This window comes from Amblyomma maculatum, chromosome 4, assembly GCF_055883805.1.
Source record: "Amblyomma maculatum isolate TAMU_Amacu chromosome 4, ASM5588380v1, whole genome shotgun sequence".
Lineage (NCBI taxonomy): Eukaryota > Metazoa > Arthropoda > Arachnida > Ixodida > Ixodidae > Amblyomma > Amblyomma maculatum.
In genome coordinates, this window is record NC_139347.1 from 70,086,873 (window position 1) to 70,158,961 (window position 72,089).

The 72,089-nt window shown below is 46.2% G+C and overlaps 2 protein-coding genes and 1 long non-coding RNA gene across 5 annotated transcripts; all 3 read left to right on the forward strand.

Moving 5' to 3' along the window:
* Positions 1-31,598: 31,598 nt before the first annotated feature.
* On the forward strand, positions 31,599-33,288 carry LOC146191350 (glutathione S-transferase Mu 2-like). The gene is made up of 2 exons (XM_084601901.1): positions 31,599-31,903; positions 32,815-33,288. Exons 1-2 carry the CDS (start codon positions 31,635-31,637, stop codon positions 33,203-33,205), a joined length of 660 nt encoding a protein of 219 aa, XP_084458027.1. The 5' UTR covers positions 31,599-31,634; the 3' UTR covers positions 33,206-33,288.
* A 1,624-nt stretch (positions 33,289-34,912) lies between these two features.
* LOC146191351 (glutathione S-transferase-like) lies at positions 34,913-46,699 on the forward strand. 3 transcript variants are annotated; one of them, XM_084601902.1, is made up of 3 exons: positions 34,913-35,062; positions 45,315-45,584; positions 46,179-46,699. In XM_084601902.1, the coding sequence occupies exons 1-3, from the start codon at positions 34,995-34,997 to the stop codon at positions 46,570-46,572; spliced, it is 732 nt and encodes a 243-aa protein (XP_084458028.1). In that variant the 5' UTR covers positions 34,913-34,994; the 3' UTR covers positions 46,573-46,699. The 3 variants fall into 3 exon arrangements, with proteins under 3 accessions (XP_084458028.1, XP_084458029.1, XP_084458030.1); XM_084601903.1 differs by having other exon boundaries at positions 34,958-35,062; positions 45,299-45,584; XM_084601904.1 differs by having other exon boundaries at positions 34,971-35,062; positions 45,302-45,584.
* Positions 46,700-59,494: 12,795 nt separating this feature from the next.
* Positions 59,495-62,568, forward strand: LOC146191352 (uncharacterized). Its single transcript, XR_014706351.1, has 2 exons — positions 59,495-59,776; positions 61,003-62,568. It is a non-coding gene; the product is annotated as an uncharacterized LOC146191352 (long non-coding RNA).
* Positions 62,569-72,089: the final 9,521 nt, after the last annotated feature.

Genomic DNA, 72,089 nt, shown 5'->3' on the forward strand with positions numbered 1-72,089 from the left:
GAAAAACAAGAAACACGTATCCGCCCCGTCTTTTGACAAGAGAAAGGGCAACCATAGCTTCTCATACATGCTGAATGCATCATAATCCGCGCCATTGAAGGATATTACGTGAACCGTGCCACTGACGTGACCAGCGACCGCATCGTGAGTACTACCGCGAACCAGCCCACGAACCTTTGTCTGTGCCTGCGATTACCGTCATTCGACGCCGCTGAACGCACCAACCGCACTCTGGCCACTATGTTGGCGAGGGATTTCGATTCTGATCACAAGAACTGAGATGACATCCTCCTTTTCAATGCATAACTGCTTGCCTTGGGGGCATCGTCTGCGAAGAGGGAAATGTCACGTGCTTTGGGGCGTCATTAGAAGGCAGAGGAAGAAGCTATAGAGTGAGAAAGAGGAAGCACAAGCTGGCGTGCCTTGAGGACGCGCAGTACCTAGACGACAAATAAACACCATCATTACGTACTGAGTACGTAATGATATATATATATATATATATATATATATATATATATATATATATATATATATATATATATAAAATGTCACACTACTTTCCCGATTCTCTAAGAACAGTTTCGGACAGTGGACCGTCCTTCTTCAGGGTAGAATTGAGAACCTCAATTTTACCCTGAAGAAGGACGGTCCAACGCTGCTGTCTTCATGGGCACTGAGAAGGGTTTGGTTATTGCAATAGATAAAATGTAACAGAATTCAGCAAATTAATAAATGGAATTTCGCACGCCTACTCCTTGAGGGGAAGGCCTAAGCCGTTCTTTAGAATAAAACCATGCGCTCAGCTGTATGTATTTTTTGTATTTTTATTATACATAACGCAATACCTTCAGTGTCTTATATTTATTATGAAATTAGTATTGTTTTTACGTGGTTTAAATGAAAATGGAATATACTTATGTTTTTTTTTTTTAAATTCGAATAAAAAAATGACTATTTTTTATATTTTTGAATTTTCGCCAAATTCGAAGTAATATGGAGAATAAACAGACAACTCTAGAGCTACAACATTTTGTGGCAATAAATAACAATGTCTGCGTAATACCGAAAAAATGCTTCAATGCCAACAACTTATAGGATGGTGCCAAAATGTAGGGCTAAATATTGATAATTTTCAGTACAAGCTCTAAGTTTTATATTAAATTTTGTAATTTTATACAATATAATACAACACGTTCTTAGTCCCCAATGATTCTGAGGTATTGAGGTCTCTTAAGGGTGATTTTAGGAAAAATCGAAGATGTTGAGGTTTTTTTTTTTTTTTTTTTTTTATGGGAATGAAAGTTGTCCCTTTTTTGCTGTCTTCGAAATTTGGCAGAATTTGATGCGTTGTGAAGAAAACACCTCACGGTCTAGAGCTTCAAATTTCGTCACTATTCAAGACAAAAAGTTTTAGCGACAACAACGTAATTCTTCGTGCCATAATATATTATTGAAAATCAACTTTTTTGCAGCGCGCTGCTTCTGGTGAAAAGTTGGCGATTTTGAATAAAACAATTGCACCAAGAAAATAATTTATTATCTCTCCTTAAACTAAATGTTTTGTACATTTATTTCTTCGAAAGTAATGAAAGGCAATATTTTAGTTTCTAACGAGCCCCCTGCAAGCCAGGCGGTGTAGCATGCCTCTAATAGGAAGGCCAGCTTCATCTCAAGCCACGCGGCATTTTGCAGCCTGCAGTGGTGTAACCAAGAATTGACATCTTCCCACGATTGCTCTTAATTCGACGGTGATTTTAGTGTAGGACTGGCTTTTCTCGTTGTGAATGATTAAACTTAATTTTTTTTTTCTGCCATAGAAGAGCTATTGGCTGTGACTTATAGGTAAGTTTCCTTTTTTCCCTTTTTTTTTTAACATTTACTGAAGTATAGATGTGTGCGTGGATCTGTTTTAATTATTGCAATATTTAATCATGAATCAAGAGGGCGCTGTTCTCTGCTGAAGTAAGGAAAAAGAAAGTAACGGAAACATAAAGCCAGATTAAGTACAGGGAAATGATTGAATAAAGAGGCAGCATGCACTAGCTTTGCCAATCCCGTTCGCAGTCATGCACTCGGCTTATTCTTACCAGAAATCATGCCAAAAAGAAGCTGGTTACAACTTCCCTACAATATGCCCTGACCGCTGCGTTTTCTTCGTTTGGCGTGTTGCACGTGGTCCGTCCTGCTTTTCCCACGCCACTTTCGCAAGCATTCGTAAAGCACGCCGCCCCAATCTGCGGCCACGTGTACAGGACAAAGCTTGCCTCGGAACCTGCCTTCCCTGCTTCCCAGACGCACACCACGTTCTCTCCCGTTGGGGAAAAGCAACGGCTCAGGTGCGCTAATGAGCCGGGTAACAGATCGAAGCGGCAGCGGGTATTGCTTGCGCACGCAAAGCGTCCGGATTCGTGGGAAAATGAGGGGAAACCAGTATGTAATCAGCCGTCAATTAGAGCTCGCAGCGGTGCGCTCGCTGAAATTTTGTTCGATTTGCATACTTAATACAGTATGAAGAGAGATTACAAGATTGTGCTTAAGTCTGCTTAAGAGCAGAAATGGCGAAAGCTACTTTACAAGACTGTTCTCGCTAACTGCGTCGTCGATTTTCATCCCTACTATGATCAGCATCATTATCACTAGCGCTACTCTCATCATTATAAACCAAACGCCCCTTCATTGTCATCGCCACTACCATCATTATCATTGTCACTAAATGCACCGTTATCGCCATCCCTACTATCATAGCTATCACCAACTGCATCGTCATTTTTATCAATACTATCATCCTCACGCTAGACAAGGAGAATTACGACCATTTCTTGTTAATTATTTCATAGAACTTGTCTGTAAGAACCCCGCGTGGAGTAGTGGTTAGCGTGCTGGGCTGAGAATCGGAGAGGTAATTGTCGGTGAAGACAGATTTTCCTAAACTTTCATACGGCAGACATTCCCGATGAACGAACATGAACGCCACCACTAGCCTAGCAATGCTTTCTCCTTAAAAGGTGAGGGTCCCCCCCCCCCCCCCCCCCCCCCTCGCTGACTAAATAAATAAAGATGTCTTGTCCTCCCTCCTCCTCCAGCGGTCCAAGCGGCTGATGGAGCCTAGTATTATAGTATGAACAACACAGCAACAAATACTGCGGAGAACGTATATTTTCACACCCTCTTTGTTTTGTTTCTTTCTTAATTTGCTCCAGAACTCATATTTCAAAATAACTTGGAAGTCTAAATTTTACAAAAGTGACAGGGAAAAAAATCGCAGATTGACCAGAACTTTCGTATAAGTCATGCTCGCTCTCACGTGCAGATATTTTCATCTTGTTGCTTAGAGACGTCAAAGCCCCTGCTCTATACGTACTGTTGCGATCAAGCGTAGAAAGCTGATGCTATCGTTTCTTCTATGCTTGCGGAATATGCACACAGTCAAGCCAAGGACATGGCGGCACAGTAGCTTTTACCATACCTCGACGCGGTAGCTTGGTAGCCAGGCGGCCCAAAATTGGTCCAATATTGGCCAGAATTGTGCCTTGGTACTTGACTGGCTTCGTAACTTTCTAACTAACCGGCAACAGTTTGTTCTCGCTAATAAATGCTCTTCTTCTCACTCCTCTGTTATATCTGGGGTACCCCAGGGCACAGTCCTGGGCCCCCTGCTTTTTCTTGTGCCAATATTGTGACAATATTGGCACAATCTTGGCACAATTCTGGTTGCGCAGTGGTACTACCTTGGGCCAGTCATTGCGGCAGTACCAATATTAGGCCGATGGATTGTGATGCCTGGGTAGTAAATCAGGACGCTCGACTACTAAGCAGAGGGACCCGTGTTCGATCCCGGCAGCGGCGGCCGCTTTTCAATCGAGACGAAAGGCACGGCTCACATGTACTGTTCGACGTCAGTGTACGTTAAAGAACCCCAGGTGTTTGAAATTTACCGGACTCCTCCACCACGGTGTCTCTCATAACCTGAGTCGCTTTGAGATGTTAACATTCATACCTCTTAAGCCAAAGCAAACTTTTCTTACACCCAGATATACAAAGGGTGATTGTAGCTTAAGAAGCTTTCTCTTGTTATTTGTTCAAAACAGCACGACGAAAAATTCATTTTTAAGTACCGCGTTCGCAAGACACCCAGTATGAAACAGAGACCGAGGTTAAGAGCAAGTGTGTTAGGCCCTGCGCACGTCGCTTGGCTCATTTAAGAATCCCCAGCCGCGGAAGCCAGTAGCTAAGAAAAAAAGAAAAAGAAAAAAAAAACGTCCATGCATCCTCCATGCGGGAATTGTGAGAACGTGTCAGTAAAGCTCCACAGACGTGAACTTTCATTGCTGACGCTACTCTAAAGAAGTTTATGATCAAACTGCGTCATCAGAATTTGTATTTTGAAGATGGCCACACCGAGGATTAATGTACCGCGTTCGTGACAGTTGAAGTGAATAAGAGCTGCTGTTTTTAAACAGACAGCAGTAGTAAAATAACGCGATTTCTTTGTCGTTGGCTGACCGAAGCTTCGATTGCCGGTAGAGAAAAAAAAAAGGGGGGGGGGGGGGGGGGGGGGGGTGACAAGCGGGACCATGGTGTCGACACTGAAATTACCAATTACCGTATTTGACGATCATGTTACAAAAAAAGCGCCTGTAATAAAGCTAATACCTCATCGAAATCTGAAAGAATGAAATTCCAAGAAGTATACATAAGAAGAGAAAGCCCAAGGAGAGAAATCCCCGCCCAGACCGATTCCTTGAATCCAGAACTCAGCCCAGCCAACATGGTTTTATAAAGGGCTTTTCTTGCGACACACAGTTAGCCCTATTTATTAATGACCTAAGCTCCAACCTTGATCACAACATTCTAGTGGACGCCCTCTTCTTAGATTTCGAAAAGGCGTTTGACAAAGTTCCCCACCGGCGGCTTTTTTTGAAACTTTCACGGCTTAATCTCAATTCCTTGGTACTTGACTGGCTTCGTAACTTTCTAACTAACCGGCAACAGTTTGTTCTCGCTAATAAATGCTCTTCTTCTCACTCCTCTGTTATATCTGGGGTACCCCAGGACACAGTCCTGGGCCCCCTGCTTTTTCTTATCTATATAAACGACCTGCCAACTGACATATGCTCTAACATACGCCTATTTGCTGACGATTGTGTTGTGTACCGTCCCATAATCACTCACAGTGATCGCAAACTTCTTCAATCTGACATTGATCGCATTTTAACTTGGTGCAGTAAATGGCTCATGTCTCTTAACGTGAAAAAAAAACTTCTTTACTTTCTTTTCACAGGCGTCCCTCTGACGCACCTTTTAAGTACCTAATAGCTAATTCAGAAATTGCAGCAGTAACCACATATAAATACCTTGGCCTTCACTTAACACATGATCTTAAGTGGACATACCACGTAACTCAAATTTCTAAGGAAGCAAATCGAGTCCTGGGGTATTTTCGGCGAACACTACGTCTAGCACCACCATCGTTAAAATCACTAGCCTATGCAACATTTGTACGGCCCAAACTAGAATATTCATGCGCTATTTGGGACAATAATCAACTTAATCTTTCTAACACGCTAGAAGCAATACAAAACCGCGCCGCTAGATTCATCTTCTCTGCATATTCTTATCATGAAAGCGTAACGAAACTAAAATGCAATGCTCATTTATCAAATTTAGCTAACCGGCGTAGCATCGCAAGACTATCTCTTTTTCATAAATTCTATTATCATCTTTCGCACGAATCTGTTATCACCCCTGCATACCGCATCTCCAGCCGCACGAACCACGAAAAGACAATCCATCCTCCGCAAGCCCGCACATCTGCGCATCTATATTCGTTTTTCGTTCGCACAGCAAAAGACTGGAATGACTTACCTGCCGACGTCGTGCTCCATACAGACCCATCAATGTTCAAAGCATCACTCGAAGCAATATTATGCCCTGTAACCCACTCCCTCATGTAATACCCCTTCAATGGGGCCTTTGAGGCCGAAATAAATAAATAATAAATAAATAAATTGCGTTATCAGTATACTGAGCCCGGGCCAGTTCCTGCGGCAACAGGTTAAGAGATAATGCTCATTGTGTGCAAGTAGACTTATCCATTAGTAACATAATTACGCGGCAGGCGAGTTCGCGTAAATATGAACAACGCTTGAAAAAAATGACAATAAAAGCGCAATTGTAAAATAATGCACAATGAATTTCTATCTATGAGCAGACGGCTGCTGGTCGACTAAACTCATTTTTAGCAGCGTTTAGCAATCACTTTAATGAGCAAAAAAAAAAAAAATTCTAGCGCAAGACGAAGGAAAGAGACGAAAAAGACAGACGCATGTCGCGGTCGTCTATGTCTTTCTGCGCCCTTTTGCGTTCGCCTCTGGCCAACTTAGCGTCCCATATACAGTGCTGAAGAATTTGACACCAATGAAATCTCGTTGAGCGACGAGCTGCAACTCGCGCTCTGTCCTGAGATCGTCCCCCTTACATCTAAGTCGTCGTCTTTCCCGCGGCACTGTGACGATGACAGCTCCGCGGTGTTGCTATGCGTGACGTATTTGTTACGCATATGGCGCTGGTTTGCAGCTGCTTCAGAAGCAAGCTATGCAAAATATTCAACGAGGCAATAACCGCCGGATTAGCGCTGTCCCACTAAAACAACCACATGTCACCGGTGAGAAATGAACCCACGACCTCCGCGGCTCCACTCCAACCCAGTGGTCGAAGCTTTCCAACACGTCCGCGTACAACCAAGCACGTCTGTCGATCAGCTGTCCCCGAGCACATGCACCGCTCCCGGCGAAATAAACGTGACCAGCACTTCTGCCAACTGCCAATGCACCTACCATCTCCGTGAGGACACACAGACCACCAAACAATCAGTGTAAGGCCTCATCACCTGCCAACTTGCACCTGCCAGAGGCAAGCTGGCGGTCTTCGTTGACGATGCCAGCGCCCAGTTTTCTGTGCAAGGGGGCGCTTTAGAACATCCTGCGCCAGAACTCCGTGTTCAGAATATGTCCTTAGCCACTAGAATTAATTACCAGCATAATTATCACCATCACGGTTTATTTTCTTAGTCTTGAGCAGTGCTTCCTATTTTCATGCTAAGCTTGCCGCTACTCTCAGCTACGTTCTAACATGGACACCACTGAGATGGCATGCGTCTTATGTGCATGCTGAGAGGAATTTCGCAAGCAATTTGATCAGATTTCTCCTACGAACAGCGCGAATTGTTAGCTCCAGTTTTAAGTTCAAGGTTAACAACTGCATAAAATTATTAGACTTATAATGTGCTAAGAAGGGGCTCGCCTAGTGATGCGCTGTACTGTGACTTCTTTAACTAATAAACTGTGATTTACGATGACAGATATGATGAAAAAGAATTTTCAAACCCGCTGACAGCAAGGATATAAATAATAAAAAATCCAGTCATCCCAAAAGGAAGCGAATAAAATTTACCAGCAAGCTGAAGAAAATGCGCATCGTGATAAGCATCAATTATAAGTGGAAACATTATAAACAGTAACCAAGGATAAAAACAATTTCAAATGAATTTCAGAAATACATTGCGGTGAGATAAGAAGCTCAGCTGAGAAAAAACAGCGCTTGTCCCTCAGCGCCTCATCCGCTTCACGAGCCGTGCCGGCGGCGTTGAATCCCGCTGCGGTCGGTCGAATTAAACCGGTCGGTGTTTATCTTACATCCGATCGCATCCTTCTTTTTTATTTTTTTATTTTCTGGCCGCGCAATCCTTCCACGCTTCCGGCGCTAAAGGGCGGAACGCTTTCATTGGATGCCCACCCCCGCGCATCACGCATGCTGCGGAGACGCGTCGAGCGGTAATTATATACGCCAGTAATTAATTAAGCTCGGGAAGGGAAAACAAATCACCGGCCGGTCGCGCGGCCCCAGCAGCATATTAGAGGTAAGAATGTGAACGGTACACGGCTGCCTTAATTCTCCCTTCCCTCCACCCAACCTCATACTGCCGCTTACGCTATTTGCCTATCACTCTCATTAAAAAGCAGGCCTTTGATTGCGTTCTGCTCTTTCGGCGCCTCAGCCTGCAGCTTCTGCCGGCTTCTTTCGTTCTTTTTTGATTTTATTTTCTGGTCTTCTTTTCATTCGCTGGTACCGGGACCGGTCAACCCACCTATCCCGGGTATTCAGGCGGGCTATAAATCATTCAGTTGTATGCAGTGCACACCTCTTTCCACGGCTGAATTTACCGTGCCGAATGGCCGGGCAAAGTGGTACATCGAATATTCTGCCTCCGTCACAGTGATAAGTGCCTCTGTCCGAGAATACACTCGTTTATTTCTAAGTACCATAGATAGGAACGATAAGCGGCATTTCTTTTCTCGCGCTAATAGGGGGTATTCACTGACGCGCTGTGCGCGGTGCATTGTGGGTAACTGAGGCACAGTCGGCCATTTTTGTGTCCTCGGAACGAACAGGGCGAACGTATGTATCAAGTGCTGTCGTGCGGTTCTACAAGCAGTGACACCCGCAGCTATATGATTGTTTATTGAGCTATCGTAGACTGTAATAGACGCGTGCACAGTGTAAACAACGGAAGCTGAAGAGCTGCGCGAAAGACCTCGGCATTTTAAGGTTCCGGAAGTACACACGAACAACTCCACCCGAACGAGACACTTCCCCGAGATGCGACGCCACGTATGGCTGGCACGGCACAACCGCACAATTATCATGGAATATGAGAAATGTATGTCAAAATGGGCTGGACTGGAATCTTCTGAATGTGCCCTAGCAGCCAGCTCTTGTCACTATCTGTGCACGACTGTTCTTCACGCACTCGGAAGACACATTCCCGGTAAAGGAGCAGCGCGGCAATGTATCGCTTGCAGTCATGTGCATGCATTCAGCGCGCTGCCAACACCTCCTCGTAGTGTTTTGTTGAAATAAAATCATTCAAAGAGGACTCGCTAAACTTTGTGTTGCCGTACTTGCCTCATTCGATCAGAAGAAGTTGGATGTTTGCATCGTCTGTGTCGGCTGCTAATCAAAGCAGACCGCATGCAGATTCGGCGAAGGATCGTAGGCGGGCAGAGTTGTTTTGCAGAAGGTTTGAAGAACTTCATAAACAAATTTATCTCTAATAACAAATCAAGTTTAGCTTGGCCAAAACTGCGCTATATTTCAAGAGTTTTGTTGCAAAAGGTTATTTCGAGCCCGCAAGGCAACGAGGTGGCGCTACCGGTGTCATCGCTGTGGCGTGTGGCAGCGGTTTCTTTTGCTTCATTACCGCCACAGACGATGCAAAGATCCGACTTCTTCTGATCGATTGAGGCAAGTACACCAAACAAGTTTTGTATAAAAGATACTGACTACTAAACGCCATTTCTATGCAGAATATCAGCTACAAAAACTCATCGGTTTAGTTGGTATAAACGTTGGACGGCACGCACGTAATTGCACAAAGAGCGAGTTCGTCCGCTTCAACCGCGGCTCTTAACCCAGCCGATTGCAACGTAGTTGCGTTCTTCGAGTGGTCAGTAGGCTTGCGATTGGTTTCTTGCGATGAAGCTCGTCTGTAGAACAAGGAATTCATGAATGTCGCACACATTTATGCGGGCACAGGCCGACGCTTACCGTGCAGTTGCGCATATCGACTGCACACGGGTTGGTACCATTAATGTTTTGTTTCGTACAGGTCTCTGTCCGCATCGCGCCCACTTTGCTGATAAATCGAACTGTCACTCATGATACCGATTGAGTTTTCATAACAACGGTGCTGGCATGAGGCAGAGTGACAGACCAAACGGACGCGCACGAAAAGCTAACCTAACCGCCGCTCCGTACTAGTACTAGTCAAAAACAGGACGCAAATATGGCGTCGGCTGCATACTGACGTCAGCTGTGACGTCATGTGAATACCTCCTATACTAACAGCACGCCGCGTTAGCTACGTCAGCGCACCTTTTTCTTGGTCAGGTTGGGACAGCAAGAAAAAAAAAATGTTATAGATCACTAGAGTGACCCGCATTGAAGTAATAAAGCATCGACGCTCCTTAACACTATTCTCCTCACTTTGCTTTACTCTGGATGGAATACGTTTTCTCTTGCCGGACTTCCAGGAGGAATTTGAAGACGCGCAGTCTGACGATGCAGACGGCAGATCTATACTGCAACGTACGTACGCGCAAATTAAATTGGTTCACAGGAAGGGAAAGGCGCAGTAACTGTCACACTTGCTCTGTAGACACCCGAACCGCGCCGTAAGGGAAGGGAGGAAGGTGGGAATGAAAGTGGAAAGAGAGAAAGAGGAGCCGTAGTGGAGGGCTACGGAGTAATTTCGACCACCTGGGGATCTTTAACGTGCGCTGACATCGCACAGCACACGACGCCTCTTCGTTTCGCCTCCATCGAAACGCAGCCGCCGAGGTCGGGTTCGAACCCGGGAACTCCGGCACAGTAGTCGGGCGTCTTACCACTGCACCACCCCGGCGGGGCAAATACGCGCAATCACATAGCACATTACAACACGCGTCAACAGCAAGGCAACAACTTGAAGTTATCCAAGCGGAAGCGGAGGCGACGCGTACACCACCACTTCCCCCATGGCGTAACTTTGTACTAAGTGTAACTAAGGCATGCCATTGTATACCGGCGGCGACATTTCTTTCTTTCTTTTTTCGAGCGCATCACCCTCTCCCAACGCAGTGCCACTCATTCCCATCGCGCCTCCGCTCGCTCCCTCGACGTAATGTGTTGCTAGGATGCGCCATGACGTCACAGGCGGCGGCCCCCATGGCAACCGCGTCGTTGGGACGTCACCACAAGCGCATCTCTGACATTTTTCGGCAAATTGACATATTTTGTTTGCCTAATTGATAGCAATTATTAACTTTGTAACAATTTCGGCCTTTTATTTGTCTTGTTAGTGCTTTTATTGGAACAATTTCGCCGCTTTCCGCTTTGGTGTGACGTCACTACCACTGCATGTCCCTGCGCTATATACACGTCCACGCTCTTTCGACATTGAATTGACTTTTTTCGTCTAATTAATTACCTATTCATTCCACATCGACCAACTTTGATATCTAGGACGATGTTTTCGTCCTCTACTTTATAAAACCATACTTTTCTCCTAACTCTTTATTTAATGACACAATCTTGCTGACAACTTTCGATAACACGGAAGTGCGAACATAGTAAACAAAAAATGAGTGCCATGTCAGTGCAACGGCGAATAAGAGATGGGCGAATGTGCTGCGATAACTAATGCATTGCGAATGTCGCATGCCTTAACCGACGCTTCGTCTAATAACTCTCTCCGAAATTTTTGCGCCGTTGGGAGAATAGTTTTCAGGAGAACAAATGCCTCCGTCTGTGTTTTTCCGCGAAACCTTTATCCTCCAGAGGCAATAGCAGATCAGAGCGAATACAAGAATATCCCGGACACATTTCTAACCCAGAAAATATTTCCGTCTGAACAGGCTCCAATGGCTGCCCGGCAATGGAACCCTTATCTAAGACACTCCGCCAGTAGAAAAATTCACAGAACATCAATGAGAGTCATGTGGCATAAACGCGAGAACGCTGCATGGTCATGTTACCACCTATGCAAATAAATGACAGAGACACCAATACTCGTTTCTGAATCACTGGGTGTGTCATTTACACCAGATGGGATATCCTGCAGCTGTCCACACAATTCTTTCAAGTGAGGTTTCGAGCTCAGTAGTATCCCCATAGCCTATAAGTGAGAGAAGTGGTCATTCCAAAGCCATCTCCGTGGGCCATGCTCGTGATTTTTCTACGTGACGAGGCATCATGTGAGGATTCAAGAATAGCATGTGTTCGATTCTCGTCCCACGCTTCCAAATTTAAGGAGCTGCCCACAACCCAACCACGTCATCCGATCTCGAGACATCACACAACCCGCCGACCAGTCACACACGCACGTCCGGCGACTTGATTAACGAAAGAGCACCGCCACGCCGTTTCACCTCCGACCTGACCATCACACATGCCGGGCACTTTTCAAGGGCTGCGACGCTTCCAACGGTAATAAAAGGGCTCCAATGTTCGTCACCTGCCAACGACCACCTTCCAAAAAGCCACGCTCGTGATTTTTCGAGGCTGCGATGCTGCGAACGATCGGTGCCGTTGCCGACGGACACCTTTTTTTTTTTTCCGAGTCACGCTTCCGATTTTCTATAAGGCTTCAAACGGTGAAAGTCGATACCGCTAATCCCGGCGCCGACGAAATGTTCTTTCTTTTTTTTTTTTCGACTTAAGTATACTACCACTCTCGCGTTAAAAAAACATACATGAAACCATAGCGGCTATGCTCTTGCCATTATCTCTACATTTCGGCGGCAATTGTCTAAAAAATGCGTATGATGGTAGAATGCGCTGAATCTAGGCCGGGACCGCCAACGGTGGGCTTCGCGCCCTAATTCTGCTCTTCCCCACAGCGACGATGTAGAGCAGTCCGAAATGTAGTTAGCGCTTGAGGCTCTTCACGGCTGCCCAAACGGATGTACGTGTTCAAATTTCCCTTGGATGTGCGAGTGCCTGCGCGGTCTTTCTTTTAGATTACCCACTTGCGCACGAATGGAAGCTGATGAAGACGGCAACGCGGAATGCGAGAGAGTGGCTGTTCAATACGTGCGATCTTAGGATTCGGTGATGCATAGTTGCCTAAAGCTGACCTACGAGTTTCATATGGGCTGAAATCGCGGACGCGACCTTATGCTGATTTTCTTGTGTGTGTTTTATTTATAGTGCACCCATCACGAGATACGTGACGTCAGACTCTGACACCGGCTGAGTGGTTTCGTGCCTCAGGGATTCATACCAGACATTTGCCAGCGCATGATCTTGCCTTCTACGCATGCGCGATATTGAGTGGATACAATAAAACAGCGCAACACATGGAACAAAGCAGGAGACAGACACGACCACTCACTAGAAAGTTCAGTTGCTAGTCACGCCTGCGTTTTCATAAAAATTTAGCTGGGAACTTTAGTTAAACCCGGTAGGTACGTAGCTTCTTCTTCTTCTCCTTCTTCTTCTTCTCCTTCTTCTCCTCCTCCTTCTTCTTCTCCTCCTCCTCCTTCTTCTCCTCCTCCTCCTTCTCCTCCTCCTTCTCCTCCTCATCCTCCTCCTTCTCCTTCTCCTCCTCCTCCTTCTCCTCCTCCTCCTCCTCCTTCTCCTTCTCCTTCTCCTCCTCCTCCTTCTCCTTCTCCTTCTCCTTCTTCTTCTTCTTCTTCTGCGGCGCGGCGTGGCTACCGACCGGGTTTACCCGACGGCTTAAAGAGGGGTCCCATCTGCGGTCGCTCTAAAGGTCAAGCGTGGCTACCGGCCGGGTTTACGCGACGGGCTGAAACCTGGCGTAGTATTGCTTACGCAATACAATTTCGAGAGCACTGCGGAATCTGCACTGCAGAAATGCGAAAGCCTAACCGTTGCTGGTGCACACGGTGCGGCGCATCACGTTTACTAGCGTTATTATCAACAATATGCACCGTCATTATCATCGCTAATGTCATTATAATTATCAGGCCATGCGCCATTGCGGGACAGACTCCGTCACAGTAGAAAATCGACTTGGCTAGGACCTTTCTGGTCCACCTGGTAAAAAAGGGAAGCTTCAGTACCAATCCAATCCAATCCACTAATTCCAGCCTCATTGTCATCGCTACTATAATCCTCAAGGTAGACAAAGAGAATTATGATGTGCATTTCATAATCCGTGACGTGGCGCAGTATAGTTAAAGCGCTCGGCTGGGTATCCAAGGGATGGAGGTCCGATACCTGGTCGAGAGAGGATTTATTTATTTATTTCTAACTATCTTCCTCACGGTAGCCTGTCCGATGATGTCACCAAATGATGACGTCACTCGCGGTATCCCACGAAATCTCGCGAATCACAGGGTCATGGCCGCGAGTATGAGCCATTAAATGATAAAATAATAAAAGCACAAACTTCAGCGAGATTCTTCCCAAGTTAATATGCATCAAGGTATCCTATTCCCTTGCTGCTGCGACAATAAAGTTTCGTTCAGTTGCTAGTCAGCGGTCGTTTCTGTGTCTCTTCCTTCGTCCCGTGCATTGCGCTGCTTTATTGTATGCCATAATGTATTAACTGGCCCGGCTAATTTCACTCTTGAATAAATAGTGCGATTGGATGAGAGCCCAATAATACCAGCCGATTCCGTTGCTCCGTTTTAGGTTTCATTCAGTGGTTGTTTCAAGCCACGATTGCAGACGAGCTTGACGACGAGACCTGGAAGTTGCTGCACTTATACCCTCGCGCATGGGCAGAACACAAGATCGCGCGCCTACAAGTGTTGTACGGAATTCTTCCGTGCCTCACTGCTTTCCTCAGGAGTGCCCTTTAAGCCTAAAAAATATACAGCTCATGCTGCGAAAGCGAAATCATACACGCAGTCGGAAGCCGATCAACTGAAAAGCGAAATGTAGTACGACAAACTAATACTGATAAAATGCAGAAAAAGGCCCGCCACGAGGCCTTTGTGGTTTTGATGTTCACTACTGACCTAAGGGCGGGTCATGGAATCACGACAACATTTTGACGGACGAACTCAAAACAAGCCCGTGCGCTGTGCGACATCAGTACGCGCTCCAAGTGGTCGAAACTATTCAGCCACACTCCATTTGCGGCATCCTCACCCTGGGTGCACTTTCAGGAAGTTCAATGTGATATATATAGTTCATTGTGAGTATATAGTTACCTTCGTGAGTTCGCTTATAGCTCCTTCAGAATATCGGCAGGATACAACCAACAGAAGGCTCCCGAGTATGCGGTTGCAGTATATAGAGATTAAATGTGTCATCTCTTCACCCACAATATATTACACTGATATGTTACACAGAAATTCATTACGGCGTAAGTTTAAATGCTGACAAAACATAAGTTTAGCAGTATGCGGCAGGCAGATCTAAAGGGCCAAAGGAAATTGTGGACGTTAAAGATTATCAACTGTCAACCTCAAAGGCCGTAATCAAACATTGTTTCAAAACGTGTGAAGCGAACAGTATTTCAAAGTCGTTTGAAAGTGGCGACCATACCACTACGGTTGGCAGTTAGGGTATCGGCGAAACCGTGGCCGCACAATTTACTAACAGATCCAAGTGCTACTTCAAGCCGTATTGAGGGTGCTCCTAAATGGGCAGTGATAGGGGAGAAATTGCTCATCAGCATCTACCCAAGAGCAGCGCCATCCAAGAGCAGCACGTCCCAGTTAGCAAATCGACTTGCCCTATAGGCTGTGGTCCCAGTCCCAACCCTACCCCAGGAATAATTTTTCAACTGCGAAGCTTCTGCGAATGCTGCGCATATTTCCTTTGTAGCGGTGTGACTGCGCTTATGGGGATGCTTATGGGCAATTATTTCCTTATTTATCAATGTTCTTCATCTTGTGGTGGTTCGGTTAACGTTTGAGTTTTATCGGCGGTGCTGCTGGGGTGCATGCCGAACTTTTGATGAAGAAACGAAGTTTGGGTTGCTTCTCCGGGTTTGTCGTCCCAAATCGACTCAGGCTACTAAGGGCTCTGTGGTCGAAGGCCTGGATAATTTTTACTCCTGTTGCACCCTAATGTGCACTGACATCGCACAGTACATGGGTAGCTTCCGTGTCTCCTCCATTGAAACGCGGCTGTCGCTGTCGGGGGAGACTGCGGTGTACAGCTGCTCTGACTTGGTAGTTCAAAAACGGCTTCCGGGCTGGGCTTGTGGAGTCGAAGCACCAGCTCCCACCGAAAACACGTAGCCAAGAGCCGGCCCGTCATCAGGATTTACCAGTTTTAAAGGTCCCGACAGTAAAGTAAAATTTTTCACCACCACCACCATTACCGGGAACAGGTCTCCAGGCTCAGTTGTCTAGCGGCCTAACCAATAAGCCACCGTGACGTAGAAGAAACGAGATATCGTTCATGCAGGCAGCTACATCGTTGTGCAAAGATAAAAACGTCGGTACCTCATCCCCAACCACCACGTTCCAACCAAAATTTGGCGGTAGTGCGCTATTTGGCACGCAGGCAGAGCCATGCGCTCGAATTGAATAAAAACACAATTTGCATATTTGGTCTCGTAATGGCAGCGCTGAAAATTATTTCCCAAAATCTGCGATCCGGCTTATGCATAGTGCCGGAACTGATTTCAGCAATCCGATGTCCGCAAATCCCTTGTAAAGCAGCAAGATCCCTTGGTGCACAAAGTATGCAAGTTAATAATCGCGTGTGCAGCAATGAATGTTTTAGTTTAGAATATTCTAGGGAACGAGTCGCATTCAAAGCATCACTAGCTAAACATGGCGAGCGAAGGAAGGCAATCCGGACCTGGAGGAATTTGGCTCTTCGGCCAGCAGCGCCCGCGACCGACTCGAGGGGTTCCGTTCGGGGAAACGGCGCGTGGCGGCAGATTAAAAACCCGCTGCAAGGAATAGGGGGAGGAGGTGGGCACATTGCTCGGAGCAAGTTGGCCGCGGCTGTCTTAAGCCAGACGAATAAATGGGCCTGCAAGAGAAGCCGTCCTTGAACGGGGCCATTCAACCAGCTGGCGCTCCCCTCCTCCTCTCTCAACTCCGCTGGCTCTCCGGGCGACGCAGCGTGTGGTGTGGCGCAGATTATCAATGCAGCCCATCCGCTTCGGGGCTGCTGTGCGAAGATCTGCGAAGCCGGCGGCCAAATAAGAATGTCCCTTATACGGATATCCAGACCTGTGCTTATTTTCTGAAATGGTTATTTCCGGGAAACTCACGCAGCATGTCAGGATACTTATTTTACGAGACAATCCAGCGAGCACTTTTAAACACTGCTAAAAATTTTGAGCTCAGAAAGGAAAATAAATTTTTGTAGGACTTAATTCTCCTCCGCGATAGACACCTTTTAATTGCATAACTAACGAAATTAGAACTCTGGAATTATATTTTATTTGCGCAGTTCGGCGGCTAGCGACAGTGGAGAGTTTGAAGGCGCGAACAAGACGATGAAATATCAGTTTTCGAAACGACCAAAAGCTCAATTCCTAAAGCCCTTCAACAGACAAGAAATTCCGGTGCTGTTTTCTGCAAGGAGCTGAAACAAATACTGCGGAGATTCAGCGTCCAGTGATTACGTGCTGCACTGACTATACAGAGCCTAATTCAAACCGCGCTATTCTGCCGCGTCGTAAACACTATATTGCTTCGCAACTTGGCGAAGGCATAAGACACTCACTGTCAACTGCAAGGACTTTGCTTTTTAGCGTGACGAAGGATAAAAAGAGCATTATACTGCACAGTAAAGCAGTCAATTCCAAGCTCGCGTTCTGCAACCACTGCACCACATCATCAGCTGACGTCGCGTTTACACCGAGCTTCATATGTGTCTAAAGCGCTAAGTTTTCGTATTGTGCCGAAAAAATGGCGGTATTTGACTGGTTTATGAGGTTTAACGTCCCAAAGCGACTCAGGCTATGAGAGACACCGTAGTGGAGGGCTCCAGAAATTTCGACCACCTGGGATATTTTAACGCACGTGCACTGGCATCGCACACCATACGGGCGCATCATTTTTCGCTTCCACAGAAAAGCTGCCGCCGCGGCCAGGGTTCGATCCCACATCCTTGAGTACAGTAGTAGAGCGCCCTAACCACAGCACCACCACGGTGGGGCAAAGGGCGGGATTTCTCACGCTGCGATGATTTAGAAAATTAGTCTTTCTTCGTTTGAAAAATTGATATTTCCGCTGGCACTAGCCGTTAGCTTACTGGGTTAATATGTGAGTGTTGTTCGTTAACTGTCTTATTGGACGAAATTTTGCAGTAAATTTCAGTCACAACGGCTCTGAGTTCCAATTGATTTGAGTTTTTAGATTTCAAATTCCTTGTCTTTCGCAATTTCGAAAGGGTTGAATGATAAACCACCTATCACTCCGGCGCATAAAAGGTACTCAATCTTGTATAGCCGTCACGCTGAACTGAAAGCTTTCATGCTCAAAAAAAGCGAAAACATTTTCAATGCATTTTGTAGGCTCTAAAACATTGATTTAAAAGCAATACAGGCGATCCCTGTCATTTTCAGATAGCGCCCTTTCGGCAAACTATTTGGAGAGAGAAACCCTCTGTAACTCGAGCAGTTGGAGGCCAGTGCGTCACAGATGCTCCGTGAATAAATTAGCCCGGTGGTGCTGATACGCAGCCGTTTTATGCGAGGCTCATTCTGCGTGCGACGTCGTCAGTGGTTAGCTCTAAGATTCGCAATCCTTCTCTCTGCGGAAGTGTGCCATTCTAACCTCGAACCCACTCGGCCCAACTCTCCCTCTCCCATCGCGCAGAGTCCCTACGCTGCTATCCCGATTTCCCTGCGATTTTCCCTAACCGAGGAACGGTTTGCCGCATAGCATATCAGCGCTTATAGTGGCGTTCTAACTTGCACGTCACAGCAATAATTTTTCCCTCTTTGTTTTACGGGCTAAGCAATACTGTAGAACCCCTGCGCCAGCTTGACACATTTTAATTCATTATGCTCGCCCTCCATATCGGCTTTCAGGGGTGAATTTGTGTTTTTGCTTTGCCGTCAGATGGGACATGGAGTGGCTCTAATTTGTTTGAAATTCAGCTTCATCCCGATATCTAAATCTTCGAGCGTTTATTTATTTATTTTTTCCTTTCCGTTTTTGCTTCGTTTTCTACAGAACAGTGTGCTTCAAAGGCTCGGCTGAGCGCAAGCTCATTCCAAAACGATTAGTCGGCACTTATACGTGAGCGGCGAGTTAAATCGCTCCTCCCTTCCGTTTGAGGGAAGTGGGAAGGGGAGGACTTTTTTTTTTTTTTTGCCGGCACAACGGCCACCTAAAAGAGCTTTTTTACACTTTCTGCATAATTTCCCTCCCTCATGCGCGCTACCGCTCAGCTTTGCTGCGACCAAGCTACGCTAGGTTGAACCCTTATATTGTTTGCAGGCGAGTTGCGCAGCGTTCTTTACAGAAGCGATGAAACATCTTTGAACATGAGAAGCAAACTTCGCCGTTCGTTAGATCCACCACTAATGAAGAAGTAAGCTAAATATAACTTCCCCAAAGTCAGTGGATAACCTCCATTATGCTCTGAAATTTTGTTTAACATATTCCCAGCCTTTCTAAACCAGCATGCTCTTTATGTTTTAATGTGGTTGACCCCGTAACGTTTGTGCAGCACCGAAAGGCTTTGGAAATATTGACAGTCGCATTGTTTTTGGACATCAAAGGCGCCTACGACGTCGTAACCCATCAGCCCATTTTGGACGCCCTGATAGCTGCTGAGATCGGAGGCCGCATGTTCATCTGGATACGCAGATACCTGTCAGAGAGACCCCATTTCGTCTAGATTGCAGGCGGGCCAACGTCTTTACATCGACGTCGTTTGCGCAGAGTTCTACGAGGTGGAGTGCTGAGCCCGACTCTCTTCAGCCTTACTCTCGTTGGCCTCGTAGAGTTACTACCCCAATCTGCTCAAATCTCCATCTATGCATATGATATATGTATTTGGGTATCACCTGTGACTCATCCCCAAGTTCGTGCGAGGCTGCAAAAGGCTTCAACCATATTGACGTCTTACCTTCATCTTTAAGGCCTAAATATTTCGACCGAGAAGTGTTCCCTTGTGGCATTCACACGTAAAACAATGTCACGTTACCCCATATGCATCAATGTCAAATTCATTCCCTACAAGCGAAGCCACCAATTCCTTGGAGCTGTCATTGACAGAAATTTTTCGTGGAGTCCTCATCACAGAGAAAGGAGAAGCAAACTTGTAGCGATTGTCCAAGCTCTCTCCTTCCTCGGGAAAATTCCTGGAGCACACCCGTGCGCTCGATTCTCCATCTGTATCGGTCGCTGTTTCTGGGCTACATGCGATACAGCTTCCTCATATTTAATAACATTAGAAAAACTGACCTCAGCACAATTCAAAGTCAGCAAGCTCAAGCTCTTCGTATATGCCTTGGACTCCCTAAATGTGCCTCAACAGCGGCGACTGTTCTTGTTGCCCGGGATCATCCTGTTACCACGCATATTGCTGTTGACACAATGAGAACGCATATTCGGTACCTAACAAGAGTCATTAGTCATTATCTATAGCAACCCTTTCAGTAATTAGGCCATGCACTGAATTCGCCAAAGCTATAGAACCTCATCGCGCCTATATGCCTTCGCAGTTCACCCCTGCGCAAGGCCACGCTCCCCCATATACCTCGGATACAAATTTATGTTCCTGGAATTACGAAAAAAAGCCGGAATGTCATCATCTGCTCATAAACAAATGATGTTAAATTATCTGCATTTCAAACATCAGCATTACATGTCTACACGGATGACTCAGTTAATCCAACCAGTTGCGCAGGGTCTGTGGTAATATCGCTAAGTCAATTTTGATAAAGATTAAGACGTTATATCTCACTTCTTCTGCTGGTGCTGAACTAGCTGCCCTATGCGCTGCAGCTAAATTCATTTACCAAGAACATCCACATGCATGCTTGCACTACGCCGCGAGTCACATGGCCAACTAACTGGAGAGTAAATAGAGAGATGTGGGTTAGTTGGTGACTAGTATTAGAATGCATCTTGAAACCGCGTAAAAAGAAAAGGCACTGATAAAGAGTTTGCATATCTGGATAGCATGATGTCCCGTACACGCCTGCGCACCAGTGTTAAGTGATAATCGTTTGTTAGGTTACAGTGTGATTGCGATGAATGTATAAATTGTGACGCGCTATTTTAATAAACTAGTCGAAGTTTCGAGCTCTTTCTTATTGGTTTCTTCCTCGTCCCTTGTCTCCTTGCGCGGTTTCATGATGCATTCTAATCATTGGAGAAATTCGCCAGCTGTACCACGGTGCAATATCTAAATCTCACGATATTATTTTTCAGTGGCTGCCAGGACACTGCAACCACCAGGCGGTCGAGGCTTTCCGTTCTGACCACAACGACGGAGTTCCAGTCAAAATTTACATATCGAGGGTTGACGCAGCATGTGCGATTCACTCTTTGGCCCTGGAGATCATAGTTTCAGCATGAAACACGGGAGAATTTTGCAACCGCCACCTCATGGCCCCGGACCTTCGACTGCACCTCCGTTTTCCCCATAAGATAGCGCGTTGAGAAGCAACGTTGCTGTGTCGTTTATGGTTCGATGTCACATTCACAAACAAATATGCTTTCCAGATTGAAACGGCCAACAGCCCTGCCTGTGAAAATTGTTGCTGTGAAGAGACGGACGAACGTATCCGGAGTGAATGCCCTGCAATTGTGAATGAAGACATGAGTTGCGTTGTGCGCTGGATCACCTCGATCCTCTCCCTTTAACGGCGGATAAGATCCTTGGTCCGTGACCACGATAGTCGACTACCTTCAAGACATGCAGGGCACTGTTTAGTTACCTGACAGCCGCCGGCTTGAGTGACAATTGTGACTGTGCTCTACCACGGCCGGTCTCGAGGGAGAGCGCGCTCTCTTTCTTACGGCCTTCTTAATCGCCGTGTGAACAATGGGAACTTTTCTCCTAGAGTCACGCGTTCCGCCACCGCAAGGGGCGCGACCTGCTCACTGTTCGCTCCGCATCTGCTTCAGCGGCGGCGGGTGGCTTTTGCATGGTTTCGCGCTGTCGCTCGCTTGTTTCGTGGTGTGTGCAGCCCCGGAATAAAAGAACATGGAAGGTAGATACTCCAGCGGCATGTCAGCGTACTTTGCACGTGAACCGAGTCTTTATATATAAACACTGTCGCTCTGCAAACGTTCTACAAGCTTATGACATGCATTGCGGCATGGGCATGGTACCTACTTTTGTCCATTTTAATCCGAATTTTTCCCAAGCCTGCACACGAATAGCAAAAAAAAAAAAAAAATGTTCACATCGAAGCTTCTTCAAGGCTAACATGACAGCAACTCGTCTGCAATAGCAAAACCGTCTTTCAGCGCTAGATGCGAAACCATTCATGTAGCACCGAAGATGAAAATAATTTCATAAAAATGTAATGTAAATTGCAAAATGCTTGCATGACATAAATTATTAGTATAAAAGTCAAAGTAAACGTTGTAGGGTTGAGTTTTAAATCTTACTACAAATCATATATTAGCCAATGTGTACATTTTAAGCATTATTTTAATTTTGCAAATAAACATTGTTTTAATGAAATTTTTACATGATATTAAGCTTGTTATGAAAGCAATAAAAAATGGTTTGATATTCATAACACCACTTGTGCTCGATGTGGTGAAACGAGGCCAATAAATGATGAAGGTGACACTCGATGCAGTGACTTAGAAATGAGTTCACCTGCTATATCGAAAGTATGCAAGAAACTTCTAAAGCGTTAAAGGACGCTCTCACTGAAGACTCATTTGAAGCCCTATATAGCGAGCCATAGAGGCTCTCTTCGGAAAAGTAAGGTTAATGTGTGGAAGGGAATGACATATGCTAGATGCTGGGGCCGTAACAGCTAGCGGCACATGACTACATTGTCAAGAGGGACGTTTCATTTGAGAGCAAAATCAAGGCACTGAAGGATTTGATGGCATCTCCTACCATCCCGTTTCCCACTGTCACATATTCCGGTTTACCTTACGCCGCTGGATATATCGTTTTGTTCATCAACTTCGGGTGTGACGCTTGCGCTATTCTTGAAACTAGCGAAAGAAGCAGACCCATGTAGTAGGCTCTTCTACGGAGACAATATTCAAGTGGACTGCATTATCCGGGACCACAGCTTGTTGCCCTATTGGACAAGCTTCTTCTTTTTTTTTTTTTCGAAAAAGCTGTCGTGCACCTACTATACACACAAATGTTCTCGAAGTACTTATGATCCTGATTCAATCACCGTTTCTGAATTCAACACTGAGTTGCCCGAAAGGAATTGACAACAGCTATGTTATTAGGTCCGCTTCTTTGATATTTGAAACATTTCTTAGAATTGTTCTTCTCAATTAATTATACCAGGAAAGTGACAGAGAAGACCGAGAGGCCAACTCCTTTTATGTGCACAAGCCGTGCAGGAAGATTTTGAGACTGAATTTTCTAGACGCAAGTCGAATTTTGATGAATTGATGAACATATGGTGCAATGTGTAACTTTGAAAGACAATTTTTTTATTGTTTACCGCTCTTTTCGATTCTGCTTAACTGTTTATGCCCATGTCCTTGATTTAAAGTAGTCACGAGACTACATATACATCTTCGGTCTTTCAACCGACTGACATGTTTTGAACGAAGCTAGTACCGCCCACTCCACTAGACAAGTGAAATTTTTACTATATGAGTAAATTTTTGTTCTTTACTCGGAATCTGAGACGCGCCATGAATTTTTGCCGGTGCCTCTTCTGATCTAAACGAAAACGGTAGCGGTTGACAGAATCTCCACCCAACAGTTCACCATGCACTCACGTCAGGTCGCGCTACACCTACTTAAAACATTCAAAGTCACATTGCATAGCCTGGTAAACTTATTTTTGTACAAAACTTAGGGGTAAAAAATGTTGAAGCGTACCCGAAGCTTCATTCGACCGTGCACGGCCGCACTGACGAAGGAGCGCGCGCTTGAGCGGATTGTTGACTGTATTTTATTCCTCGTACACGATAAATGTTCTATGTTGATTACGGACTTTGTATAAACCATAAGGGGCGAAATGTCAGGACCTGCCGGCTGCAACTGACGCGGGCGAAGCTAAAAGCGAGCGCGCGTTTCCTTTGCGCGTGAACGGCTGTAGTGGAGGAGCAGCAGTGGGGCGGTGGCGACCCCACCGAGGCGCGGCGGGCGGTGGAAACAGACCCCATTGGAGAGGCCGTAAGAGAAGAGAAGCGCTCTCTCCCTCGAGACCGGCCGTGCCCCGGCTTACGTTCGAAAGCGCTATACTGTCATTGCAGTCGATCACGCCTCGTGTAAAAATGCAGCACACTAACGCACTGTGCAGTAAACATTGTCGTCTTCACGAAGTTCTCTTTGAGCCATTCCATAATTTAGCCTAGGTAAATACGCCATACACAAATCGTCTGGCTGAGCGTGACCGACGTCCTCTAGCGTAATGTCGGGAGAATCCACCAAGTGGCTGACAGAAAACACTGCACCTAGGCAGACTTAAGTGCACCCCTGAAATATTATAAAACATAAAGTAAGTACCAGGAATAGCACTAATGCTTTAATCATTCTGTGTAACCTTAGGAGAATCTTTGAAGCATCATATGCCATTAGAACATACGATTATGCTGGTCAATCGCTTTTTTTTTTCGTACTAATCATGGCTTCCACAGTCTTCAGTATCACATGCTGAAGCACCTGAATATCTTAGAGGTAGCAAAATTGGAACGAATATTTCATAATGCTAAGCATGTAACTCCTCCATCTTTATTATCTCGTATTGTGAAAACAATGCGCATTGCCATATAAGATGTTTTAGGTCTGCTATACACTGCTCCTGACAGTAGGTGCATACGTTGTGTTTGAGTGTTTCATGTTTGCCGAGAAACCACTTGTCAGGTATGTGTGGTGCGTAGGTAGCGTTTATTATTACGAAAGCAATACTACTCTAGGTTTCGAGCCTTCAGCGTGGCGCGGTCGCACCCACGTGACGCTGTGACGTCACAGCCCACGTGACACAAAAGCGGTTGGCGTGGCGCGCTAGAGACGCAGCTGGTGCTCACGTGATACGTGACGTCAGGCACGTTCATACGGCTTGGTTAAAGCGGAACTTTATATGGGGCTGGCAGGAGCTGCCAACTTGGGTCTCTTGTTTCACATGGGACGGATATGTCAGAATCAGCCTGCTAGGACCCTGGCATTCACGTTACCCCTATAGGCCACTAAGGACGTTCGTACGGGTTGGTTAAAGTGGGACTTTATATGTGGGCTGAGGAAGAAGAAAAAGAGAAGTAGAACGCTTGATCACCCGCAGCTAATGCGTTCGCTCAATATTTGGTTCAGCAACGTTGAACCCTTGTAATTTTTTTACTTTGTTGGGAAATATCTCTTGTGGCCGAGTGAGCCCTTTCGTATTGTCAAACACTGGCGTTAAAGTTGCTTCATATAACCTAAGCCTGCTGTCGGGTTTTATTTTGGTGCGTACATAGTGTATCACGTGTCTGCCTGGGGAGCAGACACGTGATACACTGTTACGAGTGAGCATTGTTTGGTACGGATTTGACTCGATAGAGTTAGGCATGGAGTGGGGGTGTGGGATGTTATAACTGTCAGCAAGGCCTCCCGCTTGCGCGGCTGCGTTTCTTCGTCCGTGCCAGTATGTCCCGGTGTCCATATAATTTGAATTTCTTTTCCAACTTCCCGCATTCGCTTCAGCCTCTTTCTGATGTTGGCCACTGCGTCTTCTGTAGTTGGTGCCGTCAGCTCTGCAATCGCTGCTTATGAGTCGGCTAAAATTTGATATTCATTGAAATTATCTCTTGTGGCAGCAGCTGTCGTAATGGTATTTATGGCTCCCCATATGGCAAGCAAATCGGCGTGTAAAATTGTTCCTCCAGGTAGGTGGCACGTGTGCTGTCCGTTGTGTTGGGGCGCTGGCACACACTCCCATGCCACACTTCACCCTTCCATTTCTAATTGCAGCGTCAGTGTAGATGTCTACTGTGTTCAGCGGTTATGTGAGGGTCATTCGCTGTTCTAAAAGGTGCCTATCCACCACGTTCCGCCAACTAATAGGTCGCTGTGGCCTTAGTGCGATTTCCGGCGCCTCCTACGAGAGTGAATTGTCTGTCCCCAGGGGCCTCAGATAAATTGATTCGGTATCGATTCGGTTGTACCCCATGCAATGATCTGCTTGCCTTGCGTTCTGGTTTCTAGTCGGAATTGCATTCACATTTTTCGTCTCTGATAATTTCTCGTATGGGTGGTATGCTGACCAGCTTAAGTAGCTCTTCATTACTCGTGTACTTAGGAAGCCCAGCAATGGTGCGAATTAAAAGTGGCCCTGTGTAGCTTTTCGATGTCTTGTAGTTAGCGATCAGGAAATTCATACGCAGATGCCCCGCACTGAATCCTGCCGACAGCAACCTCTCTAGACAGTGGCACGATTTTTGCCGGGCTCCACCGTCTGTTTTTACGAATCACATGCAACATCGGAGTCCAGTTACTCAGCAATGTACGAATTCATTTACAAGGACTATTGGAACTAGAAATCTGTGTCCCCAAGAATGTTTTTGTTTGCTCGTTTGCAGACGTGATGTGTTCTCGAATATGCAGTGTGATCTGTTTTTGGCGTTCGTGGCATTCTTACCATCTATGCTTACGCATATTCCACGCGACGACATGCCCACCCTAGAACATCAAATTCTATCAAGCACTGCAATACAACATTCCATCCCCACATATCGCAGTGAGAGCGGCCTTCGAGTAATGCGAGAGAGGTCGATTTACAGCACGCACATCGGCAGCATGGCAAAGAACGAGAAACAGCTTGAAGAACCGTGAAGAAGCAAGAAGCTACACTCCCGTCCCTCCTAACTCCCTATATAATTACCCAAACAACGGCTGAAAACCATCCCTACAATCAAATAAAGGATTCATTCATTCATTCATTCATTCATTCATTCATTCATTCATTCATTCATTCATTCATTCATTATCTCGTCTATAATGAATAACAATCTACTTCAAACAAAATGTGCATTTCAGTGTTTTGTACTCTTTTAAAGTCCTTTATATTCCAAGTTAATTAGTTTCTAGTAACCTGTGTATAGTTTGTGTGTGGCCTCGCGTTACTGCACTTTTTATTCTGTTTTGTACATAGGTGCCTGTCCGCATATAACCCATTCAAGACGGGCAGAAACTTTGGTCAAGCTACTATGATAGTTGTTTTTTTTTTTTGTTTGTTTCTGTCCTAGCATGTTTCCTTCTGAATGTAAGCTAAAAATGCGTTGAGTAAAGGGTTTGAATAGTTAGTGCACCTGTTCTCTCGATCTTTTGAATGATTTGGCCCCCATTCATGAGTTAAATGACGTTGCTGGCTATTGCTATACTTGCCAGCATACAAAGAGCGTTTATTATCCCGTTAACTGAACTAGCTGAATGATATTCTCAGCACTGAACCATATCTCACCGGTTGCTGGCTTTGATGATGCCACGTATTCTCTACAGCCCATGTAAGTTGCACCCCGCCGAGGTGGCACAGTGGATAGGGCGCGCGACTATTGTTTCCAAGGTTACGGGCCCGAATCCCGGCCTCGGCGGCCGCTTTCGGTGGAGGCGAAAAACCAGTCCTCCACTACGGCGTCTCGCTGAGTCGCTTTGGGACTTTAAACCCCACAAACCAAACCAAAGTATGTAATTTGCTTAATACGATGTAACTTACGCGCGATTCATATGTTGACAAGCCATGTAAGTACTGTAATGTAATGTAAGTACCTGTTTGTGAGCATTAAGTAAAGAGGTGAGACAGTAACAAGATAGGCAACTGATGAAGGATGCTTCAAAACATAAGTTTGAAGGAACATTTAAATTCGTCTTCCTCAATCGTAACCACTTCCTAGAGCGCTGCCTACCAAGTATACCTGCAGGTGTGTCCCAACTCCTTGCGTTCCCTCACCCTTTGCACTGTGAAGTTTTGCTAATTGTAGACACTCTGCTCCCGTAAGTGATGTTTTCTATGCTACACAGCTTTTGCGTCTAAGTACAACTACTACAGGAGGGGAAAATCACCCATCTCCTCCCTCCCCCTCCTATGTCCAACAGCCTGGCAAATGGAGAGAGAGCCTTGGAGCCCACCGATTGAGAGTCGTACTTGCGTAAGAGCCCAGAACCCATACTGTGGCGGGGACGTCGCTTCGCAGCAAAAAGCCGTCCGCCTGGCGGCTGAGGCCGCGAATAACCAATGTATATTCGCCACTCCTTAGTCGCGGAGGTTCCAGCCCCGGTTCCTCAGGCCTGCGTGCCAGGAGCGGGGAGTAGGGGGCCTCCTAAATAGGTGGAAATTAAAGTTTAATCATCATTATCACCCCATACTGTGGCAACCGCAGATGCTAAAAGGCAGTGCTAAAACTCTGTCTTGCTTTCATTTGGGACTGCAGTGCGAGCTATAGATGAAGTCAGCAAATTGTAGGATGGATTCTCAAGGTTATTCATAGGCCAAACGTGGCTCATTAAATGCAATTGTAACCTGGTTGCTAGGAAAGGAAAGGCGCCGTATCCGTCACACTTCTCTGCGGACCCCTGAACCGCGCTGCAAGCGAGAGGACAAAGGTATGGACGAAAGAAGAGCAAGAGATGCTGAAGTAACTGCTGCGCAAGAATTCTTTCAACCTGGGAATCTAGTAGTCACAGCGAACAGCACAAAGACGCTTCTACGCTTCGTCTACATCGAAATGCAGCCGCGGCTCATTTCCCCCACCCCCTTTCAGAAAGTGTACAAGGAATGTCAGATTAAGCACGACAGGTCACAACTGTCCTAGAGTTGTAGTACTAGAGTCTGAGTCTTCTTAAATTATCTCTCTCTCTCTCTCTCTCTGGCTTCCTCTCTTGAAGTCTTGCGTATTTGAAGGACCTGTGATCTGCCAGCTCACGTGTTATTGCTCAACACTCATTGCCCAACGGAAATCAGACCGTTTCAGGTGCATGCGGATTAGTAAGATAACACAGCAACACAAGTCAACGGGATAACTAAAATTATTAATGCAGTCAACAGCATATTATTCATATTATAGCTCATGATTTATGCGTGTTTCTAAGCGTGCCGCGACAAATGACGAACACCGACGGAATGTGTCGAGACATTTTCGAGCATTGATGATTCTTTGAATCTGCGAAGAGACTGGAAATGTCGGCCGTCGGCATGAAAAACGTTCAAAAGTCAAGGAACTTGCACAGCTTGTGACATTTCAGTTAAGACTGGGAACCTACACTCCCTTTCCTTTGGGTTTATTTCCCGCCTACGCTTCCTGCAATGTTCGTTACGGGCGGCGGTTTGCGATGTCGGTGAAAAGATACGCTGTTTGCCTTTCTGAAACTGACCTGCCGTCGCCAGTGCTGATTGTAGTGAAGACTAAAAATAAATGACCTAAATGTTACAGACATACTCACACCTCCAGACACACAGGAGCGCGCTGAACACACAAACAACTTCTTCGCGAACTTTGGTACTGCAGATCCACGGCGCAAAAGCTTTGGAACGCGCTGCTGATTTGAATGTGAAAAGCTAATCCGTAGACGGTATATAGTTTTGCTAGAATAACGACGAAGTGTATTGTATTGTATTGTGTTTTATGACGCATAAGCAACTAAGGCCATCATATGCCAAACACAGGGTTCAGAGTGCGTTTTGTTAGGAAGAACATTTTTTACAGTTATATATCTCAGTTTTTTTATAATGTTGATTTCACAGGAAAAATTGAGAAGAAAGGAAAATTCTACAAGTACATTTTCTCCGAGGAGAAGGTTTGAGTGCAATCAGATTAGTACCATAGTACTAATATTATTAGTATTGGTGGTAGGTGGAGTAGGATTAGGGGGATTAGTAACATTTGTACCGTTGTCTGAAAAGGTGACCACTATGCACTTTCGATTTCGCTGTTCATTAAATGAGAACAATCAAATATGTCTTCGTAATCTCTAACAAGCTGGCGAGATGAATGAATAAATAGGCAGGGTCGATGATGCAGCTGGATTATTACGATATAGAAATCATGGCTGCATGTGCAGCCCATGTAGCCATATTTTCGAGTGGATAGCCATGATCCAATCCCCCCCCCCCCCCCCCCCCCCTTCCCTTCGTCGCTCATGTTGCTGGCAATTGCGACCAATTGGTCGGAATTTTAGGCCTTAAATTTTGCCTATTCGAGAGGGTTAGATCTTCTCTTAGGGAGTTTGTCATGTCTCTGATGCTTTTAAACAGTTTTTTTAAACAGTTTAAGCAGTGCAATAAATCAGGATGAAGACACAAAGGGACGCACATGCTCTTGTCTTCGTCAGTGTCTTTTGTGCTGTTTTCAAAACCGTGAACGATCAAGCACCTCTACCCTTTTAAATTCTGTTTATTGTTTGCACTGACGCATAAACAGCCCTATTCCATTCCATGCATTATTAATATCTGTGCCCGCAAGTAACACACAGAGTCGTCATTTCTTTTCTCTATTTAACGTTCTCTATGCACGGTTTTTCCAAACGCTTTTAGTTCTGGCAACACTGCGATTGAGCCTTGTTTAAAACAACTTAGAAGCACAGGTTTTCAATTTAAAAACAGAAAAGTTGGGGAGGGTGTGGGAGGGTGTGGGAGACATCGCAAGGCAAGGAGTCGCCTGCACGGGCACATTATCAAACATTGCCTGGGATGCCTTATCATATCCGCGTCGTCGCATGTATCAGCGCTAGTTCGACCACCGAGCGACGCGCGTCGTCTGCACCTGCGCATGCCGGCATATAGTCAAACACTGCGCTGCACTGCGCCATTGATACTGAAAACGGTCGGGTTCTCAATATCATCATTAGCACACAGGCTTCTTTACAAATTTCAGAACTGTCCCTCCTCCGATTGGTGTTTGACTTCACTCCTAGCATCGGCAATTCTCCAATACGTCCATAAAGAACAGGACGAAAGGACTCTAGCTGTTCCTAACCCATAAAGTGTCTTTGAAACCTTTCGTCTCATATTAACGATACGCGTGGTTTTACGGAACAGTCAAAAGCGAGCGCGTTGGCCAGCACAGATGTTCTGAGGCCCACTTCAAGAGGACGAAGAGTTGAGCGTTCTGGCGCATGCATGCACATAAGGGCTCGCGGATATCCAGTATATTGCTGTTGATCATGATATGCTAGGGACACTCACCGGCTGAAGCAACGCTTGATATGATGCTAACTGGTACATGAAGGACAAATCCTGTAAAGGCGCATCAGGGGATAGGGTACAGGAAACAGGGACGTGCGGGTGCCAAGGCATGGATGGAGCCCTGGTTCTTAGTACAACGAAGCATTTGCTCCGTTATTCAGCTGTCGATGCGAACATGGACCATTTCTTGGGAGCAGTGAGGAACCAGGGTATTTTCCTTTACTTCTTTTGAACAATGACGGCAGGGGAACGTCTATGTGACGGAGTGCGGCCAGATTGTGCGTCGCGCTCGACTACGAGTGATCATGCCTACTGATATCAATGGCCATGCGTGCACATGTATTTGATGCCTCTGTAATACTAGCCGCACTTTAACTACAAGGTGACATGATTACCAACCATCATCATTAATTTAGTCTCCTTCTACGCAGTAGCATAAGGATCGCGCGCGGGCCATTTGGCGTTGGTGTTACATCGAAACAGCTAAATTTCTGCATCCAAACGTCATGCGTGCTGAAAAACTAGTCTCTCGCGCTGTGATTTGAAAGTCTTTGTCTACAACTTCCCACATTCTTGTGTGTAAAAGTGCCTGACTTTTGCGCTGCGTTTTATGCGCCATCGTCTTCATCCTCTGACATCCAATAATTGGCGACACTCGATAAGCAAGAATCCCTTGTTTTAGTATATAGCAAGGCACGTGCGTCCGTAGGCACGTGCATGCGTGTGCGTGTGTGTGCGTGGGGGGGGGGGGGGGGGGGGGGAGGGGGGGAGGCTATCGAAATCCAGGCTAGATACTGTCTAGGATATTCCGCTAATTTATTTCTTTTTTGTTTATTTCAGCCCTCACAGTTGTAATCTCTCGACTGCCAACATGACCACTCCAATCGTGGGCTACACGAGCGCCAGGGGTCTGGCCCAGAGCATCCGCAACCTGCTGGTGTACAAGGGAGTGAATTTCCAAGACAAGCGCTACGAATTTGGACCAGCACCGGCCTACGAGAAACAGGGATGGGCTGCCGACAAAGCCTCTCTGGGACTAGCCTTCCCCAATTTGCCTTACTACATTGACGGTGACGTACGACTGACGCAGACGGTCGCCATTCTACGCTACCTTGGAAAGAAGCACGGTCTTGAAGCGAGGTCAGTGTGGGACAGTGTTCGTGCATAAATGCAGCCGCGTCACATTTCGGTCAGCTAGCATTCAAAAATAAATTTGCTTAAGAGCATGACAACAGCAAGGAGAGCCCCTAATCATGCAGCTCACGCAGTACCCGTTTAAATGATGCTGAACGATTCAGTATTGGTAGAGTTGTTGCACATACTAAGCGTTTTCAGACAATTTCCGTCGCGATAATATCTCGACTCGTTTCGCAAAGTACAGCACACATATGCTCTCGTGCAAAGCCCATTCGTGGTGATGATAATGACAGCATTCAGCCAAGGGAAGTCTGCTCTAGGCGAGGCTTCCTCAGTAATACTCAATTCGCATCATGCATCCGTGGCCATACATAAATTAATCATTTCTTATCTCCCTCCTATGTGGCACGATGCAGCCCTTAATTATGTATAGTCTCCTTACGTGCCCACTAGTCTGTCTCTCAAAGAGAGGCAGTTACCTGCCCGTACTGCACAGTGACGCATGAGTTGTCCATATTCACTTCGGACTCATTTCTGCTCAGTGCAGTGCTAGTCTCCTTTAGTCTTTTAGCATTTTAATTAATTTACTTTGCATCGCTCATTTCTAATGTCGTATCACTGTAGTCTCAGTGTTACTTCTGCACGCCGAGCGGGCATATACTCAGCCGTTTCCTTCAGTACTAATTACGAATACAAAAATTATTGAAATCAAAGAAAGTGGAGGAATGTTTATTTTGTTTGCAGTAATTCTCAATTCGAAATAAACAGCACAAGGATTTATCGGCTAAAAGATGACTGATTAGAAAGTAGGATCAAAAGAACCCCATGTCAAAGGGGTTCGAACCAACAGCTATCGTCATTCCGGGTTATTTCAAATCGCTTTGGTCTTTTTCGTCCCACGATTACCGGTGCAGGACTGAGCGGGAGGCCACAGAGCTGTCGCTGCTGGAGCAGCAAGCACACGACCTACAGCGGGCCCTTGTGCTGACCTCCATGAACCCAAACACGACCCAGGCACGTGAGACACACGAACGGAGACTGGTCGACTCCCTTAGCTATTGGCAGAAGCACCTGAAGACGCGCAAATGGGCCCTTGGAGACTCGCTCACCTACGTGGACTTCCTGCTGTACGAGGCTTTCGACTGGAACCGCCAATACGCGCCCGGGACGTTTGAAGGCCGTACCGAAATCTTGGACTATTTGAAGAGGTTCGAGGAGCTTCCCAAGCTCAAGGAGTACTTTGCTTTGAACAAGTATACCAAGTGGCCTATCATGGCCCCATACATGTTCTGGGGACACAAGTAACGCCCCACAGACATCAAGCCTCGTGACATTGCCGGGGGACTTCACATTAATTTTATGCTAATAAAATCACGCATTCTGTCTTATCTCAGCTATCAAGCTCGGTTTTGGTTAGAACAATTCCTGGAGGCCAAAACGACCAAGCCCAGTTGGTTGGTCGACAGGGCAAGGCTGCAGCCGTGGCCGCCAAGCTATTGGCGTTTATCGCCGACACATCTGTTGCGGTAAGTCATCTTCACGCCTGATGGCGGTCCATGTCTATTCCGAGAACACTGAGGCTTTAGTCTCAGCACAGCGTTTGTCGCCGACACATCTGTTGCGGTAAGTCTTTTTCCCGCCTGATGGCGGTCCATGTCTATTCCGAAAACACTGAGGCTTTGGTCTCAACACGCTCTCTTTCTCATAGCAAACTCTCAGCGCACTCCGCAAAAGCAATAAGCGCCTGCAGTGCGGCACGGCTGCACAAACGGTCCAGGTTGCGGGCTCAAGCGATGGACTTCATAGCCCTCGGTTCAACCGACGCCCAACCCTCTCGCGGCAAACAATTCAGGTGATGCTTCCCCGCTCTCAGGGCGCTGCCATGGCCCGGAGGTGGCGGTCAAAAAGGAGAGGGGGGGAATGATGCCGAGAACGTCGATCGTCTAGTCTAGTGACTCTACGATCAGCGAGGGGTCTCAAAATCTTTCTGCCGTGCCAGGCCCCAATTAAAAGAGACGCGCATCCCCATGCGCCTCATATGTGCTGGCGTTCTCCTTGTCTCGCTCTGAAGTGACTTCTGTCACTCATTGATTCACTATCTGACTGCCTCATTTCCTTACTAAGAGTCTAGGAGGCTACCCCTCCTCTCCCATTCCCCTTCCCCCCTGCATAAGTTAACGCTGCAAAATGAAAACTTATTAGCAAAGAGAACACGCTGTCTCACTCTCGATGCATAAATCAACCTCGCCTTGAGTGAAGAAAGGGTGGCGAAAATGAAGGAAGGAAAGAGACGACCCAGCGGTGGGCTCCGTCATAATCTCACAATGGTATGGGCATTGCTTTTGCATTTGCCTGTGTGTTGCGCGATGTTATAATTCAGCGAATGAACTTGCTGAAGGAGGTACGATAAAGAGAGGAACTAAGCAAAGCACGCGGTAGCGTCCTCAAAGTGGAACGCTCAACTGCGCCATGGGGAAGGGAGGGAAAGGAACCTCTTAATGCAAATCTATGCCATGCCTACTGTTTTTTCCATGGTTCAATATACTTAAATCCATCGAATGCAGTTTTTTTTTTCCTTGCGCTCAGCTCGCGTGGCCCCACTGGGCAAAGCAGCGATCGATTATCTCACATATGTGCGCACAGCACACATTATAATATTTAAATACATATTTTAGCGCAGTTTAGCAAAAACAAAAGACCGCAGAGGAGCATGTTGACACTCAACGAGAAGAAACGTCAGCCAGCTCCGAACGCAGTCAAAAGAATTAATTTTTCATGAGAGGTTTTATTTTAAGATCCAGTACTGACTGCTCCTCAGGGTCTTAGTCTTTCTGTGTCGTCACTTGAAAAATTGCTATGACATTTGGCTCACAAAGTAGAGACGAAAGGACATATTTCGCTGTGTGCGTGCACAGCTGCACTGGCCACTCAAACTGCGCCGAAATTCCGCCCCTTTGGAGAGGGTGTGTGTCATGGGGCAGAGGGAGAGATGAGTCGATCTCATCTACATCAATGCCTTGGCAACACGCGCTTCCGTGAGGTCTTTCCTCTCGTACAATCGCATCTGGCAGTAACTGCACCAACAGCAGTATAAATGAAGGATTTGCAGAAAAAACGCGCATTTAGTCGCTGGGAGCCTCACATCACTGCTCGCGGAAATCAGTAAGAATATATCCCCATATGTTCTGCAATGTCTTCGCAGTATATCTGCTTGGACTATATATACTGCACTATACTTAGACGGCTTAGGTATTTCGGTTTGGCTTGATTCTGACGGACTTAGATTGTGGACATCCGATGGACGTTAGTAGATATCTAGTCAGCGTTCAACGGTAGCGACTCAACGGACGCCTATCTTTTATTGTAGATTACGTAATAATTGATGGATTTGTTTTCGTCTAGGGCCATAATTGATCGCACTGGTTCACCCTTCTTCTGTACCGCAAATGGCTTTTTCGCATAAGTTGTAGAAGTGTTTCCGCACCTAACATTTGTAACATTGTGTTTTCTCTCATGTTCTCCTCGTTGCGCTGCTGTTCAGGGTGTTTGTACAACCATACGTGCTAGTTCGAAAAAGCAAATAATATATTGCTCTTCGGTTGCGTCGTTCCATTTAAATGCTCATTCACACTGCTAACTTCTTGTAAAATACGCCTTAATTGCTGAGAAAACTCTGGACCGACCCATTCGTGTTCGTCTCTCGGTCGAATAAAATTGAAATATCAGTGTTCACAACTTCTAATCGTGAAGAACAGCTTGTCCTTCGTGTCACACTCACCTGCAATTTTAGGCGATAGTCTATTGGGCTCGTTGGCGGTGGTGACAAACATTTATTTACTCTTTGCACAAGGAGGTGTTTGGACCGAGGCCCTATTGGCCCAGGCCCTCAGAAATCTAGGTGTAGCTCCTCTTCCGGAGCCCCAATGGCATCTAACGCCGCTCGCGCCCTGGCGATCAAGGTCCGGACTGTAGGTCATGGCCATGGTCATGGTCATGGCAGTTCGTTGCGCCGAAAAGCCATCGCCGTAACCTAGCGTCACACCGTGTCGGAAAAATTTATTTGGTCGATACTGTCATGACGTCACAACCACGTAAACCCGCGTGGAAGGGAAGCACTCCGTATTAAAGTAAACCTGACGGATTTCAGGATGGTCCAAATGAACCCAAAATTATTGTGGAGGTTCCTCTAATGGGGTATTTCAGAAAATGGAATTCAATCAAATAAATTTACTGCCATTTCAGTTCGAACATTAATGGTCAGGCGGACAACAAACGAATAAGCCACTAAGACACGAAGGGTCGTTGGTACCAGGCTTGTTAGAATGGCACTTAATGAACGCGTTGCGGTGCGTACACCCAGTTAAAAAAACTATAGAACTGTTTCAAAAATACCACAAAATATTCTGTAGTTCCGTCGTAAACGTCAGAATAATCTGTAGTCTTGTAGTACTTTCCAATACGTCTGCAGCTCTTTCTGTAGTACTTTTCTGTAGTCTGTAGTACTTTTCTGTCGTAACAACAGAAATTTCCGACGTTACCAGGGAAATTTCTCTTGTCACAAGAGGTTAGCTGTAAAAAACAACACAGAAATTTTGTTATGACAGCAGAAAATGTTTTGTAGTTCTGTTTTCAGACTGGGCAATGAAAAAAAAAAGCAATAAAAATATAACACCTTCGCTCTCACATCGGCTCTTACGCGGAGTATTAGCGTCTCTCAAGCTTTAGTATACGCAGTGCTGTTGAAATTACTCGAGATAAGCTTTTTTCAGCTCAGATCTGCCAAGCACAATTCGTTGCTTCGAAGTTCAACGGCACACAAGGCAAGCTGGTATAGTTGTTTCAGTAAGCACGCTATACAGACAAGACAAATTAGGAGCAGACAATAAAACGTTACGCTATCCGTTTCGTGCCTGTTATTATTGTTGGGTGGCTGCGATAAACAGGTCTGCGCATTCAAACTCTCTGCGAGAACAACGTGTGAGAATAACTTTGTGGGCGTATAGCTTATCAACGGCGAGGAAGATTGAATCTCGGCCGCGGCGGCTGCTTTTCCAATAAAGACGAAATTCATAACTATCCGCGTATACATAAGCTGTATGTCATGCCAGGTGGCCACCATTAATCCGAAGTCCTCTAAAAAGGCTTCCAGAGCAAGTGTGACAGTTACTGCGCCTTTCCCTTCCTGTGAACCATTTAAAAAAAAAAAAAAAAAAAAAGGCTTCTCTCGTAAAGTACACGTGTTGATCGGGAACATTAAACCCCGTATAGACTTCGTATTTTCGCGCTGCTTCATATTGTTCCCGTATTTTTGCACGTGCGCTTACCTATGTCTAACGTAAATATTTAGTGACGGCTCCGGACGCCATCCATGAGTCTGTTGAAGAAGCAGTGAAGTAGCGTCTCCTACGCGAGGAAAAACAGTTGCGGCGCTGAAAGCTTAGGTTGCACAAACAACCCCGTGAGAGAATTCTACAAAAGCTAAATGCAGAGTTGTCGGAGCCAGAGAACTGTATACCCCGTGTGGCTTGCTGCACCACGCTAGGAAAGAAAACTTTTCTCTCTCACAATCATTTGGTGGAAGCTTTAACCGAGCCATACGCTTGTGTCGACGTGCCACAGCAGTATAGCCCGTCTTACAAACATGAAGCCAGGGCTTCGAATCTCGAGTTACCTTAAACTTCTTTTCAGCGCGTTTCATTTACTTTACGTGCTTAAATCTACTAGAGACGTTTAAAACACACTCCGACGTTAAAGTCGCAATATACATAACGTTTTATTCCATACAAATTCCGCCGCCCGCGCTTGACGTCAAACATGTAGTTGCGCAAAAGGGTATTCTAAACCTAATACTTGCCCTTGACACTAAGAAATGTGGTGGCCCTGACGAAATTCCAAATGAATTTTTAGGGCTGCATTCATTATGAACAGCCCGCTATCTCCACATCATATTCAAAAAATCACTCACCTCGAGCACTGCTCCTGCTTCTTGGAAGCTGGCGAAAGTTCTTCCTCTTTTCAAATCTGGAGATAAACAGCTTCTATGCAACTATAGGCCCCTTTCCCTCGCATCCTCATAACGTAAAATGTTAGAACATATCATTCATAGACATATTGCTGAGTATTTAGACACTAATAACATCTTGTGTAGTGTTCAACATGGTTTTAGACTGGGCTTTAGCATAGTAACACAGCTGTCCGAATTTGTACATAATTCTTCTTAAATTGTGGTAATCAAATTGATGCAATATTTATTGACTTCTCTAAGGCTTTTGACACCGTTATTCATTCTAAACTCCTTTTCAAGTTAAACCTTATTTTAAAGAATCCGTGTTTGGCTAATTGGATATCTAATTTTCTTTCAGCCCGCTCCCAGTACGTAACACACAATTCAGGTGAATCCTATGGGGCCCCGGTTTCTTCTGGTGTGCCGCAAGGCTCCGTATTAGGGCCCTTACTCTTTTTACTCTATATTAATGACCTCCCGAATAATATCACATCAAAGATTCGCATGTATGCCGATAATTGTGTCATTTATGACATCATTAATTGCCCTGAGGATCATTATCAACTGAACATTTCATTAACTACATTTTCGGAATGGTGCATTAACTGGCAGATGAGTATTATATTTTTGTAAATCTGTAGTCATGACATTTTCTAACAGCTCCTCCCCTTCTTTTTTCGCCTACTCATCTAACAGCATGTCACTGGAAAGGGTCTTAATTATAAATATTTGGGAGTTATTTTCAGTACCAGTTTATCTTGATCCAAGCATATTGATTACATTTGCAGCAAAGCCCTCATGAAATTAGGATATTTAAGACGTACTCCAGCTTAAGCTTCAAGTGATGTGAAGTTACTAATGTATAAATCATTAATCTGTCCCGTACTAGACTATGCATGCGTTGCATGGAACCCTCAAAAACATACTGATATTACCAAGATCGAAAGAGTTGAAAAGAAAGACATTCGTTTCATTTGTCACCAGTATAACCGTGATTTTTCGCCTACTTTCGCCCTCCTTTCATTACAGCTTACTACACTGTCAAGTCGCCGACATTTGGAATCGTTTAAATTCTTGTATTATTCATGCTCATTATTGACTTGCATCTAACAGTTACATTACTCCAGCCTGGCCTACTACCTCCAGATACTACCATGAGCTTAATATTGTCCCCTACTTTGCTCGACATAATCCATTTCAATACAGCTTCTTCCCTCGTACCATCGCAGCTTGGAATAAGCTTCCTGGCTCATATCGCTCCCTTCCTTTACAAAATTTTACTGATGCCATCCCACACTGACTATTTCACACAGTTAAGTAACCTCTATCCGTTATTAGTGTTGTTACTTTCTTTAAATTCTGTCTTGTTACTGCTCTACTGAATGTATTGTATAATTATTTTACTGCGTAATGTTCACCTCCCACTCCTGCTATAGCTCCGGATAGAGCTGTAGTATGAAAAAACATAAATAAATACATAATAAATGTATTGTGAGCACTGTGTGGCGCTTCATCTTCCACACTGCTGAACGTGCTGCTTCATCTTCATCCTGCTCCCTCTTGTAGATACCCATCGTCATCGCGGAGTGTGTTTGGCTGCAGTGTGCGACCAAGGCTTCAGGTCTGTAATAAAGCCTGATTCCCCAAGTCCGACCTTCGCGTTGCCTTACACGTGGTGGAGGTGCGCCTTGATTTCCCCGCTGCTTCGTCACCTGCATCCACCTGGAGCTTCGTTCTGGCCGCCGTTTGATCCCGACCACCATCGTCATGACACAAGAGGGCCACTCCGCTATTCCGGCTGCTACCAACTCGACTCCAGCTCCCCTTGCCACTTGGACTGTCAGTAGCCGTCAGCGCGACCCTCAGATGTTCGCCGGTCTCCGCGGCGACGACGCTGATGACTGGCTCGACAGCTACGACCGGGTCAGTGCTTTCAACCGATGGGACGATTCTCTTAAATTAATTAATGTGTCCTTTTATTTGACGGATGTGGCCAAAACGTGGTTTCTAAATCATGAGTCGACGATTCCGGATTGGGCTACCTTTAAACAAAAGTTACGCCAGATTTTCTGCGCTCCTACTGTTCGCACGGAGTCCGCCAAAAAGAAGCTAGAAGCCCGACTTCAGCGGTCCAATGAGACCTATACCTCTTATATCGAAGACGTTCTCGCACTTTGTCGGCGCATAAATGCCACCATGCCAGAGGCCGAGCGGGTTCGGCACGTCCTTAAAGGTATTGGTCCACTCGCCTATAACGCCCTGGCCGTGCAGAACCCAACCACAATTGACGCCATCATATCGACTTGTCAACGCCTTGACGAACTACAGTCAATACGCCTGCAGCCTGATCCCACTTCATTTGGTTTCACTGCCGAAGCTGACCTCCGTGTGCTTATTCGCGAAATAATTCGTGAAGAGCTCTCGGCTCAAGGTAATTCGTGCCGCCCTGCATCTGAGCCACATAATTCAAGTGCCGGCCTGCGTAGCATTGTTAAAGAAGAGCTGGCCTCAATGACCCATTCCCCGCCAACATCGGTCGCTCCTACCATCCGTCAGGTGCCAACGTACGCCCAGATCACGTCCTTGCCGCCCGCAGTTGGAGCACCTACGCCACCGGCGCCTACCACTGCTCATGTCGCTGCATTGGCACCACCTGCCGCGGCGCCGACATACTACCCCAACTGGCGCCCAGCCCGCCCTGTGTGTTATTACTGCGGGTACCGAGGCCATATTTCCCGCTTCTGTCGTCGCAGGCTCCAGAATGAACGCCGCGGCTACGAATCATTTGAAGCAGACTACCCTCCTCGCTTTTCCGGCTCTAACCACCGTTCATTCCCTGATTATCCCCGACGTTCATCACCCCCGCCAGAAAGCCCCGCTCCGCCTGCTGGTTACAGGCCTTCAAGACGCCGTTCTCTTTCGCCTTTTCGCCGCTCCACCTCGCCTCTCCGTCAAGCTTCTCTGACGACCCCCCGCCTGTCGGAAAACTGACCACTGCAGTTTTAGGAGGGAAAAGTGCACTCTTCGGCCATCCCAAAAATCCTCCGGAACGTCCCTGGAATATTATTTTAGTGCGGGTTGAAGGATTATCTGTTGAGGCTTTGGTTGACACGGGCGCCGCTGTTTCTGTGATACACGCTGACTTGTGCTCCCGCTTGCGAAAAGTGAAAACGCCTTATGATGGACCTGAACTCCGCGGAGCTAATGGTGCAATAATTCGGCCTTCTGCAAAGTGTACTGTGCGAGTTTTTGTTGATGGTGTCCGCCACCATGTACAATTTGCCGTGATGTCACCGTGCGCTCACCCAATTATTTTAGGCTGGGATTTTCTGTCTGCCGCATCAGCCAGCATTTCGTGTCGCGACAGGGTCATTTACATGAACGAGAGCGATCCGTCTTCTGAACCTCCCGAGCCCCGTTATCGCCTGCTTGCCGCTACTAACTCAGTGTTGCCCCCTGGATGCGAACAACTTGTCGCGCTTACTTCTACTGACATTGATAACGGAGATGTGCTAATCGTGCCTTCTGATCGCCATCTGACCCGCGGAATCGCGCTACCACCAAGTCTTGTTCGGTTTGAGCATGGCACAGCGCTTGTCGCTGCTTCGAACACTTCACCAGAGCCCATTGTGCTGACTAAAGGGACATGTTTTCCTTGTGTCCTGGACATTCACCCGGTGTCCCTCACCACCCTTACCGCCCCCTCTTCCTCACCAGCAGCTTCTTCCGATGCTTCTCTCTGTGTTCTCTTTGGCACCATCAATCCTGACCTTCCTGCGACTCACCGCCAAGCTTTGCAGGAATTACTTCGAAAACACCAAGCCTCCTTTGATGTCACTACTCCGACCTTGGGCCGAACGTCTTCTGCACAGCACCGCATTATTACAGAAGGTACTTCTATTGTTAGCCGCCGCCCTTACCGTGTTTCCTTATCAGAACGTAAAATCATAGAAGATAATGTGAATGATATGCTCCGGCGAGACATTATTCGGCCATCAGCTAGCCCCTGGTCATCTCCGGTCGTCTTGGTCAAAAAAAAGGATGGGTCCGTGCGTTTTTGCGTTGATTACCGCGCACTTAACAAAGTCACTCGAAAAGATGTTTACCCTATGCCACGAATTGACGACTCCCTCGACTGTCTTCAGGGCGCCGAATATTTCTCCACTTTGGATTTGCGTTCCGGTTACTGGCAGATACCGATGCACGAAGCCGACAAAGAAAAAACCGCATTCGCTACTCCCGATGGGCTTTACGAATTCAATGTCATGCCTTTTGGACTTTGTAATGCCCCCGCTACGTTTGAGCGCATGATTGACACTGTTCTTAGAGGACTTAAGTGGAAAACATGCTTGTGTTACCTGGACGACATAGTTATTTTCTCTGCAACTTTTTCTGATCATTTATGCCGCCTTGATCAAGTACTAACGTGCCTGGCATCCGCCGGTCTCCAGCTGAACACAAAAAAGTGTAATTTCGCCAAGAAAGAAATCAAGATCCTGGGCCACCTCGTCAGCCGCGATGGCATTCGACCCGACCCTGACAAGCTTGCTGCAGTTTTGAACTTTGCACGGCCTCAGCGGACTAAGGAACTACGCAGTTTCCTTGGCCTGTCTTCGTACTTTCGCCGTTTCATTCGAAATTTCGCTACCATTGCTGCACCGCTCCACCGCCTCCTTACAGACCGTACTACTTTCAATTGGTCCGAAGAATGCGAAAAAGCTTTCCAAACCCTAAAGAATGCCCTCACTTCGGACCCTGTTCTCGCTCACTTCGACGACACTGCTGCCACCATTCTTCACACCGATGCCAGCAGCCTCGGTATCGGCGCCGTACTTCTGCAACGTGATACCGCTTCTCGGGAAAAGGTAATTGCGTTTGCCAGTCGAACTCTAACACTAGCGGAACGCAACTACACCATCACTGAGCAAGAGTGCCTAGCCGTCGTTTGGGCAGTTCAGAAATTCCGCCCCTACCTTTACGGCCGCCATTTCACGATCGTTACCGATCACCACGCTCTGTGCTGGTTATCAACCCTCAAAAATTTGACTGGACGCCTGGGCCGTTGGATTCTGCGTTTGCAGGAGTACCACTTTGATGTCATATTCAAATCGGGACGCAAACATCGAGATGCCGATGCTCTTTCCCGCTGCCCGCTCTCAGAATCAACACCTAGTGCTTCCTCGAGCCTTCCTGCGTGCACCCTCGACGTCCCAATGTCGTCCAGAGCCCCAACCTTAACCTGTGCTTCTCTTGCCGCTGCTCCAGATCGCTACGCCATTATTTCAAACCAGCGAGCAGATCCCTACTGTATTTCCCTAATCAACCTTCTCACCGGTGCTTCTCACCCTCCTACCGCTAGGATGCGCAGGCAACTCCAAAAGTTCAAACTTGACAACGGCGTGCTCTCCCGTTATATTTATTGCTCCGAAGGCACCCGTTGGGTCCCCGTTATTCCGAAAGCGCTTCGCACCCGTATCCTGGCGGCTTTCCACGATGATGCTACAGCCGGTCACTTAGGCTTTCATAAAACTTACCACCGCGTGAAAGCCCGTTTCTTCTGGCCAGGCCTCGCCTCAAGTGTGGCAAAATACGTCGCCTCTTGTCTGCCATGTCAGCGCCGCAAACGGCCCACTTCTCCTCCTGCTGGCCTACTACAGCCGCTACCTTGCCCTGCTACTCCCTTTGCCGTTGTTGGCATAGACTTATACGGGCCACTTCCATTGTCCGCACGAGGTAATCGCTGGATCGTCACCGCCGTCGACCACCTAACACGCTACGCTGAGACCGCTTCCCTGCCTAATGGCTCAGCACATGAGGTCGCGACCTTCTTTTTGGAATCGCTCGTACTGCGCCATGGGGCCCCTCAAGTGCTTCTCAGCGATCGTGGTCGGACATTTCTGTCGAAGATTGTAGCCGAAGTTATTGAGGCCTCAACCACACATCACAAATTGACCTCCAGCTATCACCCGCAGACCAATGGGTTGACTGAGCGGTTCCACCGCACGCTTTCTGACATGTTGTCTATGTATGTCGACCAGGACCACCGAAACTGGGACGTAATACTTCCTTTTGTTACGTTCGCCTACAATACGGCTGTACAGCGGACCACAGGTTACACCCCGTTTTTCCTTGTCTACGGCCGTTCTCCCGCTACCTTTCTTGACGCCTCTTTTCTTTCTACACATGCCAGTTCCTCATCCTCTCTTCCTGACCAGTTCCTTTCCCGAGTGGCCAAATCACGCCGGCTTGCTCGCGTCAACACGGAAGCTAGCCAGGAAGACCGCAAGTACCGCTATGATGCAACCCATCGCCAAGTTTCGTTCCGTCCCGGCGACGAGGTGTTACTTCGGACCCCATTACGCACTCCTGGCCTTTGTGACAAGTTACAGCACCGTTACATTGGTCCTTACACAGTTCTTGCAAAAACCTCCCCAGTCAACTATCGCGTCTCCCCTGTTTACCCTCCTCCGGACTGTCGTTACCGCGGCACTGAAGTTGTCCACGTTTCACGTATGAAACCTTTTATTCGGCGCAATCCTGCGGACTAATTGCGGCCAGGCTGGCCGCTTGAACTGCGCGGGCGAAATAGTGTGAGCACTGTGTGGCGCTTCATCTTCCACACTGCTGAACGTGCTGCTTCATCTTCATCCTGCTCCCTCTTGTAGATACCCATCGTCATCGCGGAGTGTGTTTGGCTGCAGTGTGCGACCAAGGCTTCAGGTCTGTAATAAAGCCTGATTCCCCAAGTCCGACCTTCGCGTTGCCTTACAGTATCAACATGTTCAGCGCGTTTTTTCAACTAGTTTCATTTACGTCGTAAATGCTTAAATCTACTAGAGATGTTAAAAATATACTGCGACATCAAATTCATAATATACGTAATGTTTTATCCCATACAAATTCCGCCACTCGCACGTGACGTCGAACACGTTTCAACGTGTTCAGCGCATTTCTTCTTTTCAGAACGTTTAAATTGCTTTATACACTTAAATCTACTATAGACGTTTAAAACATACTACAACATTAAAATCAAAATATACATATGTTTGATTAAATACAAATTCCGCCGATGGCGCTTGACGTCAAACATATTTCAGCATACAGCGCTGTGCTCGTCTCCCTCTATATGTCCATGTCTGTCTGCGCTACTAGCACATCTCAAAGGATCACCAACAAAAAACTACTGTACAATTGTTTCTTTTTTATACATAATACACATCTGACCTATTTAAAGAGAAAGTTCATGTGCGTTTTTCTTTGTACGCATTTTCCTTTCCGCGCACCACCAAATTGTTCAAATACTACTTCGCACCGTTCTAGCCAATAGCGTGTTTTGTTTACTACGTTTTATTTCCTGGTTTATTCCTTTGCTCGCGTCGTGCACGGCTCGCCAGCAGCCATACGTTGCAGGGAAATGGCGCCAGTGGTGGGCTACACCAACATACGAGGGCTAGCCCAGAGCATCCGCAACCTGCTCGTGTACAAAGGGGTCCAGTTCGAGGACAAGCAATATAAGGTTGGGCCGGCGCCCGGCTTTGAGAAGGAAGGCTGGGCCCAAGAAAAGTTCAGTCTGGGCCTGCAGTTTCCTAACCTACCCTACTACTCTGACGACGAGGTGAACCTCACGCAAAGCATCGCCATCTTGCGCCACCTGGGAAGGAAGTATGACATGGCTTCCAAGTGAGTCTTTAGAATGCTGTGTATACCATTAGTTTGAGGCTACCGCTTACTGCTGTACCGTCTATATGACTACCGACGCGAAGCTTCTGACGCGTCGCAAATTTGTCCGCTCATGTCCGCTCAGTAATGAAGGCTGGCATAGCCTAACCAATGCGCGGACGTTTCTTTAACAGTAAAAAACTGCAAAAGACGCCGAGAGATGATTTTCGGATATATTGATACTTACGGTGCAGTTGTAAATATGTGAAAAAAAAAAATGACGTCCAAAAACTCTTTCCAAGTATTTGCCCGAAATTCATGGGTACGATCACCGTTAGGAAGCGAATCATCTCCCCAGGGCTCCGCCCCCCCCCCCCCCTATCCACACCTCGCCTCTGCAGAAGAAAACCGTCAGCACGTCATTGAAGTCTGCTTGCGAAAACGTCTGGCGATGACAACACCAGTGTTTATTTGTTTTTTCTTTAGTGGCTTGTAAAACCTCCGTCTGCGGTGGGCGTGGATTTTTTGTTGTGAAAACAAAATTATCTATCAATAGATACCCTCAATGACATTTTAATTAGCCAGCATCGCGTTGATTTCCGCCGCCCTTTCCAGGACCGCGCAGGAGGCGACGCAGCTGGACCTTCTGGAGCAGCAGGCCAACGACCTCATCTGGGGTCTAGTGGTCGCTGCCATGAGCCCCGCCGACAGCGATGGCCGTCGCACGCACGACGCAAAGCTGACGTACGTGCTCAGTCGCTGGGAGGAACACCTCAAGACACGCAAGTGGGCCCTGGGAGAACGGCTCACGTACGTGGACTTTCTGCTGTACGAGGGCTTCGACTGGAACCGCGTGTACAAGCCGGAGGCCTTCGGAGACCACCCGGCAGTGGAGCGCTACATGAAGAGCTTCGAGGCTCTGCCCAAGATCGCTGAATACCATGCCTCGCCTAAGTACATCAAGTGGCCCATACTCAGCCCACACTTCCACTGGGGCTACAAGAAGTAAAAATATCGGATGCGCTGCAGTCCTTCCTGTACTGCATGCCACAAATAAAGCTAGGTTGCCTCACTGCCTCTGACTGAGCGCCCTGTCTGCTGCAATAAAGTAAAACTTTAAAGTTTTGCAAAAGCAACTTTTTCTTTTTTCGTCCCATCACGACTGAAACTTCCCCGTGACCTGAAAATGACGTCACAGCAATCGCATGGCTGCTGAAACAGAAGGAGAGAAAAATGTTATAAATTATTTATTGGTGGCACAAGAAACCCATGTTGTAATCCATGTACTGTATTACATACCATTGACAAGAAGAAAAATGCGAACAAAATTTGGAGTCTATACTCATTTAAGGGTTAAAGCGAGTGTTGACGGTTGGTTTGGTTTATGGGGTTTAACATCCCGAAGCGACTCAGGCTATAATAGAGACCGTAGTGGAGGGCTCCTGAAATTTCAACCACCTGGTGTTCTTTACCGTGCACTGACACTGCACAACACGCAAGCGCATTGTTTTTCGCCTCCATTGAAAAGCGGCCGCGGTGGCCAGGATTCGATCCCGCACTCTTGGGTACACCAGTCGAGCGCCGTAAGCAGTGCGCCACCACGGCGGGGCTATTCTGCGGCTCCCCTTGCGGATCTTTGTTCACGTACATGCATTTTGGTACTCGCCTAATCACCAGTCTCTTAATTTGTAAATATGCTTTTTCATGCGTGCTGGTTAGCACGCAGTCGTAAACTACCATATTATGTTAAAAAGCACCGGACATGGATACAAAGTCACGTTTTATCTAAGCCGCACTAACATACTCTTGTGCTAGGATGAGGACGCCTGACTCCGGAACCAAGGCTCCCGGGTTAGATTTAAATCTCCTGCCAACTCATCTATGTCGTGTGTTCTCGTACGCCACACAATCCGCCAACCGATCAGTGCCCGGCTGCCACCGCCACCGGTGTCCAAGTTCCGCATACGTCCCGAGTGTGTACAGAAGACTTAATTTTTTTTTTATTTCACACTGCACCAATGACGTCCTTTCATTGAGAAAGGCTGATTCCATAAAACAGATTGTGAAAGCATGATACGACCATTCTAAGCCGACATACTTTTACGGTCGTTGAAATTAGGCACTCTGCGTCCGCCAGGCGCCACCAGCATCGATTGTTCTGAAGCGTCATTGGCGCCATCAAGTTGCCACTTTAGCATTTTGCGCAGGACGCGTCGCACACTAGGCAGCCGAGTGAAGAATCGGTTGATCCGTTGCAGTTTCTAGGGGCTCCTGGAACTACAAAATGTTATTTTTCTCTTTCTTAACATGTTACGAACCTGAGAAGGCGACAGACAACTGCTGTTTGAAGCGGTTTATCACCGAAAAAGAAAATTGTATTCTGCGCAAAAGTCAGCACACTGCCAACGCTGGTCAAGCATAATGTTAGTTGTCTATGTGCAACAGCGCTGCTTGAGACACTATTTCTTTTACGAGTGTGCTCTTCGAGATGCCAATGATATTTTTTACCAAATTATGACAATTTTTAGGTCACAACAGGCGATGAATCAGTGTGTTGCAGCTGCTAGCTCCGCGCTGGAGTGGCTGGAACATTCAATCATACTGCGGTTATTATGTGCGTTCAACGCTGCAGTTGAAACTGGCGTACAAGGACGATAAATGAAATGCGGATAAAGCCGCGCCTGCCTGCGCGGTTTGCGTTGCGGGAGTGAAAAAACTGACCTGCAGGGTCAGATTAGGATTTTATTTTATTCAATAAGTTTTGCTTGCTAAACACCGGCAAACCTAATTAAGGTTGCCCAAGCTCGGGGAAAATGAGTTGCAAAGATTTGTCGTTCTGCTTATCCGCTGTTATTAGCAATTTTAAATGGGACGTTCTGGACAACCCCTACGAGAGCGACCACTTGCCTGCACTAATCAATTTATCATCTGCACCAAATGTCATCCCCAGAAAACCACGACGCTGGAAGCTTCATATGACAGACTGGGACCTATTTAAAAGGGAAGATAATATAGATAAAATCTTTTCAGAAACTCATAATATTGACGAACTGAACGAACTGTTCACAACTTGTATCATAGGTGTCAAACGTCTGGCCATTCCACAATCCACAGGAGTTGTAAAATACCACCACAAAGTATGGTGGTCAGGTGAATGCAAAGATGCGAAGAAACAACAAAACAAAGCGTGGGGCATATTTAGAAGGTACCCGTAACGAGCGAATCTAATAATTTTTAGGAAGGCGAGAACCAGGGCCCGGTATATTCGTCGTAATACGGAAAAGAAGACCTGGAATAATCACATATCCTCTATAAATAGCCCAGACACTTCCAAAAAATGTGGGAGTAGGTGCATAAACTAAACGGTACTTACTCTTCCTTCACAGTTCCGGTTTTAACAGCCACAGGTGTACCAACAAGTATCGACGAACCGTAGGATATACTAGGCAATCATTTCTCTAAAACGATAACTAGGCGGGCGAATTGGTGATACATAATCCAAAAAATAACAGCGTGAACAGGGGGGGGGGGGGGGGGGGGGGAGGTTTTCTGGTGTTTTTTCTTCTCTTCGTCCCCGTTGTTCGCGCTGTTATTTCTTTTTTTAATATTGCTCCGAAATGTTTACTTCTACAAACTACCCAGAATCTTTTTTTAAGATACAAACGCACACACCTGAGAAGCAAAGGCTTCCGACAGACAGTAGTAAAAACGAATCATACAATAGTTTAATCATACTTCAAGAATTGGAGAAAGTCCTAGCTGCTGGTAAACAGACTGTGCTCGACAAGGATTAAATACATTTTGAAACGTTTGCACATATTTTTTGATTCCTCAGTACAAGCACTTTTTTAACAAGATATGGGTACATGGGAAAATGCCGGAAGCCTGGGAAGAAGCCGTTATTGTACCTTTCCTGAAACCAGAAAAACCACCAACCTCCCCCGGTAGTTACAGGTCCACAGCTCTCACTAGCTGCTTGGCAAAATCTTTTGAAACCATCTTAAACATCAAACTAACCTTCATTTTAGAATCTCGCCAACTTCTTCAATATTCATCAATGCGGTTTTAAAAGAACATGCTCAACTACAAATCATTTTGTTTGACTTGAAAATACAATCAGAGGTGCGTTCATACACAAACAGCACTTGCCTTGCTGTCTTCTTCGACTTAGAGAAGGCGTACGGCATCACCTGAGGATACGGAATACTGCGGGACCTAGAAGACTTTTGCATACATGGCAGGATGCTAAAAATTTTGAGCGATTTTATGTCCAACCATACATTTCAAGTTCGCCTTGTCTCAATCCTGTCAAAAACCTTTACCCAGGAAAACGGTGTCTTTCAAGGCTGTATTTTAAGCCCCACACTTTTTATTGTAGAAATGAATTCCATTAACAAGGTAATACCGAAATCTATTATGTATTCACTCTATTTCGATGATCTCCTGATAGCCAGCACCACCTCAAATGTATCAATCTGTGAAAGACAAGTACAATTAATAATAAATAAATTGGTGCATGGGCAGATAAAAACGAGTTTCAGTTTTCTCCGCACAAAACAGTGGCGCTTATGCTTTCGCTCAAACGAGGCATGTACGTCAATCCCACTCTGTACTTAAATGAGAATGAACTACCAGTTAAAAATGAACGCAAGTTTCCAGGGATAACGTTTGGCAGAAAACACATTCCTACCTCATATCAACGCCCTTAAAAGGACATGCCTGTTACACATTTACCGATCTGTTGTGTGGTCTTCTTTTGACTATGGTTCTATACTGTATGGGTCCGCAAGACCATCCGATCTGATACGATTAGATCCAGTGCATAACCTAGGCTTTCGTCTCTCAACTGGTGCTTACCGAACTTCTCCCATAAAGAGCCTTTACGTTGATACAAATCAGCCTTCACTCGAATACAGAAGGTCGTTGCTTACATGCTCGTGTGCCTTGAAAATACAGTCCCTGTCAAGCATATATGCTACCCCCATAGTTACAAAGTGCACCTCCAGAATATTGTTCTAAAACAAGCCACAGTCAATCAGACCTTAATCTCTGCTGTTTGGGGAAAAATGCCTAGAACTAGGAATACTGGACAGCTTTCGAAACATTGCCCTGAGGCAAGATTTATTACCCCTGGTACAGTCTCCCCTCTCTGTGACTTCACACTGACACACTTTAAAAAAAAAAACAAATAAGCTTTATCCACATGAACACATACACGAGTTCTAGCTTTGGAGGAAAAAACAAAAATTAGAGCTTTTTATACCGATGGTTCTAAGGCGGCACATTATGTGGGAAGCTCTATGTGCAAGGCAAATGGGCAAAAAGTAAGACTTTCTTAATGTAAATCTGTTTTCACTGCTGAATGTTATGCCATTTTCGTTGCTGTAAAACGATATTGAAGAAAAACATAGAAAACAGCATAATCTCCACTGATTCCCTCAGTGAAATCACAGCTCTAGTACTGCAGTAGGGCCCTTAGTAGGAGACATAACGCATACCATAATAGCAGCCGAAACACGAGGGTGGAAAATAAAGTTCTGCTGGATACTAAGCAACATATGGATCAGCGGCAATGAGAGAGTCGATGCAAGGGCTGTAGCTGCCTGCAATGTAGAAATTCAGAAAGTGAATATAACACATCGGGGTGCCATAAAATTTGTATAAACAGAACTGAGAAGAAAATGGCAAGCTTCATAGGATAATGAAGCAAACAACAAATTGCATGCCGTAAAAAAAAAAAATCGAAGAATGGAAGTAGCCATCAGAAACGCTTATTTGATGTAATTTTGTGTCGCCTCCTTATCAGACATGCCCATCTGTCGCACAACTTCATTATTAGAAAAGAAGATAAGCCGATATGCGAAGGGTGTGGAGATGAGGTCACTATAAACCACATATTATTCTCCTGTATGAACTTCCAGAAAGTGAAAGAAAAATACTTTACACACTTCTACAGGAAGCAAATCCCATTCCATCTCGCCTTGCTCCTCAGAAAGGATGTACTTGTCGATACCTCCTGTATTTTTAATTTCTTAGAGGATGCAATGGGGCCCCTGAACAAGTTGTAATGTTCTCTGATGCCTGTAGTTTACATTCATAACATAAACATAATACACCTCGTGTTTGGCGCATGATGCCTTAGTTGCTTATGCGCCATAAAATCCAACAGAACACAACTCAATGCGTTGAAAAAGAAAGCTTCCCGGTAACTAAATATTTTCAAAGTCCTTTCACGTGAACACTGGGGTTCTGATAGGGCACGCCTCATACAAATTGACCGCTCTGTTGTGCGTTCATACTTGGATTATGATTTAATTTTATACGGATACGCAAGGCCGCCAAACTTAAAACGACTGGTCCCAGTACACAACTTAGGTTTGCGCATTTCAACAGGGGTATATGAACATCACCCACAAGCAGTTTTCACCAAATCGGCGCACTTTTTCGTTGAGTCAGCGCAGCGCAAAAGAAGCGCAGAATGTGGCGTCGCGCAGAGGGTTCCAGAATATTGGAGAAACGCCTCCTTCTCCGCGCGAGGAGAGCCCGTAGCCTTACGCGCATCGGTGTCACCCCCTCCTCATTACTCGGCGGCGACGATGAATCACCCCTAACCAGTGACGACGCGCTGCTCGGCAGAAGGAAGAGAGGACGCTTGTAGAGTAGAAGTTACGTGTATGTGCGCGTCTGTCTTGGCACCCCATAACAGATCTACAGACGCGGCGTGCCCTATTTATTGAGGTCTCTTCGCTTCGGAAACGAGCCAGCCAACCAGTGTTAGAGCCAGTGTTGCAGCGAGTGTTGCAGTGCTACTGCTCGGCTTCCAGGGTCAACCCGCTGCTCGGCAAGTGTACTGATCTGCGAGGCAGCGGCGCTCGTCTACAGGATGGCCACATCATGACTCTCCAAACTTCGGTCTGCGACAGTGCCCGGCGAACAATTTGGTGTTTATTTGCTTTGACTGTCTCGTGCATGGTTCATTGATATGTGAAGTATCTGTCTTATAGCCTCTTTAGTTGCATGCTTTGCATTTCCTTTATGTGAACCTCTTCTATGTGTATTCTTATAAGTGTGAATTCCTCTGTATCATCTCTTGCTGTCCATAAAGTCTGTTTTGTTTCTTAATTCTGCCTCCGACCCTTACTTTGGCTTGAACCGGCGACAGATGGGCACCAAATGGCCACACCCTTCTGTTGAGCTTGAAACGGAGGTCGAGGGCATCTCTTTTGAGACGGCAATAACTTCCCTCACACACTCTAAAGGTGCCTGGGAGTGTGCACACTGATAGTGGCGCATTGTTAATAAATAATAATTATTAGCCGGTGACAGCAGTCTATGTAGAAACCAATGAACCCCCTCTTGCAGACAGAACTATGCTCACATGCTCATACATTCTGAAGATCCGTTCACGCCCGAAACATATGTTACCAAATAGTTAAAAATGTCCATCTCGAATGCTGTTCATCAACAAACCTCATGCAATAAGACCACTTCTCCTCCGCTTCAAATTGAAATGCCAAGAGTTAGCATAATGGAAATCTTACCTAATATTGCCCGGAAACCGGATCCACTCCAAACTTGCTTCTGCACCATGAGTATGTGATCTCACATTAACTCATTTTCAAAAAAAAACAAACACCCCATCAACTTATAGTACAAGAGCATTAAGCACTAAACGAATAATGCAGGGAATATACAGTATTTTATAACGATGATTCAAAATCTGCACGCTACATAGGAAGTGCAGTGGTAGAAAACGATTGGGAAAAAAAGAGTGCGACTACCTCAGTTTGCACCCATTTTTATCGCTGAGCTGGATGGCTGAGAGGGGGACGGAGCTGGTTACGAGGCAAGACGGTGACGACGGCGCGAAACCCAGGAACGGGTGCCAAAGAGCTGCGCTCTAAAAATACGGAAAGGCAATATTGGCTATTTGCATGAGCCTCCCGCATTTTTTCCAGGTCGACTATAGATCGATGATATCTGAATCCGCATTAAAACCTATCCTCTTATCAAGTTTCCAAAATGTACACTAGTCCCGTATTAACAACACGCTCAAAAGATTTGCAGAGACAACTAGTTGGTGTAATCGGGCGATAGTTTCCTGCACAGAATCTATCCTTTCGTGGTTTAAGTATGATCATCACTATTGCCGTTTTCCAGGCATTAGGCAGTTTACCTTCCTAACAAATGCGATTAAAAAAGGACAGTAATGGTTTTATTGAAAGGAATAATAGATTTTGCAGCATGCTGTAATGAATTTCATAAGGACCGACCGCCGTCATTGTGCAGTTGGCTAGTACAAGCTCTAGTTCATCCATCGTAAACTCGCAACTATATTCATCCCTTTCATTTGAGTGTAGAAATTTTTTGTTTTCGACAGTGCTCTTATATTTCAAAGACACCTCAGTATATCCTTGCAGAAATCGATACTTTATAAAAATGATCACTAAGGATGATAAACCTGTTCTTTCAAGGATGCACTCCGAATATCCGACCTACTGAGAAGAAAGATAATAAATACCCTGTTTTCACTATCCGTCTCGCGTATTCTTTCCCACACTAGTTTGTCTGAAGCGCGACTATTTACACCTGAACGAAGTGTTTCCACGATCCGTCCTTCGCCTCCCGCCGAACATAGTCATTTTGCTTTGGTCTTTTTGAATGTGAAAAAAATTGTGATCGCATGGCACCATTTGAAAATTTGCCATGCCTTGTTTTGGGTCTTCTTGACTTAACGGTATCCTTCATTCCACTATGACTTTGGTCGTTTCAGAAGATTTCCACTGGAGCGGGCGATAGATCTTGGAGCTACATCGATTATTGTCTGAGTTAATAGCATTTTCTTCATCTGTGGATAAATTGCAGAAGACTTCATGGGCTATTATGGCACATTTTTTAAGCACGTCCCAGTTGGCTTGCCCTACCTTCCATCGAGGAGGACGGACACAAAGAGTTGGGCCAGGAGTTACGGCTAGCAAGAGGATGGGGAAACGGTCACTTCTAAAAGAATTTTAGATTACGTCTGATGGGGAAACGGTCACTTCTAAAAGAATTTTAGATTACGTCCCATATGAGTAAGCATAGATATGCCTGGTGATGAGAGTGATAAATCTATGCAAAAGTATGTTCTGTTTGTAATGTTAAAATGTGTCACTTCACCATAGTTCAAGAGTACAATGTTCGTAGTGTTCAATAGCTGTTCGGTCATTTTTCCCGTGTGTGTTTGCTTTATCGCTGCCCAACAATGGGTGGTGCGCTTGCATGTTTCCAAGGATAAGGAAAGGTTCAGGCTGCTGATTCACCAATTATAGCAGGTCATTATAGTGGAAGAACAACTATTTGGGGGCAGATAGAGAGAAACCACTGTAGTTAAACTCTTGAGCTGAACCCTTACAGCGACGGCTTCTAAGGACGTGTTAGACTCAGTTTCTTAACTATAATACCAGAATTCGCGATGATGGCCACGCCACCCATAGCGCCTCCGATGCGGCCCTTACAAAACATTGTGTAATGTTTGAATATATATTTGATGGTGGTTGCTGAGCAGAGTTACCTGCAGACAAAACAAGTATGGGTGTTGCTCCTCAGTAATGCACACATATCGTCAAAATTATGTCTTATGCCCCGACAGTTCTACTGTAGTAGTGTGATGGCTATGCTGGTAAAACGGGTTGTATAACCACAGGGAAATTGAAGAGAAACACGACTTGAACAGATATACTATGCAGATGTAATGATGTCACAGCGCCTTCGCCGGGCTCAGTCGTGCTTTGTTTTACTTTGCTACCGCGACCACCAGAAAGGTGACGGTCCTTCGGCAGCAAGGATGCCGGCATACTTACTGTGACCTCCCTATCCTCTACGGAAGACTTGGAGGTTGATTCTGTGTTACAATGGCCCATGGCCTTCGCATGCCGCTTTTTCAGCGCTGCAGCTGCACCGGGCTCGCTTCAGAAGCAGAGCTCATAGGAACAACGCTTGACTGCTCAGTGTGATGCAGGGATAGATCCAGTTCACCGGCGTTGTTTTGGGTACCTGTCACCAAGGAAGCCACTGCCGATTCCAGCAACGGAGGCCCTCCGGCGGAGATCACACGATCATCTCTTGAGATCTTCAGGCATGTGGGCTGTCCCCCAGGTTCCTGTAAATGGGGTGGGGATCTGGATGTCGGTAGCAGGTCTAGCAGCTGCAACTATGTGCCGACCGAAAATGAAGGCAGTGACCATCGCCGCTTCGCCGCTTCAGCACAGTTGCCCTTCTGCTTGTAGTGGAGAAACGTTTTTTAGCCACAGGGTATAAAATGTTTTCTTTTGTCTTGATGCTGATGATTTCTTTTTCTTGTTTCCAGATCGGGCATGACCTGGAGTATGCAGCGTGTGCACCATTACATGCTTACACATTTGGGCGTGCGGTCGCATCGCTCTTTAGCGTGTTGGTCTTCCCCGCAAATGACGCATGAAGGCTTGCCACGGCATGCCAGTGAGCCGTGCCCAAAACGCCGGAACTTGAAGCATCGCCTCGGATTTGAGATGTACGGGCGCACCTTAAATGGGCTGCGTTGATCGATTCTGACAGGGTAGCGCGCACGTGTTAAATGTCAAAACGATTTCTTTATCTCTGCGTTGTTTTTTCTTATCGTGATTCTGCGGGCCGTAATCACTCCTTGCTCTGCAAGTTCTTCCATCTCTGCTTCTGAGCTTAATAACAGTTCTTGCTGTGATATTGACTCCCTTCGTATAGTTACCCATACCCATAGGATTCGGCTTGTTATTCGTTAGTCGAGCTGGTCACCCACCATGAAGTCCAATCAGGAAATTTGTCAAACACATTAACCATACGCGACTACTATAACTCCATGCACAAAAGGTAGACCGATATACACGGGGTTAACCCTCGCTGCCTGAAAAAGATGAAATAATAAAGAAATGAGATGACAGGATAGGTGGGAGGAAGAATGGAAATAAAAGTCGTGGGGAGCAGATGGGAAAGGGCAACTGCCGGTTTAACCCGGGTGGGTTAGCCCGGAGGTGCCGTCTGCGTGAAGCTGGGGCCAAAGGGGTGTGTTGCCTTCGCCAAGAGGCCTTAAAGATACACACTCGGCATCGGCTCAGCCATCAGGATATCCTTTTCCCCGGACGCGGCGATGCCAAGCACGCCTTAGCGTGGGTGCTCAGGGTCCGTGGTGTCGCATAGTACACCAAACATCTGATTTAGCAGATGCCCCCTGCGGTGATGGTGTGCCTCAGGAATCCATCTTACGGCTGTATTTATTCCTAGCGTATATAAATGATATTTCAATAAATGGCCCTACTCACAATTTTATATGCTGATACAAATGTTTTTCAGTGGACCGAATAAAGCAAGCTTGGAAAGAGCTTCGAATGAATACCTACTTAAATTAGCTGAGTGGCTTCAAGATAACAAATTGATTTTAAATATAGATAAAACAAAGAACATAGTTTTTAGTCCCATTAATAGACGAGATAATGTAGCCGTAAATTTCACCTATACGGAAACTCTCATTGAACAGGTAAAATAGCAACATTTCTTGGGCATGTGGTTGAGTGAACCATGCCACGCATGGACCACGCATGTGAAGAAGAAATTGAAAGCTGAGTTAGCCCAACTAACTGGAAGCATCTAGAAAATCCGAAATCTCATACCTACCTTCATAAGCCAGGCAGTGTATTACTTTTTTTTTTTCACTCTAGGTTAAGCAATAATATATTATTAGAGAGAGCCACGACAGTCTATAATTATAACAGATTAACAATTGCACAAAAACGATACTACGCTTGAGCGATAACCATCGAGGCGACCGGCACAACTTACGAACGGGGTCACTTTTCATCAAATACAATGTGCAAGACCGCCTTGGCGATGCAAGTGTGTTCCGCATCCGCGCCGCTACCAGTCGCGTTTGGGTGTCTGCTCCGTCACCAACATCACGATAAGCCTTTGGCTTCGCATATGCATACACACGTGGCTGCGCCAATGCTTGCAGTGCAGACGCGCGCAGGCCTGTCTACAGCTTCCGAATATTCCTCTGCGGCGGAAACGCGGCGAAATTCTTAAAGCATGTAACAAGTTGCACAGACAATACAAGTGCACAAACACAGCCTGGCAGACGTATGAGCTATATTACATCCGCACGCATCTTGCCCCTAGGAAATCAGCTGCTTCAAGATTGCAATATTTTTGCTCTCAACAGAGCACTTGAACCTTAATTCGTGGACTAGCGTGCAATATGTTTCTTCCGAGGGAAGCTGCTGTGAAAAAGTACACAGTAAAGCCAAGCTTCTTCAAACAGCGCATCGCACAACCCAATTCACAGGCGACGACTGCCATCGGAGCTTTTCTAAAATACGCGTCGTAGAATTGTCACTCTATAGTGCCGGAACGGCTGGCGCTGCTCACGACAGCCGAGTCCGCTAAAATAATTACTTGGAACCTCTGCGCTCAAGCGCATTTGTGTCCCTCCATCAAAACGCAGCCGCGATAGTAGGCATTGATCACGCAACTTCGTCTAGACAACCTAGAGGCACGGAAAGAATACGTTTCTCGAATAAAGTCTATGACGTGTGTATGGTGTCGCATTCCCAATGGGTTACGGACCACGCAATCATTATCATTTGATCTGAAGCTACGGAACAAAGCCAACGATGGCACCGCGCATGCTCGAGAACATGAACCAATTATCAGATAATATGGCAGTGCCAACGATCGCGGATGAATAAACGTAATCGGCTTTAGCCGCCAGCAGGTCGTCGATTTGTTGGATTTTTTTTTTTATTCTAACAATTAGAGCACTTTTCTATCGGAACATTTCGTGAAATTTCTTCAGCAGCTCACGTTCGCAAACTCATATTTATAAATCTGATAGCCGAAATCATTCCAGTTTAGACGAACAGGACTGCACATACACTCCTCCCGATGTTCACCTTGCTTGCCTTTACCGTGGCAACACGTTGTAATCGGTTGTTCTCGGGTGCAATTTTATTTCATCACTGAATTTTGTTTTTTGCAGAACTCGTAATAAAGGTATTAAATTTGCTTCTCAGGATAATGCTAAGCTTCCAGCAGCAGGGAGGCAGGTGGTTTAATGCATCTTGTAGCGTAGCGAACGCCCACTGCACTGATTTGCTACATATTAAAAACGCGGTAAAAGCAATTACTTATTTGACTTGGAATTCATTGACTCCGTACTGTATGGAGTTATGCGCTCCCTCTATCCTGTAAGAAAAGGGCAGACGTGCTGATGATTATGGCGTATAAAGCTTCTGGAAAAATTAAGCCTGAAGGCTCAGTGGCCCTTAGCCTAAACCGCACTTCAACCGATCGTGACATTCAATTTATTTCGCCGATATATGGCAACGTTCCAGAATGAAGACCTTCACGAAATACCAGCATCACTGCGTTGATTGCTTTGCCCCGTTGATGAAACCTAAGGCCAAAAGTCTAGAGAGTCAAAGGTTGATAATTGATAGCGAACTCACCCAATGCACTAGCCGGCCGAAGGTAGCCATCGCTCCACTCCCGAAGAAAATTAAGGCCATCTGGCTACTCTGCCGACAAAGTTCCTTTGAAAAGAGCTCGGGTCACACACAGTGCACACATCAATCCCAGCCTCGTGTCCGGATGAAAAACTGAGTTTTAAGTGCCAAGTAAACATGCGGAAGAGCAAATAATTTAGTACCAAGCACCGTGGAAGGATGCGCAGGATTCGTTCCCGATAAGTGTCGCGACGTAGCAAGTGTTCATCGCACAGATTTCCCATATATGCAATGCCGGATACGCCATGCACCAGCTTTTTGGTTGACAGACAGACAGCGGCCGCACGCGCACACACGGAAGCATACACAGGAACGCGCCAAGACGCAACCTGCCAATACGCGTGACGTAAATGTTAGCTGCTTTGTTTCCGGCCGTAATCGAAATAATGTTTAATATTACCTTTCAATTTACACGTGTGCAAACTACATACCCGGTCTTTTTTCGGCATAAGAAACTGCGAATTATTACTTTTAACGCTAGCTGAAGGGACTGTGGGACTGCTTTTTGTCACGTGACGGGGCTTTCATGGGTGCTTTAAATTAGAGCTACTTCGTAGAGGCGCTGCAGTCATAACCAGACTTAAGCAGCCGTAACGCCTACTCGCTCAGAAGCTGCAGCAGCCATGCTGGTAGGAGGACAGGGGGCCGTACCGCTCGAAGGTTGGTGTTTTTTTTCCTCTGGTTTTATAGTGTCTGTGAATTCTCTTAGATCGGCAGTGCAACGTGTATTACCTGGTATTTTAATTTCCTTTAGTGAAGGAAAGCTGTTACGGCCGATTTGAATATGTTGCGCTAAAAGGCTCGTCCCTAACGAGAGGGCACAATGAATAAGGATCTTGTAAATTTCGTTACAGTCAGCCACGCGGTCAAGCAGTCGAAGTGTTTCTTGACCGCTTTAGGCTTTCCTTTCCGACCGCTGCGCTGTTCCTTTTCTTTCAGCATATTTGTGCACCACCTCCTGCCAGACCTGGTGGGGGGTGCACATGCATGTTTAAGGCAGCGTGATGGGCTCAATATTGTGTAGCATATTCTAAAACGCGGCAAAAGCAATTAAATGCCGTCTCCGTCGTACTGTTTTCGGGGAGTACTGTGCACATTTTGAATTATTATTTGCGCGCTTGCATGGCATATCTTAGCTCTGCTTGGATAAGGCAACGCGTAGTTTTCCTCAGCGCCCCGCCGCGGTGTTGCAGTGTGCAAGGTGCCACAACTGCAGTGCCCTAGTTTCCGGGATCGCACCCGACCGCCGGTGGCTCAATTTCGATGACTGCGGAACGGACAGGCGTCCATGTGCTGTGCGCTGTCGGTGCACGCTAAGAATCCTCGGGTGGTCGAAGTTACTCCGCAGCTCTCCACTACGCCTTCTCTTCCTCTTTCCGCTTTCACTCTCACCTTCTTCTCTTTCCGTACGGCGCGGTTCAGGTGCTAACAGACAGAGGGGCAGGTGGTGAAGGATCGCTGTTCCTGGCCCTACGGGGCTGGCACTGGTAGGTCAACGCCGCTTGCGGTGGGGGCTAGCCATCCACCGAATTTTTATCTGTTGTAGGCCGTCATTGCACCCGCCGCCGCTTAGGTGGTGGACAACGGCTGTTGCGGCGCGCGTCTTTCTCTCCCTCTTATTTTTCTTTTCTGTCCACACGAGGCAGCGGAGGTCGCTCAGAGCCAGTAGCAGGCCCGTGCATTTTCTTTTCCTTCTTCCTACAGCCACAACAGGTGCTAACAGAGAAACTTCGGCTTTTCTTTCCTGCAAACCAATTTATTCATTTCCGTTTCAGCATGCGTGTGGTGTATTGATGCCAGCACCTGACGCTGGCATGGATCTTGCCCAATTGCATGTTCTGCATTTCAGTTTTCACAGTCATTCGCATTCTTCCTTTCATTCTTAGGGCCACGCCCGCTACGACCGCCCTCAAGGGTCCCCGTCCGGTGCCGGCAACAGCCCGTTAAGCTACCGCCGGTGGCCCGGGTGCCGCTCGCAGTGATCAATACCATCCGTCGGCAAGAAGTCCGGATGGTGCTCGGCCAGGTGCGCTCAAACCGGCGCTTCGACCTGCTGCTGGCAAGCCGGGGCATTTTACTCCAATGATATAAACAGCGCTCCCTTCAGCGTTTTTAGTTTTACGTAAAGCAGTTTTTAACAAATGTTTTTAATGAATTTAACGAGGCTTACGACGTGGAAATCCTTTCACATTCATTTCTGTCCTACCACATAGTAATATCTAAAACAGGTGGTCTGACGAAGCTGAAAAGTTAATTAAAGCATATCGGCCGATTTGTCTAACGAATGTTTATTATAAAATTTTCATGAAAGTATTGGCGAGAAGGCTTCAAAGTATGATGAGAGATATTGTGGGTAGCCATCACACTTGCGGTATCAAAGCACGCAGTATTGTTAAACATATACAGAAGTCGCGCAGTGTTCTGGAGATATGTAATGCTACAGGGGCACTTGTTGCAATGCTGCAAATAGCCTTGGTAAAAGCGTTTGACCATCTCCCTCACAATATTCCTCTTACCCTGCTAGAGCATGCCAATGTTGGGAAGATAATTCACAATGAAGTGGAAATGGCTTACAGTGGTTACACAATACGCCTTATCGCGTGAACAAAAAGGTTGGAAACAGAATTCGGGTCGAACGGTATGTGCGCCAAGGGTGTCCACTTTCGCCACTGTTGTTTTGCATCTATATTAAACTGTTCTGTATAAGTATCCTACATAAAATTGTATTGCAGGATTCCGACTGCATAGAGTTCATGTGCTGGCATACGCTGATGGTGTTGCTGTTTTCTGCTGTAATTACCAAAGCATTTCGAAAGTGGTTAGAAAGGTTAAAGCTTTCTCTGGAGCAAGTGGAAGTACATTCAATTGGGGAAAGTGCTTGGGACTTTGGCATGGTGAATGGCCTCGGATCGCGAGTACCTTCGCCAATGTAGCGTGAATAACTCCACCTATGTACTAGGGTCCCTCTAGAATTTTACGCTGACAGTGAGCCTTATTGGCGAAGTAAGGTTGCAGAATTAAGAGAAAAAAACACAGGATTTGATCGATCGAACGTCTCTGTTTGGACGTGCCACATTTTGCAGTCTTTTCTTGGTCAGCAAGCTGTGGTACGTGATTAAGTGCTGCACTGTTCCCGTGTAAATGTGCAAATGTTGCATAGGGTGTTCGTAGTGTTTGTCTGGGGTACAATGGCACCAATGGCACATCATGTGGGACTGTGCCAGTTTCCCGACCGAAGCTGCATCCAAGACATACCCGCCGGAACTTCAAAGTGCTGTGCAAAGTACAGACAAGGACATTCAACTATGGACCGTCCAGCAGGCCTGGGGTGCACTCGAAAAGCACAAGCCTCACAACCCACCACAACGGGCCAAATGAGGTAGTGCAGAGTAGGGCATAACCCCGGGTCGACGCGCTTGTCCAGCGTCACGACGCTTTAACCCGTCGTTTGCCGGCTCTTTAATAAAGTTATACATACATACATACATACATACATCTCAATGATCACAGCCGAGGCATGGAAAAGGCTTGAAGTGCCTGCCACAAAACATCACCAGATAAGAAACATGCATATAAAGAAAACAAAGCTGTGGCAGCTGCAATTTAAATAAAAATGTCATGAAAGTAGGTGCTTCAAGACACACGTGGAGCATAGAGCACTGGGATTACTCTTCACATTTAAATTCTTCGACAGAAAAAATACAGCCGTTTTCAAGGCAATTTCAAGGTTGCACCAGACCAGACAGCTTTAGCATCAACAAACGTACTTACACGGGAACACTCTAACACAGGATCATTAGAGCATACATTGAGTCTGTGTGCAACCTCCAGATCTGCTCACCGGTATTTCTTGCTCCGTGTCACCGGCGAAAGTTAGCCGGGAAGCGGTGTATTAATACACCGACGGTTGAGTCGACGCTGCCTCAGTGTGATAGAGCATCGCTTTCTCACTTTGTGCGCGCTCATCATGCGATAAAGCGCTGAGCGCTTCAAACGAAGACCAAGAAGCGCAATACAATGCTGTAAAAAAACTTCGCACTGCCCGCACATCGAAGGGGACGAAAAAAAAAAGAACACGGCTGCAGGAGGATATTAAATCTCACCAAACGGCGACAGAGCAGCGACCAGCAAGGACGTCGAAATCTTCGCAAACGGGAGATTTTCAGGCTTGCAAACTAAATTTATACGCTTTCCCGGGTGCACCATGCAAGGCCCGCACCACAGCCGGCAGCGTTATGAAACCGTTTCGTGCTTCGTCAGCTTCGTTACCTTCGTTGCCTTGGTTACTTCTTGTTGCCTACTTCGCAAGAACCTAACAAGCATTATGGTGTCGCAGCGCTGGCAGACAAGGACAAAGGACTAAGGACACACACAACTGCGCTGAACTTACAGCTTTATTTTGGACGCTTTTGATCCGCGCATTTATAATTGACAGAAGGAACTGGACACGCAAGCGCACTCACAAGACAGATATAGCAATCTCAGTAGCAGCATCGCAATATCTCGCAATCTCAGATGCCGAATCGCAATCCCAGTAGCCGTATCACAATCTCAGTATCACAATCTCAATCTCAACCTAACAAGGCTTGAAAAGTTTCGTCAAGACCGGTGCAACATCAAGAGAACGTGGTGAGTGTTGCAAGATTAAAAAAAAATAAAAACAAGAATGTCTTAATAAAATACCTTACCTCATTCACAAGCAAAGTTATCAAAATGTCTATTCTTTTTATGTTGATCGATACTTTTTAATTTGTAGTAGTATAATTTCTTAATCTGGGTGAATGGCTCCCGCACCCACCGACCTGTGGCTATGCTGCGGTGCCGTTAAAACGGCTTTGGGGCCCAGCCTTTCGCCACCACACTACTTCCGCCATATACTGACGTCATGCGAATACCCCCTATACTCCACATGGGTGTCCTGGTATGTGCAGGCACTAGACTGCATATGAGCAAAACTACATAAAATAGTGTCTTGAATAGATATTTATTTTGTTTACAATACAGTTATTCAGGGTCACATGCAGCATTCTGTTAATTGAGTCTCTTCATTTCTTTGTTGACAATAAAAATAAAGTGATTAATTAGAGCTGTTTTGTGTCCTTCTGAGAAGTTGGGCGTCACGAAGTTCGACGCCGCGATAGTTGGGCGCCACGTTTAACTGATATGCTCTTGATTCACACTGAATCTTACCTGTCATATCATGGTAGGCTGCATAAAATGCAGCATATTTCACAGCCGCCTTTTATATACTTCCAATTCCCATGCATCAGCTAATGCAATTGTGAGCTTACATTCGCTGTTTATGTGCTCTAAAAAACCACAATGAACAATCAGTTGCAATCCTAGAACATAGACTCTTGGAAAAGCGCAACCGAAATTTAGTTAACTGTTGAGTATCGTAGCATGGACGACGCTATTTCCTTAGTTATAGAGCTTACCTTTCAAAAACGCCTCATTAAATAGTGAACACACATAAACCCACTAATTAGTCCGCTGTACACGCAGATTAGATTTAGCATACCATGAACAGCGCGACCGCGAAAACTATAATGCGCCCACCTCCGCGGAACTGCGTATGCGCTTATCATCAATGCATGCCCAGTTTCGCGAAACTCTGGTTATAGTGACGACCAGTGTGCATTTTATTTTTGACATTTCAAGCGAATTTTGTGGTTCTCGTTCACTCGCTTTCGTTCGACAGTGCATGATCCCTCACAAATGCCCTGGAATGTACTTAGCATGGTCTTATGAATGACAAATTGAACGTCCCACTGAAATCCTTCTTTGGACGTTCGAACATAGCCCAGAATGGAGCTCGCAGGGTCGTATGGCGGATTACCCCGTTAGGATGTGGGAGGTAGCGATTTAAACGGGACGTCCCTGGGAGTTGGCGTTTTGTCGGTGTAAGTGTTTTTTAGCGAAGAAACTGATGAAAAATAAAATACATGTAAGCTACAAGAAAATATGAATAGAGGATCATAATGCTAACGTATTCACCGCTCCCGTTATTTATTTTCTCTATCTTAATTCGCCATCAAGCTTCCCGTATCGATCGAGCGGAACGATCGTCCCCGTCTTTACGCCGTTTTGCCTTGCGTAGTATGAACCAGTTCGAGCTGTTCAACGTGTATGTACCTGCTGAGCCGCACTCGAAAAGATGAGCGTGAGCAAGAGAGCGCAGCTTACTCATCCCGCGCGGACAAATCAGTGAAACAACGATTTGATATTAACAACAAAATCGAGGGGTTCGAAAACAAAAAGCCTATTGAGAGGGCAAGGGAGACCAGGCTGGTAATACGTCACCGTGACATAGATTCTACGTCTCCATGAAGAAAGTACGTCACCCATGGAGGAAGGAAATGACGTCGCCCTTGTTGTCACGTGATTCTCCCGTCCGACTAAAGCCACTAAAGCATCCTCCATGGACCAAAGTGTTCGTCTGCCTCCGGCGAGCTGGTCGTTTCAGCGATGACAGGAGAGAGGGCGCTATGTGCAGAAGGAGCGCATGGTGGTGGCGAAAACGTTTATTAAAAATAGATTACATTGACGTTGCTCTGGGTCAGGCTTAGTGCCCTTCCCCTCACAAACACTAGGTAGAGTCCCTAGTACGGGACCCCAGTGGCTTCCGCTGCCGCCATTGCTCGTTTGACCAACGCCTTTAGGGCTTTCAGGTCGGAGCAGACGAGTAGGGTCGCCTCCCAGTCCTCCCGGATGGGGTTTGGGTTAGGTGCAAGGGCAGGGTTGGAGGGGCACGCCCACACCATGTGGAAGAGGTCCAAGGACATTTCCCCACAGTGCGGGCACTCCCCGGAGAAGGCACTGTCAAAATGTTTAAGTGACGCCGGGCACATCATGGTGTTCTTAAGGAGGCGAAGAAACAAGCGTTCCTCCGCTCTCTTTAACCCTTTACACGGGTGGGGGTAAAGATTGTGTCTGTTTTGGTAAAGCTGCGTAATTTATCTGAATGTATAGGCTGGTGTGAATTCTTCTGAGGAGGAGGGTGACGAGATTTCCCGCTTAGAAAGCGCGCGGGCGGCGGCATCTGCTGCCTCGTTTCCTCTTAGCCCCGAATGTGCCGGAGCCCAGCCTACGAAGGGGCGGGATGGACCTCCCACGTACGAGCTGTTTTGCAGTAGTCGGTAGGCCAGGTCCGAGCTGTTTTTTGGTAGCCGGTAGGCCAGGTACGGGACCCAGCCCTGTTGAACGTTCTTACACGCTCCTCGCGAGTCCGTTATGGTTGTTTTGGAATCCGTGTGTGTTGCTGCTTACGCGATGGCGACCTCTTCTGCCTGTGTTACGTTTCGGACTTTAAATGTGAGCCCGTTCACCGTTTTGGACTCGTGGATCACTGCCGCCGTGTACCACCCGCCTTGGTACGGGCCGGACGCGTCCACATAGTCAATCCAGGTTTCCCTCCGTAGTGGTGAGCTAAGGCCTCTGCCCTGGCCATGCGCCTACCATCGTGGTCGTCCTTGGATATGTTAATGGGAAGTGGTTTTACGCGCAGGGCGTATATCATCACTCCTGGAGAGGTCTTACTCTTTCCTCAGTTACAGTCGCGTGTTGTATGTGTAGACGGGTTAATAGGCGACGCCTCGAAGGTGTCTGCGATAATCGCGTGTATTGGCTTGTGAGGTGGGCTCCTCTTAGCTCCTCGAACGAGTTCGTCATGCCCATACAGACCTTGGAGTCTATGGTTCGACGTGAGCGCTGAGCAGACAGCTGGATGAACTGCCTCCATCACCGCTAGATCTTCGGACCCTGAAGGCGCGCAACAAAAAATTGTGTCGCTTTAGCTCCTACGTGCTTGTCTAAATGTATTAAACCGATTCTGTGCATGAATAAATAAACTAGTTCCCTATAGCGGCTGTCGTCGGGAACTTAAGATAAGCGGCGAGACAAATACGTCCGAGGCCTCTCTTCTACCACAGAAATGGCTTGGGGAGAATCAGGTGTTAAAAAAAACTGTGCTGTCATAATTTCAATCTGCCCGGAATCCAAGAACATACCATGACTATGCGGGATTGTGTTTAAGACAGCTTTTCTGGTGTCGAGTCAGATACAGATTGCAGATGAAATGACAATCAACAGTAAGAAATTTCCTCAACGTATTCGGTAATTTATTTCTCAAACGTTAACGGGAGGTCCAATGACGAATGTCTAACGTATATTTATGATCACATAGACTTTTATTATCGGATGCGCCGGTTTATTCGGCTAGACTGCGGTCCCCCATCGACGCTCGCGTGAACGTTTTGAAAAACCAATGGAGGGTGTTTTAGGCTAGGCTACCGTACTTTAACTGTTTGCGCCCGCCACGTGTAAATACAGATATGTGAAGATTGCTTGGAGAAAGAAATCTTCAGACTGTTGAATACTTATTTGAATGTGAGCGGATACATATGAACAGGCAGTTGTTTAAAAAAAATACGAAACAGATTACCAAGAGCTCATACAAATGCACGAAACCACACAGCGGACGACTTCAAAAACCAGCAGGGTAAACAATTCGCGACCTAAGCGAATATAAATAAATAGCTCGAGAATATGGTACCAACATATGAAATGCTACTGAATTATATAAAAATGTCACTGAACTACGAGTATACGTGAATGAATTAAGCTGCTAAATTTTAAAGCACACAACATACGGAGAGAGTCGTTAAATAGAGCCCTCAAACACACATTTATGTGCACCACCTCACCTTCACGTACTTTATCTGCTCTGCTTAGAGCTCTACTCTTGGTTTAATGACTTCACATAAAAATGGAATCGAATTTGGACGTAGAACTTCACTATGCGAAGCGTCATTTCTCTATCATATATGTAGGACATCCAGGCTCGGGAACCTCCTCGCTTTAAAAAAACATCGAAAAATAACGGATACTGCTTGCGGTAATTATAATTCTTGAACTAAAAGAAAAGAAAAAAAACGTGACTTTCAGCGTGTTTATGAGCTTTGCAAGCTCCGCAGACGGATAAAGAAGACCTCCGTGGTCAAAGTTTGAGATGAATTAATTTCCTTTTTGTGCGCGCATGATTTGCTCGAAATGAAAACGCAGGGCAAGTATATTTTGATTTGAGCTTGAACTTTCAAGTCAAATATACAGCAATATGCGGCGACCTAGAACTGTGCCTATAGTGACTTACTTATGATCGTCTGGAGGAAGGTCATTCAATGTAGCTTCGATGTTCTCAAACCTTCCCACGTGTACCAAGCGGTCAAGTTCATCAATCGGAAAGAGCGCATAGTGAGCAAAAAAAAAAAAAAGAGAGAAACTAAAGAGGAGAGCGCGTTCAGTAGGGGAGGGCACAGGAGCCAAAGGAGATGAACTGGAACTGTGACGGTTCCGACCCTTTCCTCTGCGGCGCCATCTTAATTCCTCCATGTGCGGCGCAATGGATGGATGGATGGATGGATGGATGGATGGATGGATGGACGGACGGACGGACGGACGGACGGACGGACGGACGGACGGACGGACGGACGGACGGACGGACGGACGGACGGACGGACGGACGGACGGATGGATGGATGGATGGATGGATGGATGGATGGATGGATGGATGGATGGATGGATGGATGGATGGATGGATGGATGGATGGATGGATGGATGGATGGATGGATGGATGGATGGATGGATGGATGGATGGATGGATGGATGGATGGATGGATGGATGGATGGATGGATGGATGGATGGATGGATGGATGGATGGATGGATGGATGGATGGATGGATGGATGGATGGATGGATGGATGGATGGATGGATGGATGGATGGATGGATGGATGGATGGATGGATGGATGGATGGATGGATGGATGGATGGATGGATGGATGGATGGATGGATGGATGGATGGATGGATGGATGGATGGATGGATGGATGGATGGATGGATGGATGGATGGATGGATGGATGGATGGATGGATGGATGGATGGATGGATGGATGGATGGATGGATGGATGGATGGATGGATGGATGGATGGATGGATGGATGGATGGATGGATGGATGGATGGATGGATGGATGGATGGATGGATGGATGGATGGATGGATGGATGGATGGATGGATGGATGGATGGATGGATGGATGGATGGATGGATGGATGGATGGATGGATGGATGGATGGATGGATGGATGGATGGATGGATGGATGGATGGATGGATGGATGGATGGATGGATGGATGGATGGATGGATAAGGCTGAACCCTTTGAATCGGGCGGCGGCGCCATAGGCCGCCTAGCATGGCCTAGCCGTGAAAGTAATATAGTTTGGACCAATTCTTGCCTTTCTTTCAGCCATCAATCAGCTAACCTTTGGTTATTTCTACCCCTTTAAAGTCTATTTCTCCTTCATTATCCTTAAACCCCAATGCTTTGGCTAAATCTACCCTATTGTCTTGAACTATAGGACGGAGCCCTTTACAGGAAATTATTAAGTGTTCAGCCGTTTCCTCATCATCCCCACACACCCTGCACAGCGTGTCTATCTCTTGGTGCTTGACTCGGTACGTTTTAGCCCGCAATACTCCTGTCCTAGCATCGAACAACAATGAGCTGCCCCTAGAATTATCGTAAATGTTTTCTTTGGCTATTTCCTGCTTGAAAATTCTGTACATTTCCAATGCTGATGTAGTCTCCATCCCTTCCACAGACCCCAGGTCTCTGTTTCTTTAACCTTTTTTCTTAATTGATAATTCCTGGCTGGTTCCCCTACTGCTGTCCAAATATTTGCTTGCCAATTTTTTTTGTCCGCCTTCTCCATCTTGTGTCAACATTCCTCATGTAGAGGTAGCTGAAGGCTTTCCTAGCCCACCGCTTTTCTCCCATTTTTCTCAATCGTTGCTCAAACGCTATCTTGCTGCCAGCTTCCCTGCTCTCAAAAGAAGACCATTCCAGGTCACTCTGCACACCCTGGTTTGGCGTATTCCCATGAGCTCCCAAAGCAAGCCTACCCACCCCGCGCTGCTTAATTTCCAACCGTGCTCGGACCTCTAATCTCATACACAGGACTGCATTGGCAAAATTCGGACTAGGAACCTTTCCAAATCCTTCCTTTAGCTGCCACATATTTTTCATGCTCCGTCAGATATTCAGCTCCATTATTTATCCACACCCCAAGATACTAGTTCTTATCCACTACTTCCAGCATGTCCTCCTGTATCCTATGTTCGCCGGCCTCATTATCCTTAAAAATCATGACTTCCGATTTTTCCCTGCTAAACTGCAGACCTAACTTATCTCCCTCTGTACCGCAGATATCTATCAAGAGATATTTGCAGATATCCTGCAAATCTACCCTGTTTTCAGCCATCAGCACTATATCATCTCATCTGCATATATCCTGGTAATGACTGTTGGATAAATTCTCCTTGCTTGAGTAAGGAAAGGTTGAAGCCGAGTCCACTCCCCTCTAGTTTAGCCTCTCATCCTTGCAGGTACAGCATGAACAACAAAGGTGACAGGGGACATCCTTGTCTAAGCCCCTTCTTTACCTCTACAGGCCTCGACACCTTCTTTTCCCATTTTATTAGCACCTGGCTATCCTTGCCACGGCCGGTGTCGGGGGAGAGCCGCTCTTCCTTACGGCCTTCTCAATCGCCGCGGGAACAATGGGAACGTTTCTCCTTGAGTTGCGCTCTCCGCCACCGCAAGGGGCGCGACCTGCTCACTGTTCGCTCCGCGTCTGCTTCAGCGGCGGCGGATGGCTTTTTCCTGGTTTCGCGCTGTCGCTCGCGAGTTTCGTGGAGAGTGCAGCCCGAAATAAAAGAACACAGAAGGTAGATGCTGCAGCGGCATGTCGTCAACGTACTACACACGTGAACGGATATAAAAAACACTGTCGTTCAGCAAACGTTCGACAAGCATGGCATACATTGCGGCAAGGTAGCTACTTTTGTCCATTTTAATCCGAATTTTTCCCAAGCCTGTGCAAGAATAGGAACAAAAAAAAAAAAACCTGAATGAGAAGTGATCACATCGAAGCTTCTTCAAGGGTAACATGGCAGAAACTCGTCTGCTACAGCAAAACCGTCTTTGCGCTAGATGCGAAACCATTCATGTAACACCGAAGATGAAAATAATTTCATAAAAATGTAATGTAAATTGCAAAATGCTTGCATGATACAAAGTATTAGTACAACACTCAAAGTAAACGTTGCAGGGTTTAGTTTTAAATGTTATTACAATTCATATATATTAGCCAATGTGTGGTATTATAAACATTATTTTAATTTTGCAACTAAACTTTGTTTTAATGAAATTTTTCATGATATTAAGCTTGTTATGAAAGCAATAAAAAATGGTTTGATATTCATGACACCACTTGTGCTCGATGTGGTGAAACGAGGCCAATAAATGATGAAGGTGACACTCGATGCAGTGACTTACAAATGAGTTCACCTGCTATATCGAAAGTATGCAAGAAACTTCTAAAGCGTTAATGGACACTCTCACTGAAGACTCATTTCAAGCCCTATATAGCGAGCCATTGAGGCTCTCTTCGGAAAAGTAAGGTTAATGTGCGGATGGGAATGACATATGCTAGATGCGAGGGCCGTAACAGCTAGCGGCACATGACTACATTGTCAAGACGGACGTTTCATCTGAGAGCAAAATCAAGGCACTGAAGGAAGTGATGGCATCTCCTACCTCCCATTTTCCACTGTCACATATTCCAGTTTACCTTACGCCGCTGGATATATCGTTTAGTTCATCAACTTCGGGTGTGACGCTTGCGCTATTCTTCTTGAAACTAGCGAAAGAAGCAGCCCCATGTAGGACGCTCTTCTACGAGGACAATATTCAAGTGGACTGCATTATCCGGAACCAGAGCTTGTTGCCCTATTGGACAAGTTTCTTTTTTTTTCGAAAAAGCTGCTGTGCACCTACTATACACACAAATGTTCTCGAAGTACTTATGATCCTGATTCAGTCACCATTTCTGAATTCAACACTGAGTTGTC

Excerpts from the sequence above, each read along its gene's own strand:
- LOC146191350 (XM_084601901.1), top strand. The coding sequence starts at position 31,635 with ATGACCACTCCAATCGTGGGCTACACGAGCGCCAGGGGTCTGGCCCAG. Across the intron at positions 31,904-32,814 it reads AAGCACGGTCTTGAAGCGAG|GACTGAGCGGGAGGCCACAG; the intron begins GTCAGTGTGGGA and ends TTACCGGTGCAG.
- LOC146191351 (XM_084601902.1), top strand. The coding sequence starts at position 34,995 with ATGAAGGATTTGCAGAAAAAACGCGCATTTAGTCGCTGGGAGCCTCAC. Across the intron at positions 35,063-45,314 it reads ATCACTGCTCGCGGAAATCA|GGAAATGGCGCCAGTGGTGG; the intron begins GTAAGAATATAT and ends CATACGTTGCAG. Across the intron at positions 45,585-46,178 it reads AAGTATGACATGGCTTCCAA|GACCGCGCAGGAGGCGACGC; the intron begins GTGAGTCTTTAG and ends CGCCCTTTCCAG.